Source organism: Lactuca virosa, chromosome 4 (genome assembly GCF_052849685.1).
Source record: "Lactuca virosa cultivar CGN04683 chromosome 4, Lactuca_virosa_CGN04683_v6, whole genome shotgun sequence".
Taxonomy (NCBI): Eukaryota; Viridiplantae; Streptophyta; class Magnoliopsida; order Asterales; family Asteraceae; genus Lactuca; species Lactuca virosa.
In genome coordinates, this window is record NC_136429.1 from 66,450,903 (window position 1) to 66,522,991 (window position 72,089).

At 39.6% G+C, this 72,089-nt stretch overlaps 2 protein-coding genes across 5 annotated transcripts; one reads left to right on the forward strand and one right to left on the reverse strand.

Annotated features, from left to right (window-relative positions):
- The first annotated feature begins 18,113 nt into the window (after window positions 1–18,113).
- LOC145105073 (protein REVEILLE 6-like) lies at window positions 18,114–20,403 on the forward strand. Of its 2 annotated transcripts, none has more exons than XM_079042213.1 (7): window positions 18,114–18,594; window positions 18,841–19,022; window positions 19,123–19,245; window positions 19,374–19,463; window positions 19,566–19,654; window positions 19,735–19,794; window positions 19,915–20,403. In XM_079042213.1, the coding sequence occupies exons 1-7, from the start codon at window positions 18,413–18,415 to the stop codon at window positions 20,008–20,010; spliced, it is 822 nt and encodes a 273-aa protein (XP_078898339.1). In that variant the 5' UTR covers window positions 18,114–18,412; the 3' UTR covers window positions 20,011–20,403. The 2 variants fall into 2 exon arrangements, with proteins under 2 accessions (XP_078898339.1, XP_078898338.1); XM_079042212.1 differs by having other exon boundaries at window positions 18,116–18,594; window positions 19,545–19,654.
- Window positions 20,404–23,018: 2,615 nt separating this feature from the next.
- LOC145105074 (chorismate synthase) lies at window positions 23,019–28,268 on the reverse strand. 3 transcript variants are annotated; one of them, XM_079042216.1, is made up of 10 exons: window positions 27,513–28,268; window positions 27,315–27,413; window positions 26,986–27,191; window positions 26,431–26,630; window positions 26,222–26,330; window positions 25,816–26,123; window positions 25,258–25,599; window positions 25,071–25,149; window positions 23,584–24,975; window positions 23,019–23,500 (listed from the first exon to the last, which is right to left on the reverse strand). In XM_079042216.1, exons 1-10 carry the CDS (start codon window positions 27,578–27,580, stop codon window positions 23,349–23,351), a joined length of 2,955 nt encoding a protein of 984 aa, XP_078898342.1. In that variant the 5' UTR covers window positions 27,581–28,268; the 3' UTR covers window positions 23,019–23,348. The 3 variants fall into 3 exon arrangements, with proteins under 3 accessions (XP_078898342.1, XP_078898340.1, XP_078898341.1); XM_079042214.1 differs by having other exon boundaries at window positions 25,071–25,152; XM_079042215.1 differs by having other exon boundaries at window positions 25,071–25,152; window positions 25,258–25,596; window positions 27,513–28,267.
- Window positions 28,269–72,089: the final 43,821 nt, after the last annotated feature.

Below are 72,089 nucleotides of genomic sequence, written 5' to 3' on the forward strand. Positions count from 1 at the left end.
CTGAAAATTATTTCTTTGTAAAACTTCAAGCAAATAGATAAATAATATATATAAGTGTAAAAGAGTATTAGCAGATATGCCTTCTAGCCTAACCTTGCTAGTGGCGTCTTTTTGGTTGGTGAGGTTCCAAGTTCGAACCTTGTTGGCTACTTCTTCTCCGTAACTCCTTTTTTAAGGTTTAATGGCTGACGTGTCATGCCACGTCAGCATCCCAATCCAGCTTGGCATGCCACGTAAGCGGTTACCGGTTGAAAAGGTCATAAAGGGTTAAATTGTAAGATTTAGCCGGTTTCTTGGGTTTTTTTATTCAAAAAAAAAAATTGGGACTAAAATGAAACTTTTGCGAAAATATTGAGACTTTTCTGAAGATTTCTCAAATAACTTTGTTGAAATGTTTTGCAAAAAATTGATGGTGACAACCGACAAAGGTCATATCAAGATGTTTTGCAAGAATCTCATGTAGAATACGAATCTAGTGAATAACAAGAAAATTGAAATGGAACTTGAGAAATGGAACATAAGAATGATACAAGAAATGTGTGTAGGAAGTGTTACAATATATGATGATTAGTAGTATTATATTTGGGACTATTGAGCATGTTTGCGGCTAGAAGAAAGTGTGCATGAAGTGGACATACAATCTACTTCCAAAAAAAAAAAAAAAAAATTTGTACTTAAAGGATATTCTTCATATCACTAATATTAAGAAGAAGTTGTGATTAAATTTGTAAGAGTGCAAGGAGTGGAGCGGTAGTTTCATCTCTTGTGGTACTGCAAAAATGCGGGTTGAGTGGGTTAGGCTGGAGGGAGTGGTGTCACACTCTCTCATGAAACCGCAGTGTCACGTAACGTCACGTTACCATTTACCACAAAAGTGTGGTTTCATACCATACACAATGAGTGGTGCCACACTTTGATTTTTTTTTTAATTAAATAAAAACTATATTTTTAAGAAAAACCATTCATTTTATTACTTCAAAATAAAAATAACATTACATTACAAACTTCAAAAAAAAAAAAAAAAAAAAAAAAAAAAACACTAGAAATTTTAAACCTACAAACTTAAAAAACATACATTAAACGATTAAAAATAAACACACTACATGAAGTCGTCCTCCGAGAACTCGTCTTTCGGGTCATCCTCCGGATCCAAATTGAGAATAATGTGTTGAATCTCGTAAATATGTTCCACCAAGTTCATACGAAGATTGTGAAATGTTTCATTGCAACGAACCTCTGCTCTATTTTCAATGTACTTGTAGCCCCAATTTCTATTGCTTGTGTCACAGGAATGGTTTCCTCTTCATCATACTCACATATCGCTCTTCCTTCATTTTCGATAATCAAATTATGCAGTATTATACATGCATACATGACTTCATGCATTTTTTCCTCGCTTAAAAAATTGCTGGTTTTTTCAATATAAACCAACGTTTCTTGAGAGCTCCAAAAGCCCGCTCGACATCCTTCCTAACTCTTTCTTGAGCTTTCTTGAATTTTTTTTTCGACGAGTGTCATTCGGACACGTAAACGATTTAACAAAAACTGCATACTCGTGATAGATCTCATCAACTAGATAATAACCATATTTATATGGTGTTCCACGCAATTGGAAAGAAGAATCCGATGCAGATCCATCATATATGTTGTTAAATATAGGTGAACGATTAAGAACGTTAATGTCGTTAAGGGATCCCGGAGAACCAAAAAAAGCATGCCAAATCCACTGATCATGTGATGTCACCGCTTCAAGTGTTACCGTTGGATGCCCATGATCACCTTGGGTAAATTGACCATGGTGTGAGGCAGGGCAATTTTCTCATGCCCAATGTAGACAATCTAAACTTCCTAACATTCCAGAAAATCCATGTACGCTAGCATGATGAGATTGCAATTTCATGATGCCATTGCGTGTAGCCGTGTAGGCTTACGTAAATGTTTTGGACCATAAAACTGAATAATAGTTTTGCAAAAATAGTGTAGACTATCTCGTGCGGTCCTAGCTGACATCCTAAAACTCTCGCCCAACGCATCAGGAGGGATGCCATATGCTAATTGACGAAGTGCAACTGTACATTTTTGTAAATGGGTGAAACCGGGTGTACCTCTAGCATCGAGTCGTTGCTCGAAAAAATCACACTCTCTCGTTAGATCTTCGATGTTGTGACATGCTCTACAGGGGATTGGATGCTGGTTGATGGATCAGTCATGGAAGTTTTCCTGATAACACAACACAGAAGAACCGTTAAAGGACGACTGGGTGTTCTCCTGGGACGTCGCTCCAACGATCAAGTTAGTTTCTTAGAGAGAGAGTTTAGGGTAAATTCTGTGATGAAGAAGACGTATCCCTTCCTTGAGCCGAAAGAGATCATTTTATACATGTTACTAACGGATCGTGGGGACCCTGTCCAGAGGGTGTGAGACTTGGCTGTGACATCCCCTAATTTCTTGGCCAGAAAAGACCGATTTAATTTATGCTTTTTAAAATAAAATCAGAGAAATCTTTTCAAAAGATGTTGCGGAATTGGTCCCCAAACAACATATGATAAAAGTTTATCAAAACCCTTCATTAAGAAGGTATATATTTTCCATATATATCAAAACCTCGGGATGTCATGTTCCGATACAGACCAAAAGCATAAACAAGACATTATAAGCCTTACTACAGTTATTTACAACTACTGGCCTATAATCCAAAAATCTCACGTCATCCTCCGACTATGCTCGGGGTCCACTACCTGTAATCATAAAAAAACTGAGTGGGTCAGGCTTGGGAGCCTGGTGAGCATATAGGGTTTTCAACCCACAGTAATAATAAACTTATTAAATTCATCAATCAATAATAACCCTGATTACCCGTTCCCGTTATCCTCACTTTACGTCCCTAAACACTTTTCACAAGGGACCTAGCCTAAAGAATATCATCGGGATGGACACTACTGCTAAGGGGTTTCCTTAGCCATACATGTCCTAAAGGCAACCATGAGGGGGATTGGAGTACAGCGAATAAACACCCAAGTTCATTAACACCTACAGGTTGCAGACCTGCTAATGTTTCCCACTGGACTGTCTAGAAAGTTCGTGGTCGTCATCCAAACTCCGCTAGATGACTGAATCACAAATCACATCGAGGCCTCTCATCACTTTTATTTTATCACACATCACGATCTACCCATGTTCTACCCAACATATTTGTAGATAAAAATACTTATACAGTTTAAAACTTGTATAAAACATCAACTCAACAGTCACCTCAAATAAACAATTAATATATTTACACATAGCACGTATTATAAGGTAAATACTTCATATCTATGTGTAAAATAAAAGTGACTATACACTCACTTGATTTAATGAAAATCGGGCAGCAATTCGTTTCCTAAAAACGATCGTTTCTAATAAAACCGGGAGTTTTATTCAGAAACCGGGCTCTGCGAGGGTCGGGCTTCGAAACCGAAAAGATAAATTTTCCGGGCTTCTCGGGCTCTTCGTGGCGTATTCCGGGGGTTATGATCGATATCGGGGCTTTGGGGATGCTAAGATGAAGAAAATATGAAGAAAGGGGCTAAATATGGCAAAATTCCAAATATAACCGGGAAGGCTCGCATACCCCTTCTATTTATAGGGGTCCGAAGTCGGTTCCGGTGGTGGGGTCCGCAGGCGAGGGTCCGCAGGTGGCTGCACGTGGGCTGCGCATGCGAGGCCTCGGTGTCGCCTCCTGATTGGACCGCGGCCTAGGGTCCGAAGCAGCGAAGAGAAGACACGTGTTACCATCTGCGAGGTTCGGAGGCTAAGGCGGTGCGAGGCTCGGACCAGCTGCGAGCTTCGGATTGGGCCTCCCTTCGGTCGAATTAGAATCCGACACGTTGCTACTGCTCATGCGAGGGAAGGCGACACGTGGCTCGCATGACTCACCAATTTCGGACACGTGGCACTCTTTCAGGGAAGGTGACGTGGCCGAAGCCACCTATGCGAAATTTCTCGGTTTTCGCGCCAAAACTTCTAAAATCCATAACTTTCGCATATGAGCTCCGTTTTTGACGTTCTTTATATGCACGCATACGTAAAATTACGCTCTACAACTTTCGTTTAGACTTCATCGGCTAATTTTGACTTTAATTTTTATAGTATTATTTTTAACAGACCGGGACAGGAAATCCGTTAAAAATTCATAACTTCTTCATCCGACGTCCGTTTTCGTCAGACTTTTTACCGTTGTGCTACTAATGACGAGACCTTCGATTCTCGTTTAGGTCGTGTCGGCTAAAAATCACTCGATCTAAAATTCGAGTTTTTAGTTGTCTACTGCTAAGCTGAAACTTCGAAAAATCATAACTTCCTCATACGAAGTCAGATTTGGGCTTTCTTTTTATACTTACTCTCAATTTAACGAACACTACGAGTTTCGTTTAGATCACTAAGGCCAAAAAGTAGTTTATCGAAAACTCACTTTTTACGACATTCGGCCCCGTGCCGGTTTGTCGCGAAAGTTCGACAAGTCATAACTTCTTCGTTATAACTCGGATTTCGGCATTCTTTATATATCCGTAATCCTTGTCACGCCCACTACAAGTTTCTTAATAGATATCGGCTTTATCTAAAATTTAATTTTTGACGCTCATTTTTTATTCTTAATTAATTAAGCCCTAATAATTAAGCATAAAACACATAATATTCACATAATTCCTTTTCATTTCTTCAAAATGAGTTACAAAGGTTAACCTAGACTATAATGTCAATATTAATGCCTAGCCTAGAAACACGGGCATTACATTGGCCTCCTCTTACTGGGAGAAATATGCCCACACTAACTAACTGCCAGGTAACGTCAGTTATGGGCGTCATCAAACTCTTTGTCACAACCTGATTGGTCGTGAGTGAATGAGAAGATCACAAGGAATATTCTTTCCTCGTGAAGGAAAGCGAACTGTCATCCCGGTGTTGGATTACTTGGGCCAAGACCGGGTCTCGGCCAAGGTCCTGGCTTGATAACGTCCCGTCTATGCTTTCCGTTAAGTTTAACGTGGCCGCACATAGTAACGTTAACATTCGACTATACGTTCGTACAATGGTTTGAACATTCTGAAGCGCCTTCTAAAGTAGTATCCTTGAAAAGTGACATTTTCTTGAAAGTAATCTTGTATCAGACGTTGGTTTGCATCTTCACAATTTCTACAAATAAATCTTTGGGTTTTATGTTCAGCACTGTCGGATGCCCTACTGCATGCCGCTTCATACGTTTGTTCCGCAAATTTAGCAGCAGCGACAAAAACATCGAACATAACATCAAATTCTTCAGAAGAATCAGACGAAGACATTTATTTGATTTTTTTGAAATGTAATGTAGTAGAAAGATAAAAAAAAATGAAGGGTTGAAAGGCTTAAATAGACGTTAAAGGTTAAAAGGAAAAAAAATTAAAACCCAATTTATGACCGTTTGCAACGGTCAAATGTGTTGGTCAATCAAAATCAAGCATCAAACGCTCCCTCCGAAAGTTGCATGCAACCTCAGCCGCACCTGGACCGCACCCGGACCGCACCCAAGGGGCGGTGTTTGTGCTTATGTGGCAAGGGGAGTGCACCCACTCCGCCTGGCCTTAGATGAACCGTTGCTACCTTTTTTTTTCACTCCACTTGTACCATAGGCATCATAAATTGTACCAAATGGTGTAAGTCGGGAGGTGAATTTTCATTTATTGGAGCGTAGATATGTTAGAAGTGATAGGAGGGATAAAAATTGATGTGACGCTGCCATGACATATAAATTAAGTCAGTTGGTGTGGCTCGTCAAGAATCGTGTATGGCGTCTATTTGGCATGGTGAACACTATGCTCATTACATGGAGCGGTGAAGACAAAATAGCAAGGGCTTTCCGTTTCTTTGCTTGTTGTTGTGAATTTTATTTTTTTCTTTTTCTCATGACAAAGTGGCTTGTCGTTGTGATTTTTTTTTTCTTTTTTGTTTTTCTCATGACAACGTCTCAAGGATTACAACACATCTCTTGCTTAGCATTGAAGCAGCAAAGATGAGGTGGAAGTACACAAGTTATACCACATCCTATAGTATTAGGAAGGATGAAAACGATGGACTCTCTCCATCTTATCATGATTGAATATAATAAAGTAACTTCATCAAGGGCTATTGTATTTTCAAAGTTCAAGAATTAAATGTTAATATTCATATTTTTCCACAATTACGACACATCAATTATAAGACAAAAATACATATAAAAATAGGCCGGTTAATATTCATATTTTTCCACAATTACGACACATCAATTATAAGACAAAAATACATATAAAAATAGCGGCCTATTTAGGTTATTGGGTGTGGCTATATATTATTACTTCATATTAGCCTACATCGTTAGAACATACTATTATTTTTCACTATCTGCCGTTTCATACGTTATATATAGCTATTTTCTCAAATGTTATTTCATAAATTAAGAAAAAAAATAAAATATTATATTTGCTTGTTATTGTTGCCCTTAGGTTGATGATTATGTTTCATTAAATTATAGTGAAGGTTATGCGTATCGCGGCTTTTAAATGTATAAACAATCAATTATGTAAATAGACATTTTGATAGAGGGCTATTTAGGATAAATAGTCTTTACAAAAGTCATAGTAATCGTAAAACCGAGAGCATGTATATAGAGAACGTCAAAATCTGACTTTATAAGAGGTGGTTATGATTTTTAGAAGTTTCAGCGTAGCAGTGTACGACACAGAAACCGAAATATAAATCAGTCGATTGTTAGGAAAAACAATCTAAACTAGAGTTGAAGATCTCGTCCATATGATTTTGTCGATATAATGACAGTCGAGAACGAATATCGAATGAGAGAGTTATTATATTTGTATGGGCTTTAAGAGTTTAAGTCTGTTAAAAATATAACTTACAAAATAAAGTCAAAATGAGTCGACGGAGTCTAAATGAAAGTTGTAGATCTTATCGATAACTACGTTTGGATATAAAACTCTTCGAAAACGGAGATCGTACGGAGAAGATATGGAACTTTTAAGAAATCAGAAATCTTCGCGCACAACCGCGCGCACATACCAGATGTGCGGTGTGCACTGACACACCACCCAGATTTTACCACATGTCACTTTCTGCATGGAGCCACGTCATCACCCCCGACCAAGTGTGCGACGCACACCCAACCACGTGCACCCGAGAATCAGCTATAAATAGGCGACGATTTTCATTCATTTCTCACATCTCTTTTCCTCCAGAACCTCTATGGAACTCTCTCGTACTCTTAGTTCCTTTACTTCCTAGTTCCCGGATACTTTAACAATGCCCTGGGGCATCTGTGGTATAGAGCTTTAGGATCTGAGTTATGCCCGCATAATTCCTGATTTTTCGCTAGGATCCCTGTAAGTTAAGCTACGCTTTAAGTGTAACTTATATTTATATTCATAGTCGTGGTTATGGATATATAAATAAGATTTATAAGTAATTCCAGTTATAATGTTGATTGAGCTACTTACGGGAGAGGTGTCTAGAATGATCATGTTGGCTTGGTTGTTGGATTTCAGAAAGGCTATACACTGAAATGATCTTGCCTCCCAATTGTCCGGCCTAGCTGATCCTTATTTGATAGAACTCTCGGTATTCATTGCGATTAGTAAAGGATCTAGTTTTCATTACCAGAACGTCATATAAATTAATAGGTTAAAGTATTATAGGTTAATACTTATTCGACGCACCACCCATTACGTCGGAGGGATATCCGTCAATCATCTGAGTAACTGTCTAGGTGAGTTATCTCACTATACTATGTAGTACAATATATACTCATGTATGTTAGGACATATGAGCTAGTAAGATAGAGTCGATAGTATAGCTTCTATGTGCATGTATCAGTAGGACGTAATGTGTAGTCTCTATGTATGGTTATGTATGTCGGGCGGAGCCCTCCATGTAGTTTGGGCGAGGCCCGTTATGTATGTTGGGAGGGGCCCATCATGTAGTTTAGGTGTGGCCCATTTGTATGCATGTATATGTATTGTGGTATATGGTATCTTGGGAAACTCACTAAGCCTAGCGCTTACCCAGTTGTTACAAATGTTTTTCAGACACTTCATTGGTTCGTGAGAATGGCAAGGTTCGACTGTACAGACGCGCATTCACAACATGTTTCCGCTAAATGTAATTATACTCCGATATATTAATAAATAAATTAAAATGAAAATTTTGGGTTGAAAATCGGGACGTAACAAGTTGGTATCAGAGCCCAGGTTTGAGCGAACTTGATGAACACTAGTGTGATTCCAAACTCAAATCGAGGATCTTAATATCTTAATACATCTTTTCATAAAAAGAATAGGGAAATCTCCGGAAAAGTCCCAATATTTTACCCTAATTTACGAAAAAGTCCCAAACTAAAATTTGTTTATGAAAAAGTCCCAATTACCGGTAAAAACGACGATTTGGCCCTATTTTCCCGATTTACCGGTTTCATTAATTATCGGTTTTTAATAAAGTCCCATTATTTTACCATAATTTACGAATAAGTCCCAAATTATGGTAAAAAAAATGGGACTTTAATGAAAATTTTGGTAAAATAATGGGACTTTAATGAAATCGGGTAAGTATTGAAACCGATAAACCGGAAAAAAAATGTCAAATCGTCATTTTTTTCCGGTAATCGGGACTTTTTCCTAAACCAATTTTAGTTTGGGACTTTTTCGTAAATTATGGTGAAATATTAGGACTTTTCCAAAGATTTCCCAAAAGAATAATACAAGAAGAATGTGATGCGTACAGTCAACTAAAACTCAGAAAGGAAAGTGATTCCCAAAATATTCATATTTGTTATGTTGCTGATATGTGAAATGTTATAAATGCATGGTACTATGTAAGTTAGATAATTGCTTGTTATTTGTTGCTTAGAGCCTATATTAATATTAGTTACTTACTTGAAAATTACGTTAGGTTGCATGCTCCCAGAATTAAATAGTTTTAGATTGTCTGATTTGACGCTATTTCGCAGCTCTCGTATGAGTCTAACCGTTGTAGTGTCGGATCTTTTAATCAACAGACTGTTTGTTTTTAGAGAAATGCAATCGTATCCGTACAGTAGTTAGTTGATGTTGTTTAATATATTAGTGTATTACTCAATGTATCGTTGGCCTGAAATCCAACATCTTAACGTCGCACAGTCTGGCGTTTCCGCCGTCGGGCAAGGGTGTGACAAATAAGGTCAAGAAATTTCCAATTACACTTTCCAAGTTGTGACATCCCCATTTTCACGGTCAGAAAAGACCGATTTTGTTTATGCTTTATAAAAATCAGAGTACTTCTTTTAATAAAAATATTGCGGAATTTGTTCCTAGTAAAACATGATAAATACGTTATCAAAGCATTTCCGAAGAAATGTATTTTTATTCATTTTAAAAACATTTGGGATGTCATCGTCAATACAGAAACATAAGCATAAACAGAACTTACATTCATTTATACTAGTGATCTGCATCTCTTTTAAATCTCTCAGTGTAATGTAACTTCATATCGACACCTGTGATAGAAATAAGCTGGAGTGGGTCAGGTTGGGAAACCCGGTGAGTACATAGGGTTTTCAGCCCACAATAATATAATTATTATGTTTAAACATCAAACAATAAACCCAATTACCCATCCCCATTATCTTCTTTACTCTTAAGGATCTACCCTAAGAATCAACTATTTCTCGTTCATTCATTCCTAAGGATCATCCTAAGGAATCGGCACGAAATCCATCGTCACCGGGGTTTAGGCACTAAGTCTGCATAGTCGCCAGGATTTATACAACAGGCACTAAGTCCGCATAGTCGCCAGGGTTTAGGCACTAAGTCTGCATAGTCGCCAGGGTTTATACAACAGGCACTAAGTCCGCATAGTCGCCAGGGTTTTGGCACCAAGTCGGCATGATCGCCAAGGTTTAGGCACCAAGTCTGCATGATCGCCAGGGTTTAGAGTACACTGGGTGAACACATCGTTCACAACACCTACAGGTTGCGAGCCTGCTAGTGTTTCACTGGACTGTCTAGAATAGTCTGTGGTTGTCATCCATACTCTGCTAGATGACGGGGACATCATTTGGGAAAAAGGCTTCTCACATCGTCCACCTCTCACCCTTACCTCATGGTCTATATCACCTCTCAACTCATCATCCAACTCATATTTCATCTACCCATGTTTTACCCAACATATTATGTATATATAAATACATATACAGTTTAAATCATATAAAACTTGTATAAAATCGTTCATCCAGCATAGATAGCAAGTATACAGATAATATGCACACGTAGCACGTAATTTATATAAAATACTTCATATCTATGTGTAAGATGAAAGTAACTATGCACTCACTTGTTAAGGTGGTGATTCTGAACTCAGACAATGCTTCGTTATCTCAAAACAATTTTCCCTTGACAAAACCTAGTATCAATACCACTAGAGTTTAGTCTAATATTCACCAAGACTAATTTAATAGTCTGGCTATTATTACTATTATATAAGCGTTAAACAATACTTATATAACCCATAATAATAGCCCAAGTACTTATTATAAGTTCCTAATAACGTTACTATAATTAAATAAAAGCTATATTAAAAATAGCGTAGGTGTAGCTCACTTACAGCGGGTTTTATAGAAAATCGGACTTCGCTTGGAGCAGCGTTTCCGAACCGAAAGACCCTTTTTCTCGGGACTCCTGGAGCCTCGGGGCTTCCTTTGGGTGCTAGGGGGTTTACCTAGGGTTTAGGGGGGTTTGGGGGGTAGTGAGAGAAAGTAGAGAGAGAAAGTTGTGGTGAATTTGTGAGAAAATATGGCAGCCCTCGCAGCCCTTATATAGCCTGGTCCTCGGACGTACGCTGGGCGTACAGGTCCTCGGACGTACGCTGGGCGTACAGGTCCTAGGACGCGGGGCGTAACCTCGGTCGTACAACGCGTGTCGCGAATGGGGTGGGTCATCGTGGACGTCTCGGAACCGCATAGGGAAGCTGTACGCGGCGCGTTACGAACTCGGACGTTGGGAGTACCGAAGGCGACATGTCTCCATCCAAAGCGAGCCCTGTGATCAGCATCGGACGACTATGATTCGACCACGTCATCATTTTCGCACCAGATCTCGCAAATTTACTTTCCGACTTCTAAAAATCATAACTTTCGCATACGAGCTCCGTTTTCGACGTTCTTTATATCCACACGTAGGCGGGAACGTACTCTACAACTTTCGTTTAGACTCCGTCGGCTAATTTTGACTTTATTTTAAAAGCTTTACTTTTAACAGGCCGGGATAGGATTGGTCTGTTAAAAATTCATAACTTCTTCATCCGACGTCCGCTTTCGTCTATCTTTTTATCGTTACGCTACTATTAACGAGATCTTTTATTCTCGTTTAGGTTGTGTCGGCTAAAAACCGCTCGATCTAATATTCGAACTTCGAGTTGTACACTGCTAAGTCGAAACTTCGAAAAATCATAACTTCCTCATACGAAGTCAGATTTGGGCGTTCTTTTTATGGACGCTCTCGGTTTAACGTATTCTACGACTTTCGTTTAGGTGCTAAGGCTAAAAGTCGCTCTATCGTAAATTCACTATTTACGCTTCCTGGTGCCGTGCCGGTTTTGCCGTAAAACTTCGACGGGCCATCACTTTGTCGTTATAACTCGGATTTCGACGTTCTTTATATGTACGAAACCCTTGTAACATATACTACCACTTTGTTAAGATTATTCCTTCTAAATAATCTTCCATCAAAAACTCATTTTTGATGCTCATTGTCTCTAAATTGACTAGCCCGAATCTACGGGCGTTACACAAGTACAATTTCCATTAACTTACGTAAATAGTGTTTTACAAACTGATTTTCGTAACCAAAACACTACCCCATAAACCTGGAATCAATCATCCAAAAGCTTACATTGACCCTACTACCATAACCTAACAAAAGATATGCATACTGGTTGGAATTATACATCATCGGCCGTACAAAAGACATGCATCTTGGTTGGAATTTTTACATCAACCATACAAAAGACTTAAAAGTTATGTCATTACTTCCATAATTTTATGACACACCAATCCAACCCTACAAAGAAGCAGACACAAAACAACACAATCCACACCAAGCACCTCTTCAACCCTACAATTGTAGCTTCATGCTTAGCCACCAACCTTCCAGTTGAGCAACTGTTTTTTTTTGTTTTTGGCCTTCACAAGCAAACCCTCCAATGTCTCAAATCCCTGCTTCATTTCATACAACTTCACCTTGTAGTATCCAAGTTCTAGCAAATCATCTATCCAGTGGAAGAATTTACATTTCTTCCTTTGAGTCATCTATCAAAGTCAAAAAGAATATAAAAATCAAACACCTAAAATCAAACATGACAGTAACCAAAAACCAACATAACAAGGATCACATTCAACAAATTTAACAAAATTTTAGCTCAAAACATCACAGTTCAAACATCGAAACTCACCAAACACAACAGATCAAGATTTCAGCTAACCCAAACATCATACATTAGAACCAAACATGACAGTAGCCAAAATCTAAGCTAACGAAGATCACTGTCACACCCCTGAACCATACGGCGGAAACGTCTGAGGGCTCGTGTGACTATAAATTGAAATATCATCACAATGAATATACATGAAACATAACACAATCGTCACCAACATTACATATCACAACTGGCATTGTTCACATCAAGTACATTGTTTTACATTACATAATTCGAAGACATAAATTGTACGATAATTGACATGTGCATAAAAAAATCCCAAAATACTCTCAACGATTCTGCATCTTAACGATTACCTGAGAATACAAGTTATTTTGAAAACGGTCAACATATATAATGTTGGTGAGTTCATAAGCATGTTTGAATAAAAGTCTTTGTATCTTTTGTAAACCCAGAAAATCCGATATTTTCTGTAAAACGTCTGAAAAATGATGTGAAAATCGAGTATAGATGCATATGTGAATTTCATAGTAGTAACATATAGAAATGCAGTTCAAACTTCTTTGTATTCTTTCTGTTGTATGTAAGTAGTATTTGAATAATAGTATTTTCCCAGAAAATCCGATAGTTTCTAATTTATAAAAATGTCACGGTCCTTGCACTGTAGAAATGTTTTGTATCATTATGACTTACGAGTTTTTAATTTTCCGTAATGTCTTAATGTGAATGGATCCCTATATGAGTCGTTATAACCATACATGATAGTGACTGATTTGCCTGTCTTGGCATTTTTCCAAACGCCGGATTTTCGTTCAAGGTTTTGTCACCCTAGACTGGCCTAGTCTAACTATAGCGAACAGCTCAGGTGTGGGGGAGTCACCCCCGTATAGATCTATACACAAACTCTCGCTCTCCCTCCAGGAGACTCTGATTATAACTACAAGCTACGGCCATACACTCAGTGGTGTCAACCGACACGTCTCACTAGATCTCATTTGTATTCACATGAATTTGTATAATGTTATATGTATTTAGAAGTTCGATCACTAGATAATGTATGAAATGATAAGATAAGGTCCAACAAACATGAAGAAAAGGCAACTATGGCCCATTAAACATGTAAGTTATTTCTAGGCTAAATTAGCATGTAAATGGGCCACTAAGGCCCACTAACATGTAAATGCTAAATTAGGCCCATTTAGCATGTAATTGGGTCACTTAGGCCCAATAGACATGTGATGAATACATTGGGCCCAATAAACATGTAATTGGACCACGAAGGCCCAATAAACATGTATAGCAATTTCTAGGCCCAATAATCGCACCATTGTTGTATTTCGTTTGTTCGTTATAGTATAGTTTGTTATGTCGTAATTCTATAATTTGAACTTATTTTTAATAAAACTTGCGCTTTAAACCTCTTAAGAACTAATTTGAGACATTTAAAGGCTTATTTCACAAAAATGTCATTTTTGGTCTATTTTAGTTAAAAATAACATTTTAGCCCATTAATTTAAAAAAGTTCTACATTTTCGGCCCAAATGTTTAATAATTGACAGACTTGACCCAAAAATGCATGTATTGGCGTTTTCAACCCATTTTTGCTGAAAAATACATTTTTGACCCATTTTTCGTGAATTTTACATTTTTGGCCCAAATTCCAAAAAACTTTGCATTTTTAGCCCAATTTAGAAATAAATGTTATTTTCACCCCTAAATTCGGTTTATTTACATTTATGGCTCAAACTTTGATCAAATGACATTTTCAACTCCAAAACTCTTATTTTTCGCAAATTTGGGCCCAAAACCGTGAGACCCAAATATTAAGCCCATTAGGCTAAAATTTACACTTTTGGCCCTTTGAAAAGTAGGGTTATCATAAAAACCCATTTTTATATAAGTATGACCTGTTTGATCCTTATAAAACAGTAAATGTCACTTTTTGCCCTTATCTTTTGTTTTCTTTACAAATATGACCATTAAAAAGATTTTTGCTTTAAATTTTCATATCTTAAACATGTAAACACTTTTAACTTGATAATATGATGTATAAGGTGTCTTAGTTCATGGATTTTTACTCAATGTTGCTTAAGATGTCGAGATGTGTTAAGATCTAACAGATTTTTACAAAATAAACTAAGAAATCTCACATGACATGCATAAAAGACATAGATCTACACATTTTACTTGTATTCTCCCCCAAAAATCATGTAAAAACCGAAAACAAGGGGGTATGAACTCACCTTTGCTTTGATGTTTCGGTTTTGAAGAAGAAATGAAGAGATTTTTGGTCCTAGCAACACCTTGAAGTAGTTTTCGGGCTTAGATGATTTCTAGGGAGTTAGATCATGAACAATTGTTTAGAAGGAGTGTTCTAATATAAAAAAATGAAATTATGAAACTTGGATATGTAAAAACTTAATGATGATTTTCTTGTGAAAACCCTCTTGAAACACAAGCAAAATTTCGAGATTATTAATGGAATAATGAGGATGATCTTGAAAGTGTTTTGGAGAGAATTTGAAAATGTGTGTGTGTGTGTTGTGGGCTTATCTTCGGCCGAGAGGAAGAAAAGAGAGAGAGAGAGAGAGAGAGAGAGAGAGAGAGAGAGAGAAGAGATGGAGATGTGATAGGTGCATAGATGTACGGAATTTGTTATTTGTTTAGGGGGTAATTTGCATGAATTACCTCCATGTATTAGTGAGGTGGCACCATAATATCGTCCCTTGTTTTCTCTTTTTTTTTAATCATGGGCCGAGAATTGGGCTTAAGATGGATGAAATTGAATTAGTTTGGCCCACTCTTGGTTTTGCTCGATTTTGTGAAGCTCAATAAATATGTTTCGGCCCATTGGGCCCTTAAGTGTATTCACGGCCCAATTTGACATAAAAGAATGGATTTATGGCCTATTAGGGTTAATTGGATTAGTTATGGCCCAATAAGGCCCATTAGGGTTAGAATGAATCATTTTAAGCCCAATTGGTCCAAAATGTTATAGATTTATGAATTGGGTCCATTTAGAATCCAAATAGGGTTTCCAAGTCCAATATAGTTGAATTGAATGCTTATTGGTCCATTAGGCCCAATAAGGAAATTCTAGTTCGTAATGGACTTGAACCTGGATCTCTAGGGTTTTCAATTCCCCAATTGACTAATTGGATACTTTGTGTAGAGTTTTGAACTTCACTTATGAATCTTGATTAAGTTTGTTGTCATAGAATGAACATAGTGCATGGTATCAAGTTAGGGTTACAAGTATCATCATAGATGATATTTACATGATTACAGGATTTTCCTGGCTAAAAATATCAGTTGTGACAATTACGTTTAAACAAAATAAACAAATTTTAAACAAATCGGAGATTACTAAAGAGTTTGGACAGTTCAAAAAGCGATGTGCATGGTTTTTTAGTCCACCATATCATTTCCAGTGCGTCGAAGTCACAGAAGCATTTCTTCACTTCATCTTCATTACCAAAGTGAGGAACGACTGTGTTGTAGGAAGAAGACGACAACATTGTGCACGAATGGTTAAGAGGTGTTAGGGTTTTTAGGGTTTCGAATATGGGAATAAGGATGAAGGAAGTGTGTCGATTAAGGGTTTTAATTAATAAGCTCCCGATGGCGTGTCATACACGAGGGATAAAGCATCCAAGTTGGCATTGCCAACGAAACGTCGAAACCGGCTAACCCTTTAAAATCTAGGATAATAGCGTAATTAAAAGAAAATTTAAAACTTTAGGGACTAATTATGCAAAAAATAATAATAATAATAAATAACTTAAGATGTTCAATCCATAACATAGCCAAATTTTATTGTGCTATAATCTCATTTTCTCTTAAATAAAATTAAATTAAATTAAAAAAAAAAGAAACCCGGTTATGCAGGCAAACATAAAATAAAAAAAATAAACATTTTTTATCAATATTTCATTCTAGTCCTCCCTAATAAATAAAGATCTTTTTGCCACATGTCACATTCTCATTTATTTTGCCACATGTAATTTTGTGGTTTTTTTTAATTAATTTTTATTCCACATGTCATTTTATGGTTTTTTCATTTTATTAAATTCCAAATAGTATTTAAATGCAATAATAAATGCATATCAATTTCATTAATGAACTTACCTTTTAATTTCAAAATTACTAAATTAAAAATTTTCTTTATTTATTTATCTAAATTATTTGTTTAAATTTTAATGAGAAAAACACTTTAATTTTTATAATTCAATATTTTCTCACTTTACTTATAAATTCAAACTTCTCAAATGTTTAAAATTTTGTATTTAGTTTTTTTTAAATACACCTACTTTGGGAAAATGACCTAAAAGACCAATGAAGTTTTCAAATCGTTCAAAAAACCCCAATATTGTTTTGGTTGTTCAAGAAAACTCAACAAAGTAAGATTTCGTTCAAAAAATAGCATCTAACTTTGACTTTTTGTTCTTATCTAACTGTGTGGTAACCTGAGGGCAACCGGAGGAATAATTGAATAGATGACTTGGCAGTTTTTTTGACATGTGGATTGCTTTGTTGGCTTAAAACATGACATGTAGGATATGTTCATCGATATAACCCATCTTTACTAAAACAAATTAGGGCACACATCTCCTCCTTAACGGCTTTGTCCTTCTTCTCCCATGACTTCTTCTTCTTCTTCCTCTAAATCAGTGATCTCCAAGTCAAGCACCAACATTTCAAAATCAAAGAGGACACTTGATGATGGGAAGCATTATGATTGTGGGTAAAGTGCTCGAATTTGGACATCAACCACCAAAGCTAATCCTGGAAAAAAGCTTATGACTTGTCCCTGTTCTTTGGTAAGTCTATCTGAAAGCTGTTTATATCCATTTCGTAATAATTTCTTGGTTATGTGAGTTAATTTTTTCTGAACATGAAGGATCGAAATACGAAAGTTGTAATTTCTGGAAATAGGTTGATGCTGATGAACCAAAAAACAAGAATAGGAGAAATGAAGAACCAGAAGCAAGCTCAATGGAAGTGAAGATTTTAATACTGGAAAATGATTTGAATTTTTACAATTTGAAGACAGCTGAGGATGCTATGCTTTTTAGAAAGAAATTCGATGAATTGACTAGGAAGAAAAAACACCTTTGTGGTAGACATCAATGCTAAAGGAGTCACCATCTCTTGACATGGTTGTTGCACACTCTTTGAGCTCTCTTTCACCTTCTGTAAAAACAATTTCACCTTCATCATATGTACAAAACGATTTCACCTTCTGTAAAAACGATTTTAATTTGGCATTCACTTCCTTCCTTAAGCCACAGCCACAACGATTTCACCCGGTAAGAACCTTAGATCGCATATGTTCCGATTTTACTGAAAGGTAAGTCTTTGTGATGGTGGGATTTTTATTTCCAAGTAATAAACGATAATTAGCCATGTCATCTTTTCTTGTGGTTCACTTCCATTAGCCGGTAAACAAAGAGTTTTAACCCACAGATGTCAGTTACCCTTAATGAAAAGCCTAAGTTAGTTTGGCTTTTTTAGAAGAATGTTTACTTTCATAGGTTTTTTTAACAACCAAAACAATATTAGGTTTTTTGAACGATTTGAAAACTTCATGCACTTTTTCCCTCACCTACTTTAAGCAATATATGGGATCCCATACTATATTTGAGAAGTTGAGTAGATGAAGTTCGATGGTAGCAATACCGGCCAAATCTAATTCATTCAACTTTCTACACATGTCTGGCCACCCATCCGCGTTGCTACTCTTTCTCTCTCTGTATATATAAACCCCAACCCATCGGCACAGTTTACTTTTAAATCCAGAGAACTTTCTAAAATCAACTGGAAACCCAATTCAAAGACCATCGATTCAATCTGCTATCCAAACCCTAATTTGTTTCCCCTCCTTCTTTTGATATCGGAACAATCACCCGCTCAAGTTTTGCATCGATTAGGACTTGTTGAATCTTCCATGGGTTTTGATTCGCTGCTGCCGGCGCCGGTAAGCACTGATAGCTCTGGTCCCGGCGTTAATTGTCCGAACCCGTTGTTGGATGATGCGAGTAAGAAGATTCGGAAGCCGTATACTATTACCAAGTCTAGACAGAACTGGACTGACATTGAACACGATAAGTTTCTCGAAGCGCTTCATCTGTATGTATATCTATCTTAAATGCAGTTTTTGTTGAATTATTCGTCTGAGGAAAACATAAACTGAACAAGAAGATATCTGCTGTTATCCCTTTCTATCGATTGAAGTTTAATCATTGAGTCTGTTTGGTAAGGGTGTAAAAGAGATATAAACTGCTTAGGAACTGTAAATGTTTACCTTGTAAACTGTAAACACATTCAAAAATGATGAAATTCTGATTGTTTTTATTGGTATTTGACAATTTCCAGATTCGATCGAGACTGGAAAAAAATCGAAGCTTTTGTTGGATCCAAGACTGCTATTCAGATACGCAGCCATGCCCAGAAATATTTTCTGAAGGTCCAGAAGAGTGGGGCAAATGAACATGTCCCACCCCCTCGCCCAAAGAGGAAAGCAGCTCATCCCTACCCTCACAAAGCCCCTAAAAATGGTAGGATTATTCACTATTATTTAAGATTCATCTCATTTTCAAGAAACTTTTAAGCATGAGGAATTTCACATTTTATGTACTTTCTGTGTGTATCCAAAAGGAGGAATTTCACAATCTGCTAGTGAAGACATCGTATTGAGAGAGTCATATTTGTGGCCTACAAATGGCGGTTTGTCTACCTGGACATATAATGATGTGGCAACAAATGATGTGGCAACACAAGGTCTGAAATTGAAACCGAAACCGAAACTGCAACCCCTTTGTTTTTACTTATTATTATGATGATTGTTGAAAGAAAACAAATTTGGTTCGTTTTCCAACTTTTTTTTTGTTCTTTTTTGGGGGTTGCAGATGATGTGAGATCATCGCATAATTGTAGCAGTAGCAGTACTGGTGAAACAAACAACCGACAAGACTTAAAGCAGAAAACTACAGGCAGAGGTTTGTGTAAAAAGACATGAATGCCCTTATCCTAGAGTTTTGAGTTATTTGTTTTCCAACTTACTTAAGTGTTACATGCAGTGATGCCTGATTTCCCAAAAGTCTATAGATTCATTGGGAGGATGTTTGACCCTAACGAAAGCAATCACTTGCAAAACTTGAAGATGATGGATCCAGTGGATGTCGAGACAGTATGTCTTTTTTTATGTTTACAAAAGTTTGTTATTATTTATTACAAATGTATATCAAATTTGTTTTGTTTTTTGTTCAGGTGGTTTTGTTGATGAAAAATCTGTGTGCTAATTTGAAAAGCCCACAATTCGAGGACTATGTAAGTACTCTGCAATATTGTAGTAAAAGACTAGTACTCAGTTAACCATTTTCATGAAAGAAGAAACATATATATATATATATATATATATATATATATATATATATATATTTCATGCAGAGGAGGGTATTTTCGTCATATGATGAAGGAACTGGAAAAGTGGCATCAAGCGGTCCATTTCAAGTGCTGTCTGGGAGTGCAATACGGTCTTCATAGATGTCTAATATTCCTGTTGCTTTTTTCTTTTCTTTTTTCTGAAAATCTCAGGTAGAGCATGTCATATACAAAAACTCCACTTTCCAGTTAGAGGCACATGTTTTTTTTGTGATGTTTTGCAGGCAGGTGTAAAGTGTAAAGTGTAATATATTATATATTTTTGTTGTTGACTTTACAAGAACAAAGTGCGTTTCAGAGGGGGCTGCTTTTGCATTGTATATAAGAATATCGATAGAGTGAGTGTGTGTGTGTGTTGAAATGTTGAGTCTTGGAGATTAATCATCATATGTTTTATGTTATGGTGGCATGTGTAACAGAATGTTGCAAGATGTTGTGTTTGTTTTTTTGGAATAAGATGTACAAGTAACACGAGGCTAGATCTTTCATATCTCATTTTAATAGTTGGATGTATATTAGCTTATAGTATTCGAGTTATTGACACGTATTTTTATTAGTTGTTGCTTATTTATTTCCATAGATATCCTTTATACTCCCTTTCTAAATCTTTTTTTCATAGCTCCTATACAAACAAAAATCCTTTTAAATTGCCTAGGAGGAGAAGCAAGATTTGGTGAAATCACATCAATTTTTACTGTGTCCTCCATTTCATTCTCTTCATCCACTAGAAAATCACTAGCACTAGAATCTAAGTTACTATCATCTTCATCATCTTGCTTTATACTTACATTGTTGTATTGTCATCATTGAGTTAATCTCCATTAAATTGATCAAAGTGCTCAAATTCGTGCATCATGCCTTTTTCCACTTGATGATCAAGCTCTCCTTCCACGTCACCCATGTTTTGAGTTACATCTATTGGGACATACTCTTTTGCAACAACATTACAGTCTTTTACTACATTGTCATTAGCATCCCGTGTTTCACAATCCATTACACTAATTGGAACATCATACATAGTAACAACTATCATGTGAACTCCTTCATGCCCTTGTTCACTCAAAGTTACTTCCTCAACACAATCCATACACGATCTCTTACTACAAGACCTAAACCTTCACTTCGTTTCAAAAACTGAGCATCCACAATGGTGAGTTCAATGGGAGAGTTGAATGAGGTGGCAAGTATGTGTCACTCAATGGATGAAACTCTGTCATTGTGAGATACCACATTGACATTCAATAGATTTGGAGTTCAATGGTCATTGAACTCCTCAGTGGGGAAAATGAAAGTTTTTAATTCTTAAATATTTACTATAAATTACATTTTGTAACATTTTATTGAACTTTGTGAAGTTCAATACATTGTAGGAAAAAATGATAAGAGTTGTATGAATTGTAGAAAGATGATGTGGCAATCCATTGAACTCTATGGAGTTCAATGCATTGTAGGTGCCTTGGATTCTAGTGACAATTCTCTTGATATACCTCTATATACTTCCAATGACAATGAAGAACATCATGTTATTGTTGCTGTCATGGTTCATTTTCCATAACATTATCATCATTTAATTCCTCAATAACAATTTTGACTATCATTTGGAGACATGAAATATGTTAACAAGTTAGTGTTACTGGTATACATCTTGATCACTTTGTTGGACCCAATATACTTAGATAGCCTACGAACATCATCATTATCTGGAGCTTTAAGACCCAAATCCAAGTTTTCGTTGGGTTGACTAAAATAGTAATATATTACTAGGGGTACCACATATCCTAGTTGTTCCATGACACTATCTAACTCATGCATTGAGAACTCATCTATGTCAATCAAGTCCAAATATCTCACTTGTCCCTATACATATACCTTATTCCTATACAAAACGGATGAACTTTTCACCATGGTGTAGTTCAATCGTGAACAACGTGGGATTACCATCTATACAAAAAAAAATTACAAACCAATCAAAACCCACAAATCAAGTTAGCATTTTGTTTGATCATTCAAAACTTTAGCAAATTGGCTAAAACAAGACAATGATACTCATCATACATAGTCACTGCATCAAAAAACTGGTCAACATGTCTTATCGTCCACATTGTAAGTACCATATTCTATTGGATTCAAGAAATCAGGACTTCAGCTCTTTGATAGATTAAGGTTTTCTAATGTTTTTACACTCAATAAAGGAGAGAGAATGCCAAGGGACAATTACGTTGAGGGCTCATTTATGTAATGAAAGGGTTTAAAGTTAGCGGTAATCATATTGACATGTCCCGAAAAAACCATTGTGTGAGGGACACGGTGTTGAAGAAAACAAAATCATTTTAATGGTTAGACTTAGTGACCAAATTTATGATAAAACTCTGAAATAAAGACCATTTTGCTAGGGATAAGCATCGGAACCGGCCCGGAAACCGAACCGGACCGCCGGTTCCTACCGGGTCTTCAATGTTGGAACCGATCCTCGAGAAATAACAACATATTTTGAGAAATATTTCAATTACGGTTTCGGTTTTTGCTGGTTCTACCAGTTCCCGGTTCCAAAAATCCACAAAAATATCGTCCCGGTCCCGACCCGGTTGGTTCTATATGGTTCCGGTTCCGGCCGGTTCCCTGGTCCAAATATTCATCCCTACATTTTGCAAAATGAAACTACTTTGGATTTGGACCTTCATCAAAGAAAATTGCAAACCAGAGGAACTATTTTTGTAGTTTTCTCAAAAATTATCATTATGATCTCTATGTAAATCTCAAATGACTTTCCGAAAATCCTATATTGTAAGCCACTTGCTGGTTTTGCCTATCAATATATTGCAATAAACTCGAAGTATTACTTAGGTTATGCATGTGAAAGACACTTGCCTTAAACTGATGATAACACATGACCTGATATTATTATGTCACGTATATTGAAAACGACATTTTGACTCGACTTCTTTAGTCCAACTCCCCCCATCCCCCCCTTCTTTTTGCCACCCTCCACCACCAGATCTTTCCTGATCCCTTTTCCCCTCCCTCCCACAGTAGAAAAATATGTATGGGAGTTGAATGTGATTTGTTTATGATGATGTTGCATGAGTAACAACAGGCAAAAACAACAAAAGAAAAGAAAACTAAGGTGTGAAATGCGCATTACAACATAAAATCTCACGAATCTACATCCTGTATCCTGACAAACCATATGTATCCAACAAGGAACGGAACCTTTGTCTTTGTCCAAGTCCAACAACAAAAGAAAACACAAAACACGACCAGAAAACACAAGTTTCACTGTCTCTCTCTCTCTCTCTCTCTCTCTCTCTCTCTCTGTTTTCTTACGGTTTCAAAACAAACACCCTAACCCTACTAACAATATGACCATGGATTTCAGGTAGCAGGTGTAGTAGCACAGAACACTCCACAGTCCACATGTACATTACACAACCACGAACCACCTATCTGTATCTGAAACCACCCATATCCAGCCCCTGTCCCCCACCTTGGTTGTTATTCAGTGGGAGTGGGCGTATCTGCTGCTTCGACTGGGCCCTCAGTTCCATCTCCATCATCCTCTGAAATACTTCCGGATGGTTCCCATCCCCAACCCCTGACACAATTTTTAATAATTTAAATAATCACATCAAAACATTAAATATTATTATGTATTGAAGGTTTGGTTCAAACATTTACCAGGTAATGGCATACCGAGTCCCCCAATGTTGCTCTGCTGACCAAATGGGAACCCGTGCATTGCTGCTATTGCTGCTGCTTCCCTGTCTCCCATAAAAGGTCTTGGAACATCACGCATCAAGTGAGGCGGAGGGAAGTTTCCTTGCTGCATCCGCATCTGAGGTGGCAACATTTGCTGATGCTGATGCTGATGCTGATGATGACCTGGATTAACATCAAACCCAGTGACACGCGTATCAGGGTGATGATGAAAAGGAGGTTGAAACTGTTGATTAAGAGCAGGAGGCGTGCCACGTTGCATAAGATGCTCCGGGAATCTCATTTGGGAATTTATATCCAACGGATGAAACATTGGACGCCGATTGATATTCTGATTCATTTGTGCTGCTGCATGCATTTGAGGAGATGGACCTTGCCCATGAACATGAAGATTGTTGTTATTAAACTGTCTGCTTTCCTGTTCAAACATGTCGTGGGGTCCACGAAGAAAACCAGAATTCAGAGCCGCAAGTTTTTCCGATATCCCAAACGGGTCACGGGTCGTGTTTGGATCGCCCACGCTAATCAAGCTTTCCTCTTCAGGCAGATCAATTTCCCCAATCTTCGCCTTTGGAATTCTGAACTCCAACGGGTCAGGATCGACCCGTGGACCGTTGAACTTCAACCAGCTTTCAGGGTCATCTGATTTCACAGGTTGTTTCTGTTTCGAGGACAATGGGTTGGGGTTACTTTCGTAATTTCCCATTCCATCGACACTAGAAGATAACAGACCGTTCATTGATAGCTCATTCTGCTCAAACATATCGATTCGGGCAGACCCCATGCCCCTCTGGGCAGAAACAGGAGCTTGGGCAGATTGCAGCTCTTTCATAAAAGCAGTCCCAAAAAGTGATTCCAGTGAAAGATTCTGCCCGGGATTCCCTTCATCTTTTGGCTTTTCAGATGGAGGATGTATTTGGTTTTCTGATGATTTCATTTCATCATCAATGGTGGTGGAGGTTCCTTTTTGTAAAAGTGAAAGGAGGTGATTTGTGGCATGGTTGTCAACTGGTATAGCATTTGTGTTATCTTGGCTGGAAACAGCCCAATCGGGGACAGGTGGCGGCAAGGCTGAGGAGGTTTTTTCGGTATATTCCGAGAGTATAGTTTGTTCCAGGTCTTCACATGTAAGAACTGGAGCAACAACCGGAGGTGCAGCGGATTCATGTCTATAATTGTTGTACAACTGGTTGGAGTCCGAGGGCGTTTTGGTAATTACACCAAATGGTGCAATTGGGGGGTCGGGTGATATGATATTAGGAACTTGTGATGCAGATTTGTCACCACCAACAATCAGTGAAAGCAAGTCGTTTGGTCTGGTAGATGAGAGATGATCATCCACAGGTTTCTTTTCTGCAAAAAAGATACAAGACAATTCATAATTATGAGACATACTTATCAATGTGTGTGTGTGTGTGTGAGAGAGAGAGAGAGAGAGAGAGAGATACCTTCTTCATTAAACCACTGAGCAAATCTGGAAGATTGGACATTACGGGGGCTGAGAGGATCATCTGGCTTAGTCTTTTGCTGCTGAACAAAAATAGATGTATCACTATCAGGGGTAAAATAGTCAAAAGTTCTTGCTAATTATCAGGCTAGGGTTTCTTAGGATTATCAATTGGTAGTAATGCATACCTCAAGAAAACCTGTGGGCCCACCATCTTTAACTGCTGGAGAAGTAGAAGATCCAAAAAACTTTCCAAGAATGGATGTTGAAGTTTCCTGAGAGGAATTGCTGAGAATTTTATTGAGTTGAAAAACTTCACCATCAACAGCTTCATGGAGTTGTGGAAAACCAGAGATTCTGTGTGAATGATGATCACCAACTCCAAGCTTCTCATTTGGTTCACCTTGCTCTGTTATATCTAACTTATGAAGTGAGTGTATCTGTGACTGTATGTTATCTAGGGTTCCATTTTGAGTGTGGTTACCCTTCCCAATCAAATGGATTTCCTCTATTCCAGGTTTAGGATTCTGCTAAATAACAAATGCATCAATCAGTAAAACAGATCATAAGTAAGATGGTCAATACTATTTTACATATGAGTTGACCTTTTTCTGAAAAAGAATGTTCAATTCAATTTAAAAAGAACCATAAAGTTGCTCATTCCATTCCTTTATTATAGTTCCATTCCATCATTCCAAAAAGACCCCAAGAGATAAAACAGAACATAAATTATGTAAGATATTTACCTCTTTTTCCATGGAAGAGATAGCTTTTGTTGTTGAGCTCTTCTCTAGTATTGTGCTTCTAAACCCTGGTGGAACAAGTGGTCGGGGTTTGGAAGACTGCAACACACTATATAATTTCCCAGAATCCTCATTTGGAAAAGATTGAACTACAGAATTCAATTCACCACCACTTGCCTCCAAAACCCCTTCTTCCTTGCTCTCCTCCAAAATAAGCTCACTAAATGCATCACTTTTAAGCTTATTTCCACTTGATTTCTGCTTTTCTTGTAGCACTTTCTGTTGTTCCTTCCTCATCAACTCAAAAGAAGCTGCAAGAAATGTTTTTTTTTTTTAAAAAGCATAAATCAACTTCACAAATCATCAACCACCAACAAAAAGAAAGTTTTTTTTTTTATTTTGTTTATACCTCTTCGCTTTCTTTCCTCTTCTGCTCTATCCTGACTTGCAATGTCACTGGAACCAAATGTTTCGTCATTAAATGAGTCGTGGGTATTAGTTCGGGCGTGCGGGATAGCCTGAAGAAAACATTAAATATGAAAATAAGTTATATACATGTTACGCAAGGGGGTGTGGGTCATATTTATAAAACTTCAGGGTTAGATATGAAAATTAAACCTTGAAAGGGCGAGGGGGTTGATATGCCTCATTACTCCTATTAAGATGGTAGTGATCGTTTGATTGACTCTTTGGAGCAGATGTCCCAGGTGCAAATCCAGAAGGTCTTGGAAAAGAGCCACTTCCAAGAAGTCCATCATGCTCAGAGTTTTGCCATGGTCTCCTAGATTGATTGTTGCCATGATTGCGTCTTCCAGAATCTAAACAAGAAAACTATCATCAATTCAATGTTTTTTTTATAGAAACAGACAAATATTGTAACGTTTCTGAGAGGTATAGTTTCTACAAAAATGGAAAACAATCAATCCCGATACGAACTACTTAATGAGTCGAATAATTTAATTCAACCAACTACTTATTTTCCCAGATAATAGCATCAAAACATTTTGAAAGTTAAATACGTATTGACATAGATACTAACATATAGATACAATAACTGCGTTGACTTGTTGCATAATGCATAATTGCATATCTATGACAACTAACCCGAATGATCAAGGGACAATGTGCATGGTGATTTATAACGAAAAATTTGATATGTACTCAAAAACCAACCTGGATCCAAATCAGATTGTGAATCTCCATCTTTATCACTCCATCCAGATGCGCGATTGTCCCATCTTCCATAGACTCCTCGTGAGAAATTACTTGAATCACCCCGAGTGGGTGGTGAAGAGCTGTAATCATTACGACGAAAACCTTGTAATGGCAAATTGCCATGACTTCTTGGCCTTTCTTGTACGCTATTGTCTTCAAATTCACTGGTTTGGGTGAAGTAAAATTAACAAAAGACCATGTTACAACTTACTACAGCATTTATTGAATAGTTCACATGATTGGCATAGAGATTGCATAAAGATTCATGAAATTCTAGAAGAATCTACCTCAGAACTGATTGGTCGAAGCCACTCGGCAGGCTTTTGCAGATTTCTAACTCGCTTAATGAAAGGAGAAAATCTCTGGTATACGAAATTCTTTGTTTCCTGAATCATCCAACACAAAACAGAAAATCAACCAAAATTAACATCAAACTAAAAAAAGAGAACTTCAACGAAGAGATTTTTTAAAAAGTTCTCTATTACTTTTCAGATTCTTGAATCGATTCAGAGGCCTCCATAGCTGAGCTTCCATCGTCGTTTACCAAGCTCATTTTGCAGTAACAGCGTAATCTTACTGCCCGCAATCAAACCCCACTAATATACTCCAAGAAGATTACCGCACCTCTATACCCTATCAGTAAGCCAACTACGATTAACGGAGGTAACAACCTTCTATGAGATTCAAAACTGAGTTACATCTACTGCTTTGAAAGCCTTGTTTACAATAGTCCTATTCTGCCCCGATCAAACCTATTCAAAATTGGAAAATCCTCCCCTAAAACACCACCTATCGACTCAAACAACTCCTTTCCATTAGATCAATCTTGAAATTACTTACGGAACGCGAACAAACGCAGACTAACTCATCCCTTCATATACATGAACAAATTATACAACTCCCCCAAAACGCATTCATCTAAATATCTCTGCTCAATACATAAATCTAAAATCTAGGGTTTTGTATTTGTTCTCTATTTTTGTTTCGTAATCTAGAATCAAAAGGCTCCAAATCGCTAGGGTTTTGTTTATACGATAACCTGGATCGGAGAAATGGAAATTCGGAAGAATTAACCTAATCCTGACAGGAGAATACACAACATTTCTAGGGCTTCAAACGAGTTTTGCTTCGATTGATCGCCGATGATCCAGATAATTTCGCAGATAAAATAATTTTGGAAAGAGAACGTTTTGGCAGAGGGAGAGAGAGGAGGAGGGAGGCTTCTCTTTCTTGGTAGCAAACAAAAAGGGGATATGTTTGCTAGAATATACAATTAATTACAAACTTTCTCCCTCAAATATTAATTAACGCAGATTGAGTCCTTTGATTAACTTTTACCCTTCTCATATGAAAAGTTTGCCTCTTGTTTTTGAGAAAAAAAAAATAGATATTTTTCTTTAAACACTGTCTACAAAAAAGGAAATAATAAAGCAATTTCCAAAACTAATTTTTGCAGTTGTAATTACAAGTAATCATCATTTTTATCGGTATTTCTCAGGCGAGCACTTTTCAATGAAATATTTTGAACAAGTAAAGAGTATGGCGATAAGGAATCCGGATGAAAAAGTATCCATATTGAGAAATTTGTTATTTGTATAGTGAATGCTGATATTTGTATTACGAAAAGTTCGAGCCCAATAGTTATTTATTTCTGTTAAATTCTATATAATGTTCTTATCAGTGTTATTAAATATATGTTTCTATAAATTTTCAAAAAAAAAAGTACGTTTTTAATAACAAAGAGTTTAATTTTGTTATTATTTGCATTACAGGGTCATAGGAGACGATCGATGCGGAAACTAAATATGTTAGGTCAAAGGTGAATAACTATCGTGTATATTTTGTCCACATATATAAACTTTGATGGGTTGTTAAATTTGGTATCACTAAAGATAGGTTTCGTCACATATATAAACTTTGATGGGATGTTATATTTGGTATCATTAAAGATAGGTTTCGAATATAGTTCTAATGTCGGTTTGTCTTTTAAACATCTTAATTTGCACTATGTTATGGAGATAATTGATGATAATGATGTCAATCTCATAAAAGAGTTTTGTTTATGGTATCTCAAACAAATATATTTAGAGAATATACTAGGGGAATTTGATCCTAACATACTCTGTAATGTCTGGTTCCCAGGTGAATTCCTGTTTTTTTTAATTATTGTTTAGTGCATGGAAAGCCATTACGCTAAGCATAATAGTGGGTTACGCTGAGCGTAGCTCATTAAAAGTGATCGCGGATTCCATCTATTACGATGGGCATACGTACAAGTATGCTTAGTGTACTCATGTAGAGTGCAAAACCCTAAATTCTAGGGTTTGGACCCTATTTAAACACTTTATGACCTCAATGCCTCTCTCATCACCAGCCTCCATTGTCCCAAAGTAGTCCCCTTGAAACCCTAACCCCTTTTGAGAGAGTATTGAGCCTTTTTAATGATTCGGTGTGTTTTGGGTATATTTTGAAGGAAGAGCTCTTTAGAGAAGCATTGGTTGGTTGGAAGCTTGTAGATCAAGACCTTGTTCATCTTGATCATCATTCTGGAGGTATAATGTCTCAACCTTGTTGATTCATCTCTTAGATCGAGTTAGCTTAGGGTTTTTGGCATATTTTGGTCCCGTGGGTTGATTCATGTGAGTAAAAGCTACTCCAGAAGATTAGGTTAGCATTCCTTGATGTTTCTGAGGTCCCTAGTGCATAAAAATTGTATCTTTATGACTTTGGTTCATCCATGCATGAGTTGATGTTCATTATGTGAAGATAGAAGGTTAGAAATTGGTTTTGGGCTTCTTTGAGCCATGCAAAGGCATCAAGTTGACGACTTTATCAATTGAGACATTTCCAAGAGCAAGATATCTGATTTGGACGTTTAGACTTTAGGTACTAAGTGCTTAATATGGATTTTGGGCTTCAGGGGAGTACGTTGGGCGTAACCTATGGGTACGCTCAACGTAACGTGTTCAGCCCCATTTTCCTTTGTTTTTGAGGCTTGTACGTTGGGCGTAATGGGGTGGTACGCTTAGCGTACTCGCCAAAAGGTCTTTGGGCTATTGTTGGGCCTTATGTCTTTATGGGTTTGGCCAATGGTTAGATGGGTCATTTAAGAAAAAAGGTAAAATGGTCTTTTAACCTCATGTTCTCCATTCATCTCTAGCATTTGGAAGTATAACTTCCATTTGATCACCAACTTTCTCTTTCAATCGATTCCAGAGAACGTTTGGATCAGCAATATCAATATATTCAAATCTCAACATCTAATCAAGATGCTTACGAAGGAAAACTTGTGCCTTTGCTTTTTCTTGTGTTGAGAACTCAATAAATTCATATATAACATTTAGGATTCCCATGGACTCGAGATGCGTTTTTACATCTATCATCCATGGCATATAATTTTTCTCACTAACTTCAAGTGCTACAAACTCGATCTTTGCAATGTTGGACATATTGTAACTATAAAATTTAAAACAAAATAACAAGAGGAAAATCAAAATCCACACACACACACACGCGCATATAATCACATACAAGACTAAGAAAAGATAAAATAATTTAGGATAAAATACATCTGCTGTGAGATTGAAAATTAGAATGTAATGTGCTATCGTCATTATAGTTGCGAGAATCAAAACTGGATGAATCATTTTGATCTTGATAACCTTGAAATGTGAGAGAAATTATTGTTGTGGTAGAAAAAAAAATATGAGAGTGGTGTCATTTATAGTAAAAAAATATAGTCGTTTTACCGTTTATAATCGTTGCATATATACATAGTTGTCGTATATGTATATATATTTTATAAATCATTTAATAAGACGTATAATTAGTACATACTTCCATTCAATATAATTTTACTAACTTAGAAAATATAAATAAAGATTAGCAGATGTTTAAATAAAATTATGAATAATATCTAAAAAAATACATAAATAAACATTGATATGTATAAATAAAGGTTAGTTGCATAATTTAAATGTTAGTATGCATAAATAATAATTAATTACATAATGTAAATGTTAGTATACATAGATAATGGTTGGTAAAATAAACAAAAATCATTAGTCGTTAATAATGAATAATTTTTCTTAATTCATCATTATTTTTAATATAATGTTTGTTTTATAAGAAATACTTTTTTTATTAAGTAATACATACATTGAGTATGATAGATGTGATTTCCACTTGATTAGAACTTTCGTGCTGCTCATAACGTGTTATATATTCGACGTGATTAAAACTAAATTAACAAAACTAAATTAAAACATTATAAAAAAAAGACCTGAGAGGATTCTTAAACATTAAGAAGATTGTATTCAAGATGGTGTGCTTTTATTTTTCACATTTGATAACTATATATGCTACATACCATCTTATTCATACATAATCAAAATAGTAACTTAATAGGTAAAATAAATTATTCAAGGGGTAAAAATTGTTCATCCATATGCTTTGTCTACTCTTAATAATTTGATAGATTATATATATATATATATATATATATATATATATATATATATATATATTGTAACATCCTGTTTCCTGCCATTTCTGAGTCATGGACCGGAAGTCGATTGTGTAAGGTTTTGGGCCTTAAGGAGGCAAAGCTTAGTCCTTGTGGAAGTAAGTAATGATAGTTAAGAGATTTTACCCTTGAATTGTGTTATGGGCCGAATAGTAGAAAGGTAAAAGTCATAAGGCGGGTCCTTGCATGAAATATGAATTTTTTTCGAGAAGTTTTTAGTCCAAAATATTTAGATAATATTATAGAGCTCTTCAACACCTTTCTGTGGAACAAAGAAATTACGACCGTTTGAAGTTAGGACGATTTTTGGGTTAGCCGCGTACGCAGGGCGTACTAGGGCATCCCTAGTACGCAGGGCGTACTAGGGCATCCTTAGTACGCAGGGTGTACGCGATCAGTGCCCAAACCCTATTTTCGTGGTTTGAGCCCTATTTAAGCTCCTTAACTTCCCCAAACCCATTCCATTCTCATCCTCCACCTCTCCAACACCCTCTCTTGAAACCCTAACCCTAGATTGAGCCTTGTGAACAAAAAGAAGGTGCTTTTAAGTGCTTTGGAGTGTTCTTGGTGCACCTTAGAGAAGAAGGAACTCATTGAAGAAGTTTGGTTGCATTGGAGCTTGTAGATCCAGACTTTGTTCACCTTGATCTTTCTTCTAGAGGTATAGAGTTTAAATCTTGATGATGAAATTGTTAGATCTAGCTAGTTTTTGGTGTTATGAGCTTTTGGTCACTTTAAGTGCATAAAGTTTAGATCTTGAAAGTTTGTGACCTTGTTATGGATAAAGTTGGAAACTTTATCCATCTAAACATCATTTTGATTCAGATCTGAAGGTTGGAGACTTGGAACTAATGGATTAAGTTGAAAAAAAAGAGGCCCTTTTGGGTCCCTTTGAGACTTAAATACTAGATCTTGTTTGTTGGGACCATTCTAATGGATAAAGTTGGAAACTTTATCCATTATGGAGCTATTATGAACCATAAAAATGTGATCTTGGCCCTTCTATCCATTCCATACAAGAGTTGTGATGTATTATTGGGTTAAGAACTTAGGGTTTTAGACATCAAGCACTTTATATCCATGCAAAGTCATAAACTTGGAAACTTTATGACTTAGGACATCATTTTGGGCTTGGATATGAGTTTTGGACGTAAGAGCTTAATGGACTAAGCTCTTAATGGAGTTTTGGGACTGGGCTGCGTACGCTGGGCGTACCTGGTGGTACGTTATGCATACGCGGCCAAGGCCCCGTGTAACATCCCAAATTCCGAGACCAAAATTTTCATTTTTGATATGACGATTCATAAAAACAATTTAAAGAAAACATCATCAAGTTATTTCATTTCATAAAAGTCATAGATCATATGTCTCAAAAGCATGTCATAATATAGTAACAATGTCAGAGTACAAATCCCAAGGATCTCATATGCGGAAAAATCGTGTATGCGATACGCTGCTACCGTGCCGACTCCTTTCCCTTTGAAGAGGAAGTACCTGAAACCAAAACTGTAAACCGTAAGCACAAAGCTTAGTGAGTTCCCCCATCATACCACATACCATACATAACGGGGTTCTGCACTTCCTCCCATATAACATCTCGAAGGGAGGGTTGTCGATACTCACGTGGTAGTTATTATTATAGGAAAACTCTGCCAAGGGAAGGTAGGTATCCCAGCTACCACTGAAGTCTAGAACGCATGCCCGCAGCATGTCCTCCAAGGTCTGGATGGTTCGCTCACTCTGACCATCGGTCTGGGGGTGAAAAGTTGTGCTAAAATGCAGACGAGTACCCAAATCGTCATGAAATTTCTTCCAGAATCCGGAAGTAAATCGCACGTCTCGGTCAGAAATCACGGAAACTGGCACTCCGTGTCGAGCTACTACCTCTCTGATGTAGATGTCGGCCAGCTTCTCGGCCGAAATGCTCTCCTGGATCGGGATGAAATGGGCACTCTTGGTCAACCGATCCACGATGACCCAAATCAAATCCACTCCTCGTGCGGTCCTGGGAAGCTTTGTGATGAAATCCATAGTAATATCTTCATATTTCCACATAGGGATATCCAACGGCTGCGTCTTTCCGTGAGGCCTCTGGTGCTCGGCCTTGACCTTCCTACAGATCAAGCACCTCTAAACGTACCAGGCTACATCCCGCTTCATGCAGGGCCACCAGTAATCAGGGCGAAGATCTATGTACATCTTCGTCGCCCCGTGATGGATAGAAAACCTGGATTTGTGCGCCTCCTCCATCAAAACATGGCGTACACCTCCATGATACGGAACCCACACTCTATGATGGAGTGTCAACAACCCGCAACTATCATAGTCTAAGGAGGCAACCTGACCCACAATACGCTTGCTCTTCCGATGTTCCTCCTTCATAGCCTCCTATTGGGCCTCCCGGATCTTCTCCAGGAGCGGAGTCACCACCGTCATCCTCAAGCAAATGTCTCTGATCAGGGCTGTCTTGCGGCTAAGCGCATCGGCCACAACATTGGCCTTCCCCGGGTGATAAAGGATCTCACAGTCGTAGTCCTTCACCACATCTAACCACCGACGTTGCCTCATGTTCAGATTCGGCTGATCCATGAGGTACCTCAAGCTCTTGTGATCCGTGTAAATGGTATAACGGACCCCATAGAGGTAATGTCGCCAAATCTTGAGGGCGAAAACAACCACCCCCAACTCTAGGTCATGTGTCGGGTAGTTCGCCTCGTGAGGCTTCAGCTGCCTCGAAGCGTAAGCGATGAGGTGCCCCATCTTCATCAGTACTGTGCCCAAACCCGAAATGGACGCATCACAGTACACTACAAAATCCTCCACGCCCTCTGGCAGTGCTAAGATCGGCGCCTCGCACAACCTCTGCCTCAATGTCTCGAACGCCGCCTGCTGCTCAGGCCCCCAACGAAATACAACGACCTTCTTCGTCAGTCGTGTCAGGGGTACAACTATCTTAGAGAAATACTGATTGAATCTCCGATAATATCCTGCTAATCTGAGGAAACTCCGAATCTCAGATGGAGACTTCGGAACCTCCCATCTCATCACGGCCTCCACTTTGGTCGGGTCGACCAAAATCTTGTTCTGGTTGACAAGGTGCCCCAGAAACTGCACCCCGCGCAACCAGATGTCGCACTTGGAGAACTTGGCGTACAAGCTCTCCCTCCTCGGGGCATCCAACACCTCCCACAAGTGCTCTTCGTGCTGCTCCTGCGTCTTGGAGTAAACCAATATGTCATCGATGAAGACTATCACAGACCGATCCAGCATCCGTTTGCATACGCGATTCATGAGTGTTGGGTTATGAGCATTCTAACACTCCTAAGTGTACATGCAACCCTAAATACCTTGGATCTATGTTTTCTCTATTATACATACAATTATGAACATCCAAGGTATTATCCTAATCTAGCATACAAAATAATAAATATAACAAGATAGAATACATACCTCTTTGATGTAGAATGTCTTAATTAAGCTTGAGTGCCTAGTGCCCCAAGTGTGACACCTCAAATGGTTCACACAACACCAAATACACTTGGAATAACTTGAGAGAAACTTGAACACTCCTTGAAATCGTCTAGCCCTCACACTCACACATTAGTGCACGATTTCTTGAGCCATGGGATTCTTTTATATGGTGGCTATTAGGGTTACACCATGTAACTCATAACTTTACCCATTCCTTATGCTCCATGGATTTTATCCTCCATGGAGTATCCATGGGTCACCCCATGGACTTAGTCCAACATAAGGAATCTTGGATCACAAGCCCACATATATAAGAATGAATGATTTACACAATCAACCCATATATTTAATTAGTCGCCTTTTGATCACTTAATTAATTCCAAATTAATTCTTGATCAATACTAATTAAATAACCTTATTAATATATTAGAACTTATAATATATTAACCAACCTTAAGTGTTATTTCTCTCATTATAGTCTATCCAAATGCATGATGCCGTGCAACCCAAATGGACCATGCCGGGTCGGGTTAAGTCTTACCAATTATAGTTATGGACTTAGACATTAATCCAACAGTCTCCCACTTGGATAAGTCTAAAACTATTATTGCGTATGACTTCAGGAACCGATCAGCAATCGTAGCTCTCAAAAGCTTCTGTCGAACTCTGACCTTGTCGATGAACTCTGACCTTTGTCAATGACTAGTCCATTAGATAAGGGATCATATATTCCTCCATTCTAGATATCATATGGACTGAGACATGGATTATCAATCATTCTCTCTGTCCATTTGTTGTTTCCCGATTTCTGATTCATGATGACTGACTGATTGAACAAATCAAATCAGTCCTGGCTTGGCCAAGCACTCACATGTATCATCTTTAAATCATCGAGGGGCCCACAAATATCGCTTTTATCCCGAAGGTAAAAGGTATGGATAAACTTCGACTCATATGGCTTGTTCTACTACTTGTTGAATCATACACAAAGGCACGTTTTATAACATCGAGTTACCAATGCGTTTTCGTGCAATCAATGTATAACCAACTCATAGTAACAACACATATCTCTAGGTTTGAAGAATATAAGATATTATCGTCTCATGATCACTCGTGATAAAATCCATGAAGTGATTCAAATGAGCGCGGGTTGAATCCAATACTCAGAACTTATGAGCACTCATGAGTGTTGTAGCACCACTTTGTCCACCAACTTGGACCTCTACAAACCAACCCATGACAGTCTTGATTCATATCTACTTCCAACAAATGACCGATTGTGGATGGTTTGAATAACTTAATCATTCAGGAAGAGCGACTTAGTTATTCTGGAAGTCAAAACATGCAAAGTGAAACACAAGAATAAATGAATCAAATATGGTATCAAACCCTATGAATATAAATAAACACTTTTATTTATCACCATACTGATTACTCATTATTCATTGTTTCGGTTTTATCAACTTTATACTTGAATTTAAAACAATAGTTGTCCCATGCTCCAAGCATGTACACTATGTTTTCTAAACACTAGTCATGCCATACACCAAGTATGCATACTATGTTTGTCTATGATCTTTACTTTGTAAAATAGATCAATCGAACATCACTCCAATGATCCTCTTTTCACAGTCCCAAATCCTTACTGCAATTGCAAGAATTCCAAATTCATGCCATTTACTGAAATCTGTTAGATTCTAAACTTATATGCATTGATCCTCTTAATGATTATGCACAAAGTCAGAAAGACTTGACAACAATCATTACAGAGCATTCCATAGGAGATCAACTCCTTGGAAACATCCTTTTTTCATTAAGTTTCCTAATCTTACACAGATTGAATAATTTCTAACTTTGAAACATTTCCATATTCCATTTTGACTATCACTTCTGAACAAGAGTTGCCTCCTTACAGATTATGTCAATATGGTCCTTCCAGAATTAACATTATACTTCCAACTGTCCTTGAGCAACCAATCTTTGGTAAACCTTAGATTGTCCTCGACAATTGCTTAATCATTTTAGTCATATCCAATTCTAGACCTTTTCCCTTCATAATGCCCCAGGCATTTGGAAAATTTTAGAAAGGATGAATATAGCACATGTAATCGATCCTATATCCGAAGCATATGGGACACGATTCATGATGTCTCACATAAAGACTAAACCAGTCTTTTGCTATAATATTTCCATTTCAATTTGCCAAGTTCTCAAAATTCAGATTATGAAAAGGGATGCCGTAATCATAATCGAATTTTAGAACGCAAATAATGGACCCATATATAGAATTTCCTTATGTTGAGCCATTCCAACATGAAATTCATATATATATATCCTTGATTAAATACGATTAAAATCTCAATCTAAGCTTTTAGAATTGAAATGAAGTATAATTTCCTCTCCCTTAATTATAGCAAAACAACTTTTTCAACCCCTGCAACCTCACGAATTGAAACTTTTGTTTTCTATAATTAACATTGCTAACTTGCAACCTTTGTCATAATTATCATGCTCCCACTAACATGATGATTATTAGCATAACACTTATGCTCCCACTAGCTTTGACATGTACCCAGAAATCAGCTGACTTTCTTACCAAAGTTCAGATTTCTGATACTAGATTGTTTTGATAAAACTTTATCAAAATCATACACCTCTCTTAGATAGCTCACATGTGTGTGTAAACAATTTTAGAACTATGAAAAGGGATGCCGTAATCATAGTCTCAATTGTTTAGACCTTTGCCACTTCTCACAAGTCCATGTTAGTGTGCCGGTAAACCACACACGCTCCACTAACGACTTTGAGAATGCAAATATCACAATTGCTATCTAGCTAAAATCTACTTAGTGAAAGTGTTTCCTCACCATCATTTTCATGAATCGGAGAGAAACCTTATGACACTTAGATTTAATAGTGTATGTGTTCTTATCCATGTGAATTTGTCAAAACCATAATCACAAGACAAGGTTAGTGACAAATCCAAACTCATATTGATTAAACTTGTGCAATCTTAAATTCTTGCCATTTGGCAGCTCAGGTGTCTGCCATTGCTTCCAAGTAGTTGTGCAACCAATTGAGAACTCTCATAACTCCTATGCAAAGCCAACTTGAATAGGCACAAAAATTTCAACACGATAGGTTATAAACCTCAAGTCGTGTGCTAGTGAAGGACTTTAGGTTTTATTCTTGATTAAGTCTAGAAACTTTCAAGAGCTTTAAGACTCCCACTGTCCTCTTGACATATAAGACTCCCTTGTCAAATATTCAAGAGACAGTGCGGATTCTTTATCAAGAGTAACACTTTACACAATTGGCCTAAGTTGGTCTCTGTTTTATCCAAAACATCACAACTTACCAATTTCAAATGTACAAGAGTAGATAACCTTTTACTCTTACATTTGACTAGTGTTAACAAACCCTCTTTAAGATATGTCACTCAAGTTACAATCTTGGAGTATGACTCTAAGAATTGTTTTGGAACGAAGTATGACTCATCTTTTTGATTTAACCATTTCAACAATTCATGACTCCTCTTCTTAGTCATAAGAATGCACTAAGATGACTTTAGAGGACCAATTGTGATATGGTATCTTAATCATTAAGATGATCATAAACATGATACTAAAGTACTCTCCCATCTTTTCAGATTTGAGAAACTTTTATCTTTCTGCCATACTTTGATTCTTCTTATTCGTTCTGTCTCACATTGAAACTTCTCCAATGCTACAGACTTATACTTAAACTTATAAGTATAATCATATTTACTAAACTTAAGTAAATCATGACGAATAGTCTTCTTGATCTTTTGTGGTGGACTTGACCAGTGCACAAGAATGTGTACTCGATCCCTTCGTCCTTTCCTTATTCACATAAGGAATTAGTCTTAATTTTCCAAGCTGAAAGTTCTCATTCATCATACTATACAACTTGCATGATTCCAAGTTTCGGTCCAATTGAACCTTGGGTGATGAGAATCTTTCCTTATTTGGTAATATTAGACACTACCACAACCGAAAGAATCAAATCCATTTTTCCAATATTGCTATCAATGGAATCTTATAAGCAACAACTTTTCACAAATGCCATTGTAAGGATACTTAAAATAAATAAAATCAAAACCTTTTTCTTTTATTTTAAAACTTTGCGGAAAAACTTATCCTTACAATCCATATGAAAACCCTGTTGTTATCTATTCCTAAGCAATATAAATATCATAACTCTTAAGTAATAGCCCAAAATTCTGATCACCGAACCATGCGATTGAAATCCATCTTTGCGATCAGAATCAGCATGTACTTAATAGAGTTAGACAATGGACTTTACCTGAAGTAGAGCCAAACTTATTGACTTTAACATCCTTAGGTAAATTTGGCAGCTTCGTAACCAATGCCCCTTCCTTTGGCAATAGTTACCTATGGACCCTTGATAATAAGACTATCTCAGACTTCGCCTCTCTCTTTACCATTGGGTCAACCGAGTTGACTATGGCCGATCCCTTTCCATTGGGAAGAGAGAGCTTTACTGGATATCCAATGTCATCATTGTCAATGTCCATAGCGTTTTAGGAAGTTGATCTTAGCAAATAGATAAGATCATTAAGGGTCTTGTCTTAGTCTGTTTCATGGGATTCCCAAAAGAACTCACTATGTGACTTAGAAAGTAGTTGAGCCACCAACTTTCTCAAGACTTTGACACCCAACTCTCCCGGCTTGTCAATATGTGACTACATCTCCAAGATGTGATCACACCTAGACCTTGCCTTGCCAATAGGGCTTGAGTGACCTTAAACTTTTTAGGAACTTGTGGGTTAGGGAGAATAATTGGAGGAGGTGAAAGAAGTATGATATCCATGGGACATCATCTTCATTTAGGAAAGCTTGTTTCAAGAGATTTGGGAAGATCATAAATGTCTAGACCAGACATCTTTTTGGGAGATATTCAAGATAGTTGATTTAAAGTCCTTAATATGACACCCAATATGAAATATTAAGGCTAGGAGCCAACAAATTATTTTATAACTTAGAAGAGGGATGCCGTAATCCAAGCTATAAAATATTTGAAGGTAGGTGAATGACGATTCACCAATTTCCACCATGAAAAACGAAATAATTTATTAGGTTTTAATTGGATTTGAAAGTCCTAGATCTTTGAGATTCATTGAACTGTTCAAAGGCATGTTTCAATCTCGAGTGTGCCCTTCAGGTTTTGTGACTGGGATGCCGAGGATCACAAAACAAGGTGTGAATAAGCATGCAAATATACTTGGTACCCTTAATATTTACCCCTTAATCAGTGTGCCGGTTAACCACACACGCTCCACCGATACTATGATAAATATTAAGTTACCCTTTTCCTACCTTGTTAAGTCCAGGTTAGTGTGCCGGTTAACCACACACGCTCCACTAACGACTTAAGCAAAGTGCAAAGTGTAATTTCATGGGTTAGCACCAAATTCACATTTTCCTAAGTAACTAAGATTGGGTATTAATAAGAGTTTAGTTACTTAGTATTTATCATTAATACTTTTAATGAAAGGAGAATTATAGTCCTTGTCCTACCCGTTCGACTAACGACCCTCCACCAGTCAAGGAAGCGGTGGGTGAGAGTGGACACCCATTAAACTGCCATTTTATAGGCAGTAACCTTATACCCCCTTATAGACCGGCTTCGTGAATGAGGCCTACTAACGGTAACACTGACTTTACTCTTATACATATATATAAATATTATTAACTTATAATATTATAAAGTATAAGGGTTGAATTTTAACTTTTAAAATTCTAAGGGCTAACTTGGAATTAAAGTATTCATAAGTGAAAACTTTTCAAATTCCAAAACTTGAGGGCAAGTTTTGAAACTATTCAAAACTAATTAATTCCATAACTTATGAGTTTAAAGTAGTTTTAATTAAAAAAAAAAAAAAAACTCTTCAAGTTCCATATCCTGAGGACAAGTTATGGAAGACTTTAAACTAATTAATAAAAAAAAATAACTTTTTTTTATTGTAACTTATGGAACTAATTAAGGTTACACTTTTTTTTTTAATTTAATGAAGAGACTCTTGAACCTCCATAACTTGAGGACAAGTTATGGAGTCATAAAACCATTTAATTAGAACTAGACTCTTCATTTTGTAACCTTTGCCAACTTTTATGAGTTTTATGATTCTTAAATGTGACTTTTCATATAACTTGAGGACAAGTTACAAAAACACACTTTGGAATCAACTCTTAGATTAAAATGGATTGAAAACAACTATTTCACACAACTTTTCTATTAATCTAAGAACCTCATAAGAACAAGATAATTCAAATCATCAATCTTCAAGAAATTAGCATGAACATACAAACTAATACAAATCTTGAAATTATGACAATTATCTTAGAAATTGGATTAGCATGAACATTACCACATCAAAAACAAGTTTATAAGTCCAAAAACATCTTAGGGTAATGTTCCTAGTCCAATTCCAGCCAAAACAATCGAATATATGCATCCAACTCGATTTTTCAGCTACTTTTGCAAGTATAACAAGAAAACAAGCCTAGGCTCTGATACCACTGTTGGGTTATGAGCATTCTAACACTCCTAAGTGTACATGCAACCCTAAATACCTTGGATCTATGTTTTCTCTATTATACATACAATTATGAACATCCAAGGTATTATCCTAATCTAGCATACAAAATAATAAATATAACAAGATAGAATACATACCTCTTTGATGTAGAATGTCTTAATTAAGCTTGAGTGCCCAGTGCCCCAAGTGTGACACCTCAAATGGTTCACACAACACCAAATACACTTGGAATAACTTGAGAGAAACTTGAACACTCCTTGAAATCGTCTAGCCCTCACACTCACACATTAGTGCACGATTTCTTGAGCCATGAGATTCTTTTATATGGTGGCTATTAGGGTTACACCATGTAACTCATAACTTTACCCATTCCTTATGCTCCATGGATTTTAACCTCCATGGAGTATCCATGGGTCACCCCATGGACTTAGTCCAACATAAGGAATCTTGGATCACAAGCCCACATATATAAGAATGAATGATTTACACAATCAACCCATATATTTAATTAGTCTCCTTTTGATCACTTAATTAATTCCAAATTAATTCTTGATCAATACTAATTAAATAACCTTATTAATATATTAGAACTTATAATATATTAACCAACCTTAAGTGTTATTTCTCTCATTATAGTCTATCCAAATGCATGATGCCATGCAACCCAAATGGACCATGCCGGGTCGGGTCAAGTCTTACCAATTATAGTTATGGACTTAGACATTAATCCAACAATGAGGTCCATGAACGCGGCATGAGCATTGGTGATCCCGAAGGGCATTACCACGAACAGTCTTCTGTACATCCTCGTCTCTGAATCTCATATGATGATATCCTAAACCCAAATCGATATTGGAAAACCAAGATGCCCCCTGCAGTTGATCGAAAAGGTCGTCAATCCTCGGGAGTGGGTAACGGTTCTTCACCGTTACCTTGTTCAGCTCCCGGTAGTCCATACACATCCTATGCGACCCGTCCTTCTTCTTCACAAACAGGATTGGGGCTCCCCGAGGCGAACTGTTCAGCCTGATAAATCCCTTGTCTAACAGCTCCTGCAGCTGTGTAGACAATTCCTGCATCTCGGGAGGAGCCAACCGATATGGTGCCTTATCGAAGCCGCACGAGGGACTAGGTCGATCCTGAACTCCACCTGTCTCGCCGGAGGTATCCCAGGCAGCTCCTCTGGGAATACGTCCGGGTAATCTCGCACCACTGGCACATTGCTCACGGTCGCCTTACCCGTCTCTCGGGTATCCATAACGTAGGCGACGTACCCTGCGCAACCCTGCTGAAGGTAACGCCTAGCCCTCGCTGCTGAGCACAAAGCTGGTCCCCGCTGCGGCCTCTCGCCCTGAATCACCAACTCTCCCCCACTTGGGGTCCTAATACGCACCAGTTGCTGCGCACAGTCGATCACCGCCCCATTAGGACTCATCCAATCCATGCCGATGATAACCTTGTTCCCACGCAACGGAATGGGAACCAAATCTATGAGGTAACGCTCGTCATATAAGCTCAAAACACAATCTCTGAAAACATCTGATGCCCGGACAGATCGGTCGTCAGCAATCTCGACCTCTAAAGGATAATCCAACATCCCCGAAAACTCAGAAAACCTATTGCTAAGTGCAAGAGAGACAAATGACCGGGTAGCCCCCGAGTCGAATAACACATGTACTGGGATACCGTTCACATGGAACAATCCTAAGAAAAACACATAAACATAGAACATAAATATCATAACCGACATGTAATACGAGTTAGGGAGAAGAAAACATACCCGTCACCACATCTGGTGCGGCACGCGCCTCCTCGGTGGTCAATTGGAAGGCTCGGCTCCTCACTATTGGAGCATCTGTCATGCCCTGTCGGCCATCCGTGATCCGCAGGGTCGCTGGAGCTGGCGCCGCCACTGGCGCTCCTGATGTCAACCTCGGGCAGTTGGCCTTTTTGTGGCCCTTCTGATTGCAATGAAATCAAATTAGGTCTGATGTCTGAAAAGTGGGGGTAGGGGCAGTACAATCCCTACAAAAATGCCTAAGCTTGCCGAACTTATAGCAGCCCGATGACCCTAGTCTACAAACTCCCTCATGCATCTTGCCGTATTTCCCACAGCGGATCTGGCCCTTCGACCTAGTGTCGGATCCCTTGGGTTTCTTCCCCGAAACCCCAGTCACCTTCCCTGTCTCCGCCTTCCTCTTCCTGATGTGATCTATGTCAATCTCCCTCTCTCTCGCCCTGGCTATCATGTCCTCCAAAGTCGGACATGTCGAGTAGCTGACATGTTTCTGGATGTCGGCTCTCAAGATGTCATAGTACCGGGTCTTCCTTATTTCCTCGTCACCCGCGTACCGAGGCACCAATAAGGCCCTCTCCCTGAACTTGGCGATAATCTCCGCCAACGACTCAGTCGTCTATCTCATATCAACAAACTCCCTGTCCAGCTGCTGAATCTCCACAAACGGCGCAAAGTCAGACCTAAACCTGGTCACAAAGTCCAACCAAGTGATAGCCTCAATAGTTGGGGCTCCCAAGGTGTCACTGACTGCCTCCCACCAGTCTCTAGCTCTGTCTCTCAAACACCACGCAGCATACCGGACCTTCAACCACTCAGGGCAGAAGCTCGTCAACTGTGCAGACTCGATGTCTGCAATCCATCTCCTGGTCACGATGGGGTCCTTTACCCCATGAAAGTATGGCACACCACATCCCCTGAAATCCTTGAAGGAGAGTGTGCGTGTCCCTGAATGGCTAGACGCCATGTTACTCCGAAATACCCTAAGGCGATCCTCCATCAGCTCAATGATCCCTTCCTTGATCGACCCGAAAATCACCGGGTTCGACTCAATGATGCCTCTCGTAATCTCGGACGCGATGAACTCGCGCAGTCCCTCATCGACTAGCTCGGAACCCGAACCTGATCCTGACCCAGACCCTGAACCTCCTGCTCCGCGGCGCGTAATCACCATTCTGATACAAAACACATAATTGTCAGGGTCATTCATAACCTCGAGAGATCTCACACACTCTACAAGTTCCCTGGTTGTGACAACCCGAAACTTTTCCGTTTCCATTATGCGAATTCTGTTAATAAAATTTGAATTTTGTTAATCTTCCGTCGAACTTTTGGTTTAGAAAATCATCTGGTTTTGTATAATTAAATTTATATACGCGAGTCGAAACCAAAACCGTGCGAAACTCAAATTATTCTCGAAAAACAACATGTTCACGGCCTGACTGGAGTTCACGGCCATAAACCTGTTTACGGCCGTAAACTCGTTTGCGGCCAACGTTGGGTGGACCCCACCCACCGACCACAAAACCCCTATAAATATGAGACCCCCACCCTCATTTGAACGTTGCTGGCCGAAAACGCTCTCCTTCTCTCTCTAAAAACCCTGACCGTAAACACCTAAAAACACCTTCAATCTTCGGGAAAACGTCGAGGAACACCATTTGGAGTCATTTCGGGACGTCTGGAGCACTTTCTCTTCGAAATCAGCACCCTTGTTCTTCAGTTTACGGCCCACCTTCAAAGACCGTAAACCTTGTTCTTGAGTTTACGGCCCACCTTCAAAGACCGTAAACCCTGTTCTTGAGTTTACGACCGTAAACTCACCGAGTCTTCAAAGGCCGTAAACCCCAGTTCACGGCCGTAAATCCTGTTCATGGTCGTAAATTGTCTGTCGACCGTAAACCACCCTTCATGACCGTAAACCCTTGTTCACAGCCGTACATGCCTCCTAAGTGGTGAAAATCTGATCCCTTGATTCAATCAAGTCCCGGTAACATCCCTCAACCGAAAGCAAGTGTTTTTCTAACACTTTATCTAACGAAATCGCTAATTTTGATACATATACGTATTTAATGATATTAGGATTTCGTTAAGTGCCACGTACAACAACTCGAGGATCTTCGTTTCCAGTGGACGTTTCCACACAACCACGGTGAGTTCATACCCCTACGCCTTTCCGAGTTTTCATGTTTTCAAGGGGGGGGGGGGAATACAAGCAAAAGCATAAGGAATCTTGTGCTCAAAAATACATTATTTTGTTTAAGATAAATATATTTTCAATATACTTTGATATGGAAAACAGTTTTATCAAACGGTTATGAAATCAAATCGCAGAAATAGTTTTCAGAACTAAGGCAATGAACTTATGAATCATAAAGTAAAATGTATCATTTTGTAAAGAATTCATGTTATTCACAAAAAGGGTTTTCAGTATTATTACCTGTAAATTTGTTAGCCTAGTTGGAGACAAGTCCTTGGTAACACTCACCACCGATAAACAGAGTGGAGGAATAGTACTCATGACCAGAATCTCTTGTAGGGAGAGCATGATTGTTGTGTATAGATCTATATGGGACTGACAATCCCGCACCTTACTGCTAGCTACAGTAGGACCAACAGGTCTACGGGTGACAAAGTCATAAAGGTTACTGGCCCCGATACGTGCCATATCCAGTCAGTTATGGTCATGACACTCGCAACGTAGATAACACGAATTTACTTTGGTAATAATGAATCAAGTGAACTAATCTCAAAGTAATAATTGATTTTAATTACTAGAGGGTATTTCTAATACCTTCCGAATTTAGTTCATCACGTTTTCTTTTATTTAGTTTTATTTATGTAATAAGGCTAATATGCCCCACTGGGAGTAACCAAGGTTTTTAAAAGAAAACTACGCTTATCAATATGAGTATGGTAGATACTTGTACACCTCAGTTCAGAACGGATAACAAATCATCAACTTTTTAGGAAGATATCGGATTTTCCCGGGATAACTCGGCTTTTCAAAACGAATTATTAACATGTAACTCACAGACATTCACATTCTTTCCACGACACCATGGATTGTACATAACTTGTATGAATCTGGAAATCGTAGGAGGAACGAGTTTTCAAACACGCTTTTCATAAGAAAATATAGGATTTTCTTAAGGAACACTTTTCAAAAGGGTCAAAGAACATTTTTCCACCAAAACTAAACTCTTATGAACTCACCAGCTTTATGCTGATATTCTTTCAAACTGCTTGTATTCTCAGGAAATTAGTAGACAAGTACTTCCAGGAGTTCGGAGAAGTCGGAGTGTTAGAGTCACGTCTTTCTATTTTACTTTTGATATGAACAAAACTATGTATTAAACAATGTAAACCTTTTTCTTATATGTATTCAATGTCTGGTTGCGTTTACTATGTTTGCTATGATACAAATGTTATGATACTACGCATGACGTCCTCCACCCCAGGACGTTTCCGCCGTTCCGGTTCTGGGGTGTGACAGATTGGTGTCAGAGCCCTTGTTTATAGCGAACTAAGTATACCGAACCTTACATGGTATACGACTATAAATACTAAGGGGCCTAAGTGCTCTAAACTATACTTTCAAAAATATAAGTATTTTTATAAAAGTATACAAGTATACGTAGGTACCTGAATCCGTGTCATAGGTAGAACAAAACAAAAGTATTTGGATGTTGGGACGCTGCGGTTAAGTCTGGGCAATTATGTAATCATGTCTAGGGTGAATATAGCCTGATCAACTATATTCAGTCGAGACATGACCAACATGTGCTTGGAAGTGACTGTGGTGTTGCAGCAAGCCTAAAACTTACCTAGATACTGGAAGAGTTCTAAAACCTAACATAAGGGTTAAAATACTATAGGAGTATTTTAGGATGCTATAACGACCGAACCCGAAACTTACCCAAGAATTCATCATTGGAAGTATTATTAGATTCGATGCCTATTAACTACCCCTTTTCCATCACCTCGCGTAGATAGCATGGCTGGATTCCATCTCCCTGGCGACCCGTACTTACCCAACCAAGGAGATGATGGATGGATCGAGCCAGTGCCAGTAGGAAATATTCTACTCATCCTTCCTTTTGGTTTAAAGAATAGCTTTCATATTTATGCTCTAAGTAGCTCTTTTCCCTGTAGACATTCTTATTTTGCAAGTATCGATTCACTAGTTCTTTATGTTGTCAAACTGTTCCTCTGTTGGTATGTTGTAGACCTACTCCTAGGTCAAATTTTCCGAACTCTGTGTAATCTCAATACCAACAATAATGACAACAATCATATTTCAGTTAAAGATTATCATTGTCAAAAGTATACCTTGGATCGGTAGCATGCAAATTAAGAAACTTTATCAAAGTCCTCACTGGTTACAGTGGTAAAATTTGCTCAAACCTTCGTATCATTTCCCGAGCCAAAGCCCAGTAGTATCTGCGAAAGGGATTCTATGCATTCCCGGCTCGTGTATTGATGAGACGCAAAAAGTTAAAGACCTCGAGAGCACCTCCGAAGTCTGTAACTTTCCTGATGACTTCCCCACAGACATTCCAGGGATTCCTCCCGAGTGTCAAGTTGAATCCCGTGTCGACTTGATCCCCAGAGCTACCCTTATAGCCAAATCTCCATATCATCTAGAGCCAGCGAAAATGTAAGAGTTATCCAGCCAGCTCAATGAGTTGAGCAGTAAAGAGCTCGCGAGTTTATTGTATGTGAACTTTATTGTGTTCAAATATTTTCTATCCTTGCTAGGACCACATCATGGGGATGTGGGTCGATTCAATGAGAGTCAGATAGAAAAACGGGAAATCTTAATGCATAGATAAACATTTAGGATACATCCAGAGGCAACAATATTGTTGCTCACAAGCTTCTTTTCTTGACATGTAGCAGATCATGCCTCCGAAGAAACGTAACCAACCCACCGGTAAGACACCAATCCTCCAGATGGACTCAGCTACGTTCCAAGCTACTGTCACAGCAGCCGTAGCAGCCACCCTAGCTGTTCTTAACGCTAACAACACAAATGTGGGTGGAAGTGTTAATGGCAATCCGAATCTTGGTGATAATCAATTTCAACAACAAGTGCCCACTAGGAAGGACACACCTGATCTCAAACCTAACATCCTGAAACGAAAGTTCAAAGGAAGTTGTTCAACCCAAGGACCTACTTAAAGGCAACGAACTGGGGCATTTAACATCCCAGCCAACCCTGCTGTTCCCACACCAACCACACCCTACTTTGGAAATCTCCCGCATTGCAGCAAATGCAACTACCATCATCATGGAGTCTGCCGAGTGCTGCATTGCACTAGATGCAGCAGGAAGGGACACACCGCCCGTAGCTGTAGGGCCCTAGTCAAGTTCATCACTCTGACTACCAAAGTTGGGGCTATTCCAACATGTCACCTCTGTGGCAGTGTTGGACATTTCAAAAGAGACTGCCCAACAGAGAAGAACAACGGGGGAGCAGGAGGAGTCTGACCTCATAGAATGAGAAAGCATCAAAGAACCCTGCTATGTTTTGGTACGTTTTCGAAAACCCCAATAATTGTTCATAATTATGATTACTTTCTCATCCAAATTAAATCGCGACATTCCTTTAAGATTTGAAGCTCTAATGAGTAAATTATGATAGCTTAGTGAATACGTTAGAGTCAGTTGTAGTTATACACGACTTGTATACACCAAGCAATTATAGGAAGATCTAGTAAGAACCATTTCATAAAAAGTTCAAAATTTCGAAGTATCAGAACCCTCGTACTTGTGGCACCCTCCAATTTCGAATCAAACACAACAAACACCAGAGACATTCACCCAGGGGCACCAATGTGCTAACAAAACGATCCTTCCGGACAAACTTAACGCACGATTCTACGACGTCATCCTGTTTAGTCCGACTGAGTCTATGTTATACCAAACCCTTTTGTCTTAAATCGTTCGATCGCAAAACTCTTGTCGCTCGTAACGGCAAACTAGGTGCGAACTTCGAAAATTCATCTCTCTTCGAAACCCGAAGGTATTCATGCGAAGAGTATGAATCAAAACCAGCGGATACAACAGTGAAGATCCGCTGAAACATCCAGCGAGAGCTCGAATACAAAAAGGAGAGACTCACCTGTGTATACCTTCGTGAAGTAATCCATTTTCATGGGATACCTGTAATCATTACCTCCGACCGGGTTAGCAGGTTTACCTCGAGAATCTGACAATTGTTGCAAAAGGCTTTTGGAACTAAGTTAGATATGAGCACGGCTTATAATCCACTGACAGATGAACAGTGTGAGAGGACAATCCAGGCATTGGAGGATACGTTGAGGGACTGCGGCATCAACTGGGCACGTCGTGGGACACTCACCTACCCTTAGTTGAACTTTCTTTCAACAACGGCGACCTTACCAGCGTCAAGGTTGCGTCGTTCGAAGCCCTCTATGATCGTAGGTACAGATCCCCTCTGTGCTGGGATGAGGTGGGCGACACGCAACTAGACAAGAGCCAAGTCCTCGACAGCACCCTCACAAGTCCTGAAACCATCCGAGAGACGACGGAAAAGGATCGTAGAAAAGGGGCTACGCTGATAAGAGACAAAAAAAACCCATTGGAGTTCTAGATTGGAGGACGTGTTCTTTGCAAGTCTCACCCTGGAAAGGCCTGATGCGTTTCTGAAAGCGTAGAAAGCTAAATCCAAGATACGTTGGACCATCTGAGATCCTTGCTAGGATCGGTCCCGTAGCGTACAAACTCCAGTTACCTTGAGCGCTTAGCAACGTTCATCCCGTCTTCCTCGTGTCGAACCGAAAGAAGTGTCTGTTCGATGAGACACTTGCGACTTTCCTTTGACAATATCGAGTTAGGCGAGAGTCTACACTTCGTGTAGGAATCATTTGAACACATGAACCGAGAAGTCAAACGAACGAAACAAAGTCGCATCTCGATAGTGAAGGTTCGCTGGAACGCCAAGCGGGGACCTGAATTCACTTGGGAGCGTGAAGATTCAGAAGTACCCTCATCTTTTTCCAAGTCCGTAATTTGTATCTCTATTCTTGAATTTCGGGACGAAATTCCCTCTAACGCGGGGATGATGTGACAACCCGAAACTTTTCCTTTTCCATTATGCGAATTCCGTTAATAAAATTTGAATTTTATTAATCTTCCGTCGAACTTTTGGTTTAGAAAATCATCTGGTTTTGTATAATTAAATTTATATATGCGAGTCGAAACCAAAACCGCGCGAAACTCGAATTATTCTCGAAAAACAACATGTTCACGGCCTGACTGGAGTTCAAGGTCGTAAACCTGTTTACGGCCGTAAACTCGTTTGCGGCCAGCGTCGGGTGGACCCCACCCACCGACCACAAAACCCCTATAAATATGAGACCCCCACCCTCATTTGAACGCTGCTGGCCGAAAACGCTCTCCTTCTCTCTCTAAAAACCCTGACCGTAAACACCTAAAAACACCTTCAATCTTCGGGAAAACGTCGAGGAACACCATTTGGAGTCATTTCGGGACGTCTGGAGCACTTTCTCTTCGAAATCAGCACCCTTGTTCTTGAGTTTACGACCCACCTTCAAAGGCCGTAAACCTTGTTCTTGAGTTTACGGCCCACCTTCAAAGACCGTAAACCCTGTTCTTGAGTTTACGACCGTAAACTCACCGAGTCTTCAAAGGCCGTAAACCCCAGTTCACGGCCGTAAATCCTGTTCATGGTCGTAAACTGTCTGTCGACCGTAAACCACCCTTCATGACCGTAAACCCTTGTTCACGGCCGTACACGCCTCCTAAGTGGTGAAAATCCGATCCCTTGATTCAATCAAGTCCCGGTAACATCCCTCAACCGAAAGCAAGTGTTTTTCTAACACTTAATCTAACGAAATCGCTAATTTTGATACATATACGTATGTAATGATATTAGGATTCCGTTAAGTGCCACGTACAACAACCCGAGGATCTTCGTTTCCAGTGGACGTTTCCACACAACCACGGTGAGTTCATACCCCTACGCCTTTCCGAGTTTTCATGTTTTCAAGGGGGGGGGGGGGGAATACAAGCAAAAGCATAAGGAATCTTGTGCTCAAAAATACATTATTTTGTTTAAGATAAATATATTTTCAATATACTTTGATATGGAAAACAGTTTTATCAAACGGTTATGAAATCAAATCGCAGAAATAGTTTTCAGAACTAAGGCAATGAACTTATGAATCATAAAGTAAAATGTATCATTTTGTAAAGAATTCATGTTATTCACAAAAAGGGTTTTCAGTATTATTACCTGTAAATTTGTTAGCCTAGTTGGAGACAAGTCCTTGGTAACACTCACCACCGATAAACAGAGTGGAGGAATAGTACTCATGACCAGAATCTCTTGTAGGGAGAGCATGATTGTTGTGTATAGATCTATATGGGACTGACAATCCCGCACCTTACTGCTAGCTACAGTAGGACCAACAGGTCTACGGGTGACAAAGTCATAAAGGATACTGGCCCCGATACGTGCCATATCCAGTCAGTTATGGTCATGACACTCGCAACGTAGATAACACGAATTTACTTTGGTAATAATGAATCAAGTGAACTAATCTCAAAGTAATAACTGATTTAATTACTAGAGGGTATTTCTAATACCTTCCGATTTTAGTTCATCACGTTTTCTTTTATTTAGTTTTATTTATGTAATAAGGCTAATATACCCCACTGGGAGTAACTTTACCACCCTGGTAAAGCAAATGTTGTTGTTGATGTTCTCAGTCGGAAGGTAAATCTTGAAAAGAAAAGGCCAAGAGCGTTGAGAATTGAAGTTGTCTCTACAATTGTGGAAAGTATAAAGAAAGCTCAAGAGGAAGCTTTAGAGAAAAATGACCGGAAGGAGGAACGTTTGAGTAAAACGTTGGTGTTTGATATAATCGGTCAAGGATTGAAGGTATCCAAAGATAGGATTTGGGTACCTAAGACGGGAGGAGTAAGAGATCTTCTGATTGAAGAAGCTCACAAGACCATGTACTCGATTCATCCCGGCAGTACGAAAATGTATAGGGATCTAAAACCCTATTACTGGTGGCCGACGATGAAGCTCGATGTTGCTAAGTATGTGGCCGAGTGTGTAACTTGTGCTAGAGTTAAGGCACAACATCAGAAACCGTATGGGAGTTTAGAACCTTTACCTGTACCCATGGGTAAATGGGAAGATATCACTATGGATTTTGTGACTAAACTGCCCAGAACAAGGAACAGTCACGACATGATTTGGGTGGTCGTTGAGCGCTTCACTAAGAGTGTGCATTTCATAGCCGCCAACGAGAAATGGTCTATGGATAAACTTGCTAATTCTTATGTGAAGGAAATTGTGAGGCTACACGGTGTTCCGTTAACGATTGTATCCGATCGTGACAGTCGTTTTACCTCAAGGTTTTGGAGGAGTCTACAAGAGGAATTGGGTACCAAGTTGTGTTTGATTACAACTTACCATCCGTAAACTGATGGTCAAAGCGAACAAACGATTCAAACATTGGAGGATATGCTGAGAGCATGTACCCTAGAATTCCAAGGTAACTGGGATGAACACTTACCTCTAGTAGAATTTTCCAATAATAATAGTTTCCACTCAAGCATCAAGATGGCACCTTATCACGCTTTGTATGGGGAAAAGTGTCGAACGCCGTCATGTTGGCTAGAAGCTGGGGAAAAGCAGTTTATGGGACCTGAAATAGTCCATCAAACTGCTGAAAAGTTGAAAGTGATAAGGGAAAGGATGTTAGCTGCTCAAGATCGACAAAAGAGTTATGCTGACAAGAAAAGACAACCGATATCCTTCGAAGTTCGAGATTCGGTTTTACTTAAAGTCTCGCCGTGGAAGGGACTTATAAGATTTGGTAAAAGAGGAAAGTTGAGTCCAAGGTTTATTGGACCATTTAAAGTTCTTCAGAGGATCGGGAATCAAGCTTACAAGCTAAAATTACCGGAAAAACTGGAGGGTATTCATAACACATTTCATGTGTGTTATTTGATAAAGTTCACGGGAGATGTGCCCGACATAATTCCCATTTCTGAATTAAGGTTGGATGAAAACAAGAGGTTGATCGAAGAACCTGAGGCAATCGTTGACCGTAAGACTAAGAAGCTGAGACGCAAGATGGTTGATTTAGTGCTTGTGCGTTGGAAACATACGAATGGGCCAAATCTCATCTGGGAAACGGAGAGTGACATGATGAGTCGCTACCCGCATTTGTTTGCTGATGTGTGATTCCGGGGACGGAATCATCCTAAGGGGGAGAGAATTGTAATGTCCGTGTTTCTAGGCTAGGCATTAATATTGACATTATAGTCTAGGTTAACCTTTGTAACTCATTTTGAAGAAATGAAAAGGAATTATGTGAATATTATGTGTTTCATGCTTAATTATTAGGGTTTAGTTAATTAAGAATAAAAATGAGCGTCAAAAACAAATATTAGATAAAGCCGATATCTATTAAGAAACTTGTAGTGGGCGTGACGAGGATTACGGATATATAAAGAATACCAAAATCCGAGTTATAACGAAGAAGTTATGACCTGTCGAAGTTTCGCGACAAACCGGCACGGTGCCGAATGTCGTAAAAAGTGAGTTTTCGATAAACTACTTTTTGGCCTTAGTGATCTAAACGAAAGTCGTAGTGTTCGTTAAACCGAGAGTAGGTATAAAAAGAACGCCCAAATTTGACTTCGTATGAGGAAGTTATGATTTTTTCGAAGTTTCAGCTTAGCAGTAGACAGCTAAAAACTCGAATTTTAGATCGAGTGATTTTTAGCCGACACGACCTAAACGAGAATCGAAGGTCTCGTCATTTGTAGCACAACGGTAAAAAGACTGACGAAAACGGACGTCGGATGAAGAAGTTATGAATTTTTAACGGATTTCCTGTCCCGGTCTGTTAAAAATAATAATATAAAAATTAAAGTCAAAATTAGCCGACGAAGTCTAAACGAAAGTTGTAGAGCGTAATTTTACCTACGCGTGCATATAAAGAACGTCAAAAATGGAGCTCGTATGCGAAAGTTACGGATTTTAGAAGTTTTGGCGCGAAAACCGAGAAATTTCGCATAGCTGGCTTCGGCCACGTCACCTTCGTTGTATGAGTGCCACGTGTCCGAAATTGGTGAGTCGTGCGAGCCACGTGTCCGAAATGCTGCTGAGTCATCCGAACCGGAGAGCTGATCCGAAGCGGTCCAGTAGAAGCGTGACGCGTGCCCCTTCCCTCGTGCGTCCGAGCCTCGCAATGAGCCACGAACCCACCCTACTTCGGACTAGACCTCGGTCCACTTAGAAGAGGACATCGAGCCCCTCGCATGCGCAGCCACGCGCGAGCAGGTGCTGCGAGCCCTCGGATCTGCGCCACCTGGAGGCTTCTCAACCGTCGGATCAGGAGGCTCGCTCCTATAAATAGGAGGGTGCGAGACCTCCCGGGTATATTTTGGAAAAGTGTCACTTTTAGCCCCTAAACCCATATTTCTTTCATATTAACATCCCCCAAAGCCCCGGTATCAATTATAAGCCCCGGAATACGCCACGAAGTGCCCGAGAAGCCCGAAAAATTTATCTTTTCGGTTTTGAAGCCCGACCTTTGCAGAGCCCGGTTTCTGAATAAAACTCCCGGTTTTATTAGAAACGAACGTTTTAGGAAACGAATTGCTGCCCGATTTTCATCAAATCAAGTGAGTGTATAGTCACCTTCATATTACACCTAGATATGAAGTATTTTATATGAAATACGTGCTACGTGTAATTATATTAATTGTTTAACTGAGGTGACTGTTGAATTGATGTTTTATACAAGTTTTAAACCGTATATGTATTTTTATCTACAAATATGTTGGGTAAAACATGGGTAGATAGTTGATGTGTGATGAGATAAAATGATGAGAGGCCTCGATGTGATTTGTGATCCAGTCATCTAGCGGAGTTTGGATGACGAGCACGGACTTTCTAGACAGTCCAGTGGAAACGCTAGCAGGCCCGCAACCTGTAGGTGTTAATGAACTTGGGTGTTCATTCGCTATACTACATCCCCCTCATGGTTGCCTCTAGGACATGTATGGCTGAGGAAACCCCTTATCAGTAGTGTCCATCCCGATGATATTCTTTAGGCTAGTTCCCTTGTGATAAGTGTTTAGGGACGTAAAGTGAGGATAACGGGAAATGGGTAATCAGGGTTATTGTTGATTGATGAACTTAATAAGTTTGTTATTACTGTGGGTTGAAAACCCTATATGCTCACCAGGCTCCCAAGCCTGACCCACTCAGCTTTTTATGTTATAGGTAGTAGACCCCGAGCATAGTCGGAGGACGATGAGAGAATTTTGGATTATAGGCCAGTAGTTGTAAATAACTGTTGAAAGGCTTATAATGTCTTGTTTATGCTTTTGATCTGTATCGGTACATGACATCCCGAGGATTTAATATGAAATGAAATTATATATTTCTTAAAGAAAGGTTTTGACAAACTTTTATCATATTTTGTTTTGGGGACCAATTCCGCAACATCTTTTAAAAAGATTTCTCTGATTTTATTTTAAAAAGCATAAATTAAATCGGTCTTTTCTGGCCGAGAAATTAGGGGATGTCACAGTTGGTATCAGAGCATTAGTTTAAGCGAACTAAGAAATTGTAGGATTTCTAGACTTAAACTTAGAATGCTAAGTGATGATTGTGAGATGAGTGTCTACCATATTTTAGACACGACTACTAGTTTATTTTAGGAAAGATGCCTAAAATGCTTTTATGTGCTAAATGTTATATGTTTGCCATATATGCCATTATTTGTTCGGATCTATGGTCTGTTGCCGACCGGATCTGGAAACCTTATGTGTGTAGGATTCTAAGCGTACGATTACGATGTTAGAACTAACATGTAAACGTTTCGGAGTGATAAGGGAATTTAAATACCTATCGAGGATAAACACCTAAATTCGCCTTATTCAGTATATAGATTGTAATGGCAAGAACTCGTAGTGGAGTTGCAAATGCAAACGGAAACATGGATCAACAACCTCAACCTCAAGTAGTTAAGCAAGTACCTGTTGTAGGAGCTGCACCTGAGCCAATGACGATGGCTGAGGTACAAGCAATGATGCAGATGATGTTAGATCGCCAGATGGAGGAGACAAGGCGATTACTACAACAGCATAGGGAAGAGACTACGATACCTGTTGAAGAGCCCGAATTGAATGAAGGGCAATCAGTAGGAGCGAACTACAGTGGGACTCTTGGTCAAGCCAACCCACCGATAGTTAGACAAAACAACCAGGATGGAGGAGTTGATGGACGCGGATGCAAATACAAAGATTTCATGGCATCTAAACCACCATGTCTATCTGGAAGTCCGACACCGGTGGAAGTCATGAACTGGATCTCCGAGATGGAGACGATGTTTGAAAGCTGTGAGTGCAGCAACAAACAAAAGACCGCACTTGCAATTCCTCTGTTAAAGTCTGGTGTACTGAGCTGGTGGAAGTTACTAGCTGATTCGATACCCAAGGGAGAAGCTAGCAAGATATCTTGGGAAGATTTTGTGGTACAGCTGAAATTGCAATATTGCTCTGAGCAGGATCTTCTGGAAATTAATAATGAGTTCCAGAATTTAAAGAAGGGAAAGATGAGCGTTACTGAATACGCTACTAGTTATACGGAAAAGATGAAGCTTGTTCCTCATCTAGTTCCAACTGAACTCTCTAAGGTCAACAAGTTTGCCCTCGGATTACCAACGGACTTTGGTCTGGTGGTTAAACAAGCAACCACTTTGAAAGCCGCCATCTGGGTTGCTAAGAATGTGGAGATTCAGATCAGAGAGAAGGGTCTGGAGAGGGCAGAATTTGGTGAAAAGAGAAAATTTGAAGGAACTTCAGGTTCCAATAAGAAAAGCAAATTTTCTAAGTCTAAGAAGTTTGGAGGAGGAGGAGGTGAAGTGAAATGGTGTGAGAAGTGCAAGAAAAAGCACTATGGGAAGTGTAGTGAGGGGTGACTTGCTTCAAATGTGGAAAGACTGGGCATTATGCCAACGTGTGTCCATCCGACAAGAGGGTATGTTTTGAGTGCCATGAAGAAGGGCATGTTTTTAAAGACTGTCCAAAGAGGAAGGATGCAGCAAAGCCCAATCTACCACCAAAGCCGAAGGCGAGAGCCTTTCAGATGACACTTGAGGCTGCAAAAGAAGAAGTCGATGTCGTTTCAGGTACCTTTCTTGTAAACGAATTGCCTGCCCAAATTTTGTTTGATTCTGGAGCCAATTACTCCTTTATATCGCATGAATTTGGTAGAAAACTAGCTTTGTCTGTAGATAGACTAGTTAATTCCTTATTAGTCGAGATTGCTAGTGGCAAGTTTGTACCTGTTAGCCCTCGTATGAAAAATATCCTCATTGACTTGGATGGGAATAAGTTCCACGAGGAATTATTGCCTATCGAGTTAAATGGATTCGACATAGTTTTAGGAATGGATTGGCTTAGTGCCAATGATGCCGAAATATTGTGTAGGAAGAAGATAGTAAAAGTAAACCCGCCAGGGAGAGAGTCGTTTATGGTGTATGGAGACAAACACAGAGTAAACTCTGGAATCATTTCCCTAATGAAAGCCAAAAAGTGTTTGGCCAAGGGATGTACATCATATCTAGCGTTTGTGATCGATGCTAAGAAGGAGAAGAATGAGTTGCAGAATATTCCGGTGGTGTGTGATTATCCGGAAGTCTTTCCCGAAGATCTTCCCGGATTACCCCCTGATCGACAAGTAGAATTTCGTATCGACTTGTTACCAGGAACGACGCCGATAGCAAAAGCACCGTATCGATTAGCACCAACAGAGATGAAAGAACTTATGACACAACTTCAGGAGTTATTGGACAAAGGTTTCATTCGACCTAGTTCATCACCCTGGGGAGCCCCTGTGTTGTTTGTAAAGAAGAAAGACGGGAGCATGAGAATGTACATCGATTATAGAGAGATGAATAAAGCGACAATAAAGAACAATTACCCGTTGCCGAGGATCGATGACCTGTTCGACCAATTGCAAGGTTCGAGCTATTTCTCTAAGATCGATCTTAGGTCGGGATACCATCAACTGAAGGTGAGAGAGCAGGATATCGAGAAGACTGCGTTCAGAACAAGATATGGACACTATGAATTTTTGGTTATGTCGTTCGGATTAACCAATTCCCTAGCAGCTTTCATGGATTTGATGAACAGGGTTTGTAAACCATACCTTGATAAATCCGTGATAGTATTCATAGACGATATCTTGATTTATTCGAAGAGCAAGCAGGAGCATGAAAAGCATCTGCGTGAGGTGCTAGAAGTCCTGAAGAAGGAGAAGTTGTATGCAAAGTTCTCCAAATGTGAATTTTGGATTCAAGAAGTCCAATTTTTAGGTCATGTGGTTAACCAAGAAGGAATAATGGTTGACCCAACAAAGATTGAAGCTGTGATGAAGTGGGCACAACCAAAAAGTCCTACGGAGATTAGAAGATTTTTAGGATTAGCTGGATATTATCGAAGATTTATCCAAGGCTTTTCTTCGATTGCTACTCCATTAACAGCTTTGACCCACAAAGGACCTACTTATGCTTGGAATGAGAAGCATAAGGAAGCCTTTGAGAAGTTGAAGAAGAGATTGTGTGAAGCACCAATTCTTTCGTTACCTGAAGGAGTTGGTGACTTCGCAGTCTATAGTGATGCCTCTGGAGTTGGGTTAGGTTGTGTTCTGACCCAAAGGGATAAGGTGATAGCATATGCATTGAGGCAATTGAAAGAGCATGAAAAGAACTACCCCACTCATGATCTGGAGTTGGCAGCGGTAGTATTCGCCTTAAAGATATGGAGGCACTATCTTTATGGTACTAAATGCAAACTTTTCACTGATCATAAGAGTCTTCAATATCTCTTTAATCAGAAGGAATTGAACATGACGCAACGGCGCTGGCTAGAGTTACTCAAGGATTACGACTGTGAGATACTTTACCACCCTGGTAAAGCAAATGTTGTTGCTGATACTCTCAGTCGGAAGGTAAATCTTGAAAAGAAAAGGCCAAGAGCGTTGAGAATTGAAGTTGTCTCTACAATTGTGGAAAGTATAAAGAAAGCTCAAGAGGAAGCTTTAGAGAAAAATGACCGGAAGGAGGAACGTTTGAGTAAAACGTTGGTGTTTGATATAAACGGTCAAGGATTGAAGGTATTCAAAGATAGGATTTGGGTACCTAAGACGGGAGGAGTAAGAGATCTTCTGATGGAAGAAGCTCACAAGACCATGTACTCGATTCATCCCGGCAGTACGAAAATGTATAGGGATCTAAAACCCTATTACTGGTGGCCGACGATGAAGCTCGATGTTGCTAAGTATGTGGCCGAGTGTGTAACTTGTGCTAGAGTTAAGGCACAACATCAGAAACCGTATGGGAGTTTAGAACCTTTACCTGTACCCATGGGTAAATGGGAAGATATCACTATGGATTTTGTGACTAAACTGCCCAGAACAAGGAACAGTCACGATATGATTTGGGTGGTCGTTGATTGCTTCACTAAGAGTGCGCATTTCATAGCCGCCAATGAGAAATGGTCTATGGATAAACTTGCTAATTCTTATGTGAAGGAAATTGTGAGGCTACACGGTGTTTCGTTAACGATTGTATCCGATCGTGACAGCCGTTTTACCTCAAGGTTTTGGAGGAGTCTACAAGAGGAATTGGGTACCAAGTTGTGTTTGAGTACAACTTACCATCCGCAAACTGATGGTCAGAGCGAACGAACGATTCAAACATTAGAGGATATGCTGAGAGCATGTACCCTAGAATTCCAAGGTAAGTGGGATGAACGCTTACCTCTAGTAGAATTTTCCAATAATAATAGTTTCCACTCAAGCATCAAAATGGCACCTTATCACGTTTTGTACGGGGAAAAGTGTCGAACGCCATCATGTTGGCTGGAAGCTGGGGAAAAGCAGTTTATGGGACCTGAAATAGTCCATCAAACTGCTGAAAAGTTGAAAGTGATAAGGGAAAGGATGTTAGCTGCTCAAGATCGACAAAAGAGTTATGCTGACAAGAAAAGACAACCGATATCCTTCGAAGTTCGAGATTCGGTTTTACTTAAAGTCTCGCCGTGGAAGGGACTTATAAGATTTGGTAAAAGAGGAAAGTTGAGTCCAAGGTTTATTGGACCATTTAAAGTTCTTCAGAGGATCGGGAATCAAGCTTACAAGCTAGAATTACCGGAAGAACTGGAGGGTATTCATAACACATTTCATGTGTGTTATTTGAGAAAGTTCACGGGAGATGTGCCCGACATAATTCCCATTTCTGAATTAAGGTTGGATGAAAACAAGAGGTTGATCGAAGAACCTGAGGCAATCGTTGACCGTAAGACTAAGAAGCTGAGACGCAAGATGGTCGATTTAGTGCTTATGCGTTGGAAACATACGAATGGGCCAAATCTCACCTGGGAAACGGAGAGTGACATGATGAGTCGCTACCCGCATTTGTTTGCTGATGTGTGATTCCGGGGACGGAATCATCCTAAGGGGGAGAGAATTGTAATGCCCGTGTTTCTAGGCTAGGCATTAATATTGACATCATAGTCTAGGTTAACCTTTGTAACTCATTTTGAAGAAATGAAAAGGAATTATGTGAATATTATGTGTTTTATGCTTAATTATTAGGGTTTAGTTAATTAAGAATAAAAATGAGCGTCAAAAATAAATATTAGATAAAGCCGATATCTATTAAGAAACTTGTAGTGGGCGTGACGAGGATTACGGATATATAAAGAATACCGAAATCCGAGTTATAACGAAGAAGTTATGACCTGTCGAAGTTTCGCGACAAACCGGCACGGTGCCTGACCCACTCAGCTTTTTATGTTACAGGTAGTGGACCCCGAGCATTGTCGGAGGACGATGAGAGAATTTTGGATTATAGGCCAGTAGTTGTAAATAACTGTTGAAATGCTTATAATGTTTTGTTTATGCTTTTGATCTGTATCGGTACATGACATCCCGAGGTTTTGATATGAAATGAAATTATATATTTTTTAAAGAAAGGTTTTGACAAACTTTTATCATATTTTGTTTTGGGGACCAATTCCGCAACATCTTTTTAAAAAGATTTCTCTGATTTTATTTTAAAAAACATAAATTAAATCGGTCTTTTCTGGCCGAGAAATTAGGGGATGTCACATATCTCATCCCTCCTTGACTCGAGTACGGATCCTCTTCTTTCGGTAGTACGAGCCCATACTACCTTCCACATCTATTCGCACTTTCCTCAAGGAATGCCTTGACTTCACCAAGTCCCTTCTACTACTACTTCTCGCTACACTAATCTCATCCTAGGCTTACCCTAGGGTAACTCTCCGGCCTACTCTCCGCCATCAGCTGCATATGAAATCCCTGCTACCTTTACATAACTAGCTCGCGAATACCATTACATATCACTAAGACCAGATAATTCTTCGAATGAGAGGTCCTACCCTACAACGGTTAGACTCAGACGAGAGATGCGAAATAGGGCTAGACCTAACCTTCTGAAATTATTTAGTCCTTGTAATATGTAACTTAACATATTCATTTACTAATTAACTAAATATAACTAGAACTCCTAAAAGCACAAAGCAAGCAGCATTCAGGATTTGAGTAACCAAACCAAGCATATCCTATTCATGTCATCATATTACTGACTAATCAATTCTAGCATGTAATTCAATAAGCACATATAGCAGGCACATAAGGCATCTTCTTAGATCCTTAGCCCTAATCTAGCATGCAGTTCTCATACACATAAAGTAGGCATATAAGGCATCCTTCCTAGATCCTTAGCCCTAATCTAGCATGCAATTCTCATAATCATATCATATATCATATCAACATGTATGGTTATCTTAAGGAAAACTTACTTGAGCTCGGCCGATTGCACGCATCACACTTCTTGTTCTTTCTCAAAACCTTAATTCAAATCCTCGATTTGAGTCCAGACACCCCCGAAGGTGTGTCCGAATCCCTCAAACCAAGGCTCTGATACCAACTTGTAACATCCCAAATTCCGAGACCAAAACATTCATTTTTGATATAACGATTCATAAAAACAATTTAAAGAAAACATCATCAAGTTATTTCATTTCATAAAAGCCATAGATCATATGTCTCAAAATCATGTCATAGTATAGTAACAATGTCAGAGTATAATTCCCAAGGATCTGATATGCGGAAAAATCGTGTGTGTGATGCGCTGCTACCGTGCCGACTCCTTTCCCTTTGAAGAGGAAGTCTCTGAAACCAAAACTGTAAACCATAAGCACAAAGCTTAGTGAGTTCCCCCATCATACCACATACCATACATAACACATACTGTCTAACATATCCGAGTACTAGCTACCCCTTCGGTCTCTTTCAACCGGTAACTTGCCTAGCATATCAGGGTGCTGGCCTACCCCTTCGGTACTGTCGACAGCTATCTTGCCTAGCATATCAAGGTGTTGCCGTGTTGGCCTACCCCTCCGGTCATGTCGACCGGTACCTCGCCTAGCATATCAAGGTGCTGGCCTACCCCTTCGGTCCTTTCGACTGGTACCGGGGACTATTTCACCCCCTACTTCTACCACATAGTATCCTAGTGCATAAACATATAAGTCATATACTGCCTAGCTTATCCGGGTGTTGGCATACCCCTTCGGCCCTATCGACCGGTATTGGGGTCTATCCTACCCCTCCTACCACTAACACATAACATCATAGCATACTAGCACATAAAGCATAACAAATAGTGACATACCAGATAATTATCACAAAGACAATCATCTCTACTACAACTCTTACTAGTGGGTCGGCATTGGTGCCTTAGACCCACTTCTACTGGAAGGCAACTCACCTCGAGTGTCGTGTAGTAGCTGAACTGTCCTCGGCTCCTGGATCAACTCCTCTCAAACTCCTACACACAATTATCTCCTTTAATTACCCCTTTCAAAGTCAACATCCTGGTCAAAGTCAACATCCTGGTTGACTCAACTCGCTGAGTTGGTCCATCAACTCGTCGAGTTCCATAATCCATAAAACCCTGAAATATCGATCCTACTCGTCGAGTCCTTTCATGAACTTGTCGAGTTCATCCTCATAGCATAGTCGGGACCTTTTACTCACAACTCACCGAGTCCCTCCTTGAACTCGTCGAGTTCCTCAATCTTCACAATCCAAACCATGGCCAACTCCCTGAGTCATCTTCTAGACTCAATGAATTTTCTCGGTAACATAAAAGGTTGGGGGACCACGGCCCAACTCTCCGAGTCGTATGAACGACCCGTCGAGTCCCCCTATAGTCTAAATCTATTCAGTCGTTTCCAGTCGGGTTCTAAGCTTCCAAACCATAGATCTGGTTCCCTAGGGTTGATATATCACATAAAGTTTCTAACTTTACGTCCATACATGGTTTATTTAGCTCAAAAAGCCCTAAAAAGTGGTTCACAAGTTGCATGGGACTCCCATGGCCATAAAGTTGGCACCTTTATGCCATGGAGTCCCTTAAAGGCTCCAGATCTGAAGTCATGACTCCAAAACATGCTTGCATCCATGAATGGTTCCGAAGTGTACTCTTTTGAGCCCTAAACTACTCCATGATGAGATCTAGTAAATGAATAGTCAAGGTATAGACTTTATACCTCAGTAAGGCTGCTTTGACAACAAAATCTCTAGATCCAAAGCTTCCTCCTTCAACCAAGCACTTTAAGCTTCCACTCCTTCAAGGAAATACCAAAGAATCACTCTCTTTTCACTCATACACACTCAAAAGGCTCTAGATCGCGAATTAGGGTTTTATTGGACTGAGGGAGGCGATGAGGGAGGCCACAATGAAGTGTTAAGGTGCTTAAATAGGGTGCAAACCCTGAAAATGAGGATTTCACTCTAGCAGCCCTACTCGTCGAGTCAAGGCTTCTCAACTCGTCGAGTAGGATTCAAGTCCCGCGTCCAAAAATCCATTATTAATCGATGAGTTTGGGGCCTCCAACTCGTCGAGTCCCTTTGCAAAAATGAATAATTCTAACTAAAATACATACCAGGAACCGGGCGTTACACCCCGCTTTTGGTCAACATCAAATATGCTGGGCGTACTCACTTAGTACGCAGGGCGTACTCTGCTGGGAAGAAATATTGACTTTTGGATCTTGACCGTTGACTTTAACTTTGACCAGGGTTGACCAAGTTGGACTTAAGGGTATTTTGGATATTTTGAGTTATAGTTAAGTCGTGGTATCTATCTATTGAATAGGTGAAGTAACATCGCAAAAATCATGACCAAAAATTTCATTTTTAAACCATTAAGTAAACCATAGCTATTAAAATCATTTCCTCAAAAACATAAATCATAGTATTCCAAACATCAATCAGAGTATCATATCAAAACATCAGAGTAAACATCCCACGCTAAACATAATGGTTTGTGCGATGCAGTCATACCCAACTCTTCTCTTTGCAAGTGGAAGTACCTGAAACCAAAACTGTAAACCGTAAGCACGAAGCTTAGTGAGTTCCCCAACCTACCACATACCATACACATAATCGCATATATTGGGCCCCCGCCCCTACATCGGGCCCAGCCCGGCTTCGGACAGTGTCCGTCATCAGGCCCCCGCCTGGCATCGAGCCCCGCTCGGTATACAAATCTGTTTCTTCTAGGCCCCGTCTGTCTCTGGGCCTCGACCGCTATACACATACAAACAGTATCATACAATCATACTAGCACATATAGAATCATACACAATACTATATTCTCCAATCCAAAGGCCTCGCCTATCACGGGCCCCGCCCCTACTCTGCTAATAATGAGATATGGAAACCCGTCCATACTCAGCTAGTGACGAGATACAGGACCCCGCCCACACTCACCTCCCTACCAGGAACATACGAGTATCACAAAGACAACAAGTATAACAACATTCATCGGGCAGCACCTCGGCATCGGACCATACTCCGGAACATACAATCATACATGCACACATATACGGGCTGACATTGGTGACTTAGACCCGTTCACACAAAGGGAAACTCACCTCGCAAGCTGAATGCAGAATCTCACGGATAATCCCCTGGCTGCTAGCTGGCAAATCCCCGAACTGCTGATCATTCGGCTCCCCGAGCTACTAGTCATCATATAAACTAACTAAGTTCGGGATCCTCATAACTTAACCATAAGTCCTCACTGGGGTAAAAGACCATCCTACCCCTCACATACTCTTGTCCAAAGATGGACTCTATTCAAACCTTGGCCCAAGAGATAAACACTTCCACAAGGCCCAATATATGACCCAATTTCCAATTGGGCCCAATCCCTTCACATGGCCTCAACCTAAGGCCCAATAATGCGTCTCTAGTCCAAAAGTACAATTCAGATGGCCCACTAAATCGCAAGATACCAGCCCATGTAAAATTTCCCAAACTGAGGCCCAAACGACGCCAAGCCCAAATCTGATGAGTACGTAGGGCGTACTTCTCTGTACACTAAGCGTATAGGCTGTATGACGTGTACGCTGTGCGTACATGCATGTACGCCCAACGTACTGCTCTGTTAAGTCACTTATACCATTAAGCACTTAATACTTCATTCCAAAGGCGAAAATCATAGATTCAAGTCCTCTTCAACATCTTAATCCATAAAGTCACTGACTTGATGACTTTATATGACTCACATGAACCCAAACTCAAAGTATAGTGATCTACTTCCATGAAAATGGCCATAACTATTGCACGAACCCATTAAGAACTTCAAGATTGTAACTTTATGATTCTAGAACTAAAATAACACTGAGAATGGCAACTCTAGGTTCTAAAAACGACATGGATACAAGGGACTTCATCCATGGGACCAAAAGAGTCCATAAACTCAATCCTAAAAGAGATATAAGAGAATACCCACCAAGTTTAGAACTTTATACCTCAAATTAGAGCCAAAAGTTGGTGTAGTTCTGGATCTAAAAGCTATATCTTCTCTAGTAAATCTTCAAGAATGAACACCTTTTTCTAAAGCACCAAAATATTCTTCTAATGGCCTTCTAAGCTCCAAAATCACTCAAGGAAGGATTAGGGTTTCGTGAAAGCTGCTAAGGGTGAGATGGAGGTTGGTCTTCAAGGCATCATGTTCCTTATATAGTGTCTAACCCTAAGCTTAGGGTTTTGGTCTGAATGGAGTACGCCCCACGTACCTCTTAGTACGCCCATCGTACTCACAACCCACCCGCGACCATCTCACTTTATACGTTGGGCGTAACCCATCTTACGTTGGGCGTTCCCAGCCGGACACGTACATGCATCCCTTGCATGCATGGGACTTATTTGCCAAACATTTCCCTTAGGGGCTAAATCTGCCAAAACCTTCAAAATGCTATAACTTCTTCGTTCTAAGTCTGTTTCTGATGAACTTTATATCCATGAAAAGGTGACGGGAAACCCTACGTTTCTAACAACTCATCATTACATAAAAGCTTCCCGAACAAGAACCCAAGTCCCTAGAAGACCTAGATGTCAAATTACGATTACACTATTGGCCTCCGAAGACACAATCGAACACTTTCAAAACCGGGTGTTACAACTCTCCCCCACTTAAATTAGATTTCCTCCTTGAAATATCTCCTTACTAACAGCCGTGTCCAAACTAGCGATCTAAGGAACGCAACCTATGATTCTACACGTAATCAATCTTCTCAAGACAACCGGAACCCCAAACCGAACTACTATCCCAAAGAAAACCAACCCTAGGCCTCTGGAAGAAGCCACTTCTTACCACTCTGAAACCAGAAATCCGCATTGGTCGTGACTTCCTGACAGACCACCCATGTTGAGCTCTACCATGCTTGGTCCTCCTCGAATGACCGACCAAATGCTCACTTCCAACCCTGATTATTTCGATGCTACCATCAGAAGCAAAATTCACTGACCATAACCAGTTGTAGAATACCTATACTTGACAGAAGGCTCAGATAATCCTTCGAGTAGAAGATTCATCCCCGCAACGGTTAGACTCATACGAGAGCTGCTCAACAGGGTCAAATCAATTACTCTGAGATTATTTAATTCAACTGTAAGTGACTTAGCACCTTCGATCAGTAAACTACTCCACACACAACAATCCTCTCATCACTACTTTTACCCAAACATCATGTTGCTTCTTATCCACTGTCTGAATGAGCCAAGACCTCCCAGGTGCCGACTTACCTGTCAATTATCTGGAAATATTGGATTCCACCCGGTTACTAACCAAAGAACACCCTCTCAGTCGCTCCCAGCGACTTCCGAAGAAAACTTCGGCTATCAAAACTACCTTATCCACAATTCCACGATTGGCTCTATAAATCCCGGGATCCCCGATCCCATACATTGACCCTACGGTCTCTGCCAAGTCCTACCTGCATTGCTATAAGCGCACGGGCCTCGCCCACGGGTCCCACCCAAACTATATCACTGAGCGGCCTTGCCCACAGGTCTCACCTATCTAGGGCTACACAGGTCCAACTCCGCCTCGAATCCCATCGACCTATCCTTTCCTGATTCTGATCACGTTGTGGCCTTTCCACGATCCTAAGATCTGACCCACCCGGGCCTAACTTATCTAAATGAATCCTGTGAATGCTACGACTTATTCCGTAGTCTAACAACACTCCCTCACATTATCTGACCACATGAAGAATGTTACGGATGCCCCGCAGTCGTATTATACTTTCCATGCTATCTGGCTGCTGGTGAATGCTACGACTATCTCGCAGTATTACAACACTTCCCACGATAACTCAACCGCTGACCATGGTATTACGCTGATTATCAATCCGAACATATCCAAAATCGAGCACTCACGCGATCTGGCATCCTGTCTGAACTCGCGTCCTGACGGGAATTCCCAACCTGATTCCCAAACACTAGCTATCAAGCACCATGAAGACGCGAACCCAATGTTGCAAAGTTTCTCAAACTCCCAACTCACACACTTCTCGACCCAAACAACCACTTGGTCCATCTTCCTTCCCAGCGGGAATGCGAACTCTTCCTAGTTTCGCACCTACCTCAGTTCCTGAATACCCGAATGATTTCCCCCCCACTTTGATTCAACTAACATCTTACAGCACACAAGACTGGAAGGATTCCCAATGCTTGTTACCATCCAATGACCAATCTGTTGGAAACCAGCGCTTACCACTGTTAGTGTTCCAAAACTATTCAATCACTAAAGCAGTACAATTCCTGAAGGGTAATGGAACACCTCCCGATTTCCAATCACACTTGCTACAACTACCGTATCCTGATAACCCACTAAATAAGGAGACGATCTCGAACTACTACTCTAAGATTCATGGTATGCAAATGGCATATAATCCGAACATAAGTAGACAATATAACTCCAAGATACATTTACTCATATCAATGCAAAACAATAGCAATAAAATCATAATTAAAAACTGATAAGAAAGTAAAAGATACACACCTGCAACATCAGAAGCCGCTCGTGCCTCCTCTGTAGTCAGTTGGAAAACCTTGCTCCACGTCGCTGGCGCCTCTTCCCGGCCCTGACGGTCATCGGTGATCCTCAATGTCGCAGGGGCAGGTGCCATCAGCTGTCCCGCTGCAGCCAAACTCGGACATTGGGCCTTCTTATAGCCCCACTGACTGCAATGAATGCAGATCAAATCCGATCCCTGGGTGGTTGTAGCAGTACAATCCCTGCTATAATAACCTATCCGGCCGCACTTGAAGCAACAAGAATCACCACCACTTCCACTCCTACACGCACCCTCGTGCGTCCTGTCGCACTTGCCACAACGGCTATGGTCCTAATGACCCCTCAATCTAGAATCTGATACCTTGGGCCTCTTGCCCGATCCCGCAGATGTCTGAACCTCGTCTGGCTTCCTTTTCCTCTCTGTCTCCAAGTCGATCTCCCTCTCCCTGGCTCGAGCGGTCACATCCTTCAGGGTCTTGTAGTTGGACTGGCTCATAAACTACTTGATGTCGCTCCTCAACATCTCGTGATATCGGGCCTTCTTCATCTCCTCGTCCGCTACATACTGTGGGACAAGAAGGGCCTTCTCCCTGAACTTAGCGGTGATCTCCGCCACCGTCTCCGTAGTCTGCTGGAGATCCTGGAACTCCCGTGCTAGCTGCTGCACCTCGATCACTGGTGCAAACTCGGCCTTGAATCTGGCCGAAAAGTCACTCCATGTCATAACATCAATAGTAGCTTCCTCTCCAATAGCATGCCCAACCTCCTCCCACCAATCACGTGCTCTGTCCTTCAGAAGACAGGAGGTGAGTCGGACCTTGTCCCCCTCGGGACACCGACTAGTATGAAAAGCGTTGGCGACATCTGCCAACCACCGACTGCTAGCAATGGGGTCCCTAGCCCCATGATAGTCTGGAGCTCCACAAGCTCTGAACTCCCTAAATGTCAACGTGCGCGCCCCCCATCATGGCCGCCATCTCGGTACGGAATGCACCCAACCTCTCGTCAAGAATCTCCAATATACTTCCTTGACCGTACCGAATATCACAGGAGTCTGGTCAATGATACTGCACGTAACCTCAGCTGAAATGAACTCTCTCATCTGATCATCAACCTACCCGGCTCCACAGCCCGAGCCTGACCCCTCACCTACGCCAGAACTGCCAACTGGTCTAGTACGTAGCGTCACCATGTTGCAACATATCATTATAAGAGTAAATTACACGAATGGTCCCTATGGTTTAGTGTAATTTGCACGTGTGGTCCCTAACTTATTTTTTTAACTCGGAAGGTCCCTACTGTTTGTTTTTGTTACGCGTTTGGTCCCTGTCTTACCTAAAAAGACTATTTTGCCTTTGATTTTTTAATTTATTTAAATAAACACACCCCCAACCCCACCCCCATCACCTTACATTACCTACCTCACCATTTTTCCCTATTTAAATAATTGTCTTTTTAGGTAAGATAGGGACCAAGCGCATAACAAAAACAAACGGTAGGGACCAAGCGTGTAATAAAAACAAACAGTAGAGACCTTCCGAGTTAAAAAAATAAGTTAGGGACCAAACGCGCAAATTACCCCAAACTACAGCGACCATTCGTGTAATTTACTCTCATTATAACCATCAGAATACTCATCATAACTAGAGGGATCACACACACTACAAGTTCCCTGGTTTTATCTCAGCCCTCCTTGATTCGAGTACGGACCCTCTGCTTTGAGTAGTACGGGCCCATACTACCTTGCACATCTATCCGTACTTTCCTAAAGAATTGCCTCGACTCCACCAAGTCCCTTTCACTACCACTGCTCTCAGCACTAATCTCATCCTAGGCTTGCCCTAGGGTAATCTCCGACCCACTCTCCGCCATCAGCTGCATAAGAAGTCACTGCTATCTCTCCCCAAATAGCTCGTGAATACAATTACATATCACTAAGACCAGATAATTCTTCGAATGAGAGGTCCTACTCTACAACGGTTGGAATCATACAAGAGCTGCGAAATAGGGCTAGACCTAACCTTTATAAATTATTTAGTCCTCGTAATATGTAACTTAACATATTCATTTACTGGTTAGTTAAAGATAACTAGAACTCCTAAATGCACAAAGCAAGCAGCATTCGAGCATTGAGTAAACAAAACCAAGCATATCCTAATCAGGCCATCATATTACTGACTAATCAGTACTAACATACAGTTCAATAAGCTCATACAACAGGCATATAAGGCATCCTTCCTAGGTCCTTAGTCCTGATCTAGCATGTAGTTTTCATACACATATATAACAGGCATACAAGGCATCATTCCTAGATCATTATCTCTAATATAGCATGCAGTTCTCATAATCCTATCATAACATAACAAACTTGTATGGGTAATTTAGGAGAACTTACTTGAGCTCGGTTGATTGCATGCACCACAACCTTTTTCTCTTTTCAAAATCCTTTTATAAAAATGGTTTTCTTTTCTTTTTGAAAATTTTCGTACCAAGTCCTCAGTTTGAGTCCAGACACACCCGAGAGTATGTCTGAATCCCTCAAACCAAGGCTCTGATACCAACTTGTAACATCCCAAAAATCATGACCAAAATTTTCGTTTTTAAACCATTAAGTAAACCATAGTTATTAAAATCATTTCCTCAAAAACGTAAATCATAGTATTCCAAACATCAATCAAAGTATCATATCAAAACATCAGAGTAAATATCCTAGGCTAAACATAATGGTGTGTGCGATGCAGTCATCCCGAGCTCTTGTAATTGTAAAGAGTATGTTCCTAGGAAATCCAATATTTTCTTATAAGTAAACGGTAGTCTTAACCTAAGACCAGAAGTGTAAGTGACTGCGTACGGAAAAATGATATGCAATTTTATATTTTTAATAAAACTGGTGAAGTGTAAGCTTCCCGTAAATCAAAGTAGTATTGTTAATCCACAAGTGAGTTCTTTTAACCATGCTTGATATGACTGTTATGCCTGAACGACCTTCTTCAGGCGTCGGAATTGGTAGACTTTTGTCACCCTAGACTTGCCGGTCTAACTGTAGCGAACATTTGATGTGTGGGGTTGTCAAACCCGTATAGATCTATACACAACGGTCTCGCTCTCCCTACAGGAGACTCTGGTTATAAAGCAGGACTTAAGGTGTACGCTAGGTAGGTACGGCGAAGACGGTGTCTCACTAGAGCCTTA

Coding starts and splice junctions, on each gene's coding strand:
- LOC145105074 (XM_079042214.1), bottom strand. CDS start 27,580: ATGAGCTTGGTAAACGACGATGGAAGCTCAGCTATGGAGGCCTCTGAA. Junction 24,976..25,070: donor TCAGTGGTTTAATGAAGAAG/GTATCTCTCTCT, acceptor TCTTTTTTGCAG/AAAAGAAACCTGTGGATGAT. Junction 23,501..23,583: donor ACTCGGTATGCCATTACCTG/GTAAATGTTTGA, acceptor AAATTGTGTCAG/GGGTTGGGGATGGGAACCAT.
- LOC145105073 (XM_079042212.1), top strand. CDS start 18,413: ATGGGTTTTGATTCGCTGCTGCCGGCGCCGGTAAGCACTGATAGCTCT. Junction 19,246..19,373: donor AAATGATGTGGCAACACAAG/GTCTGAAATTGA, acceptor TGGGGGTTGCAG/ATGATGTGAGATCATCGCAT. Junction 19,655..19,734: donor ATCCAGTGGATGTCGAGACA/GTATGTCTTTTT, acceptor TTTTTTGTTCAG/GTGGTTTTGTTGATGAAAAA.